Source organism: Telopea speciosissima, chromosome 6, assembly GCF_018873765.1.
Source record: "Telopea speciosissima isolate NSW1024214 ecotype Mountain lineage chromosome 6, Tspe_v1, whole genome shotgun sequence".
NCBI classification, from domain to species: Eukaryota; Viridiplantae; Streptophyta; class Magnoliopsida; order Proteales; family Proteaceae; genus Telopea; species Telopea speciosissima.
In genome coordinates, this window is record NC_057921.1 from 63,678,688 (window position 1) to 63,735,053 (window position 56,366).

Below are 56,366 nucleotides of genomic sequence, written 5' to 3' on the forward strand. Positions count from 1 at the left end.
AGTTGATGGGTTAGTCAGCTGATTGGACGGTCAAGATGCTCTATCTCCATTGATTAGTGGAATCCTAGGGGATATTAGCATATTAGGGATTAGGGTTTTTGTTGAGACCCATAATGTAATACACTAATACTGTCTTTTCTTAACTCAATTGTGTTGGGGAGGTGAGGGACCCACTTTCAAATTTTTAGCTCATAGGTAGTCAAATAGTCAAATACATGATTACATAAATGGGGTCTTAGGGTTTGGTTATAAAGTAGACAAGTAGGTGGAGGTGTGGGATCCATTAGTACTAATTTAGTAGAGCATTAGATGGAAAATTACATCAAGTAGGGTCTAAGAGGGACATATTAGGTATTACAACTTTACTAGTACTTTAGTAATTAAAAAAAAAAGGGGGAGAGGTGGGGGGGGAGAGTTAATATTAATGAAGAAACCTAAGCCACATGTTTTAGTTGAAGGGAACGTGATTAACAGCATAATTAATTAATTGAATTGTAGATTAAGAGGAGGAAGAACTAAGAAGAAGAATTGAGTTGGAAATTGGGACCCATTGTTTTTTTTTGGGTTTCTCGCTTTTCACATTTTAGTATTAATCTATAGAGTCTGTACCAAATGGTAGTACAAATTGGACCTTGGCTGGCCCATTCGGACCAACCAAGTTATAGGTTAGAGAGAGATATACTGATAAAGAGAAGACTTTTTGGTAAGAGACACAGGACTTTTTGAGGCACTTTATACGGAAATAAAGGCAGGTAATGCCTTAATTTGGGGTGGAGGTTGGAGGGGACCATAAAATATTGCAGCACGTGATGAAATAGTGGATGTATGGAGTAGGAGCAGTCAGGGTCTTAAAATACGGAATGGAAGACGGAATTGGTCATTGGTGATTCCAATCTGGATGTGATTTCAATTCGAATCGAAATCAGCCTGAATCGATGCTTAAGAATCTTAGAATCGATCATCAAATACAAAAATAGGGATTTTAAGGGTTTTTGGGTGTGAATCATCCATGTTGGATCGGTAGAAATCGATATGGCTCACGATTGATTCTGACCCGCTTTGACCTATTCCTGATTCTTAAAACCCCAGGAGTAGTAGCAGTAGCAAATTGTATTTCAGGGTATCGGATGGGAGAGTCAGCCAATGAGGAGCGTCTTGGCGTTGAATACGATTCTTCTATAAGGAGAGATGTAGATAGGATAGGGAATGTCAGGAGGAGAGAAAGATAGAGATAGAGAGTGTCGTCGTATTCTATGCTCTCCGAGAGACCCCTCTCTGTCTCTCTCTATAATGGTGTATTTAGAACTTGTTGAACCAGGTCGAATTGGTCCATACCCATTATTGGTTCAATGTTCTTTCTGGTTTTTGATTATTCAAATTATCCTCTGTTCTAATCCTGGATTGAGAGTTACTGGCAAAGAGGGTTATCATTTCAACACAAGAATGGATATTCTATCCCATACCACTCATTTCAACTTCTCAAAAGATGGTAATTAATCACTTGACATAAACACCAATTTCAAATTTGAAATGAAGAAGAAATCAATCAAGGCATCTAGAAATTCAAGGAAAGTTCTTCCCCTTCATGAAGAAAGAGTAAAGTCTTTTCCTTTCTTTTTCCAACAGACAAACACACAATGATTTCAAAAACCTTTGGATTTGAATCAACAAATCTGATGGTTTAAAAGGAACCCATGTTTCATATGCTGTGGTGGTGGCCTTTAGCCCTTTAGGTAATCTTGAAGTATCAACTGTGGGCTTTATATAGAGTATAGTTGAATAGTGGAGTAGTCAAAGTAGTTGGGATAAAGTTATGTGAGTTTGATAAGTTTGATATTTGATGTTTCAGCTTCTGACTATGGATGAACTGTGAAAGCTATCAGTTCACAGTTCAGTTCACACATGCAATTTCTTGAGACAGGGCCCATGTTTTGGTGGATCTGGCCCACTAAACACCTGACAATTGTTCACTTTTTGGGCTTTAAGGTATATGAATAAGGACACCTCCAATTCCCTTATTCAAAAATTATTTTTTTTCCCCCTTGTGGTTCACATTACAGAAACTTGTTCCAAGACATTTCTCAGATTTAATAATAAGTCAGTTTTTTTATTGCTTCCAAATATAGTTTCCCCTTTCAGCTGCCTATGAATAGACAACACTGTGGTGGGATTGTGGGAATGGGATGGACCAGTTTGAAAATTTAGCAGTTCTACTCTGGTTTGTTTGTACATGCACTTAATGTTGGGGGGTTTGATGTCTTGTATTTCGTCGCTTGCATAAGTAGGTCGATTCCGAAGAGCCGTTAAGAGGTTGTAGGGGATGGGGGTTAGATGCCTTGTATTTTGGTAAATTTCTTGTATATAAGGTTTCACTATAAATTTATAGTGGGGGTTCTTTTTCTAATATCAAATTGAGAGAGTTGTGAGGATGAGCAGTTGTAACCCTATTCTCCATTGATAATGAAGCAAATCTCATCTCTGTAGACACAGGCAATCTTTTCGAACCACGTAAATTCTTGTGTTTGATTGTGTGATTATTTGTTTGTAATTTCCATCATTTCTACAACGTTTTAGGTTCACGTTTTTCTACAATTAATACAATACATTAAAATTAGGCTCACGCCACACCAATGGTGGCACGAAGAATAGTATCATTCATGTGAGACTCACATGGTTAAAAAAGGAGAAAAAAAAAAACCATACAAGAAGAGAATGAGTTGCTTTAAAATTTGATAAGAAACGAAATAGAATGAAGATGGAGAGACTGGATTAATGGTGTTTTTCCTTGTATTGGTTAGGATGAAGACAGTGACCTATTTATAGCTTTACAATTACTATAATTCCCTTCCTCAAATCAAGCCATGACAGTTGGCTGAGATAAGGACAAAACTAGAATAAGAAACTAAATCAACTAAATGGGTAAACTAATCCTAGATAATTACAATCACATACAGCTAATGAGATATGTACAGAGGAGCTAATGGTGTGAATACACAGAACACGTGATTGAAGCAATCAACCTTCAATCACAAATTTCCAATGCACGTCTGGCATTCCTCTAATAAAATTTAACCCTTAAATGTATGTGAGACTCAATTGTTCTTGTCATTTCTTTTTCTGCCCAAATTTAATTTTTGAGTTGTGATGATTGATATGATTCAATAATTCTAGATTGCCTATCGTACATTATGCTTGTAAATATCAATACTCATTGTCTCTCATTACCATCAACCATTTCTTTTCAATCGCAAAAGCATAATATTGATAAATAACACATTCACGAAATCCCCACCTATCATGAAAGGTGAAAATCCCACCCATGTTGATGTTTTTGTACATGCTCCCATTGGTCTCGTGCTTGCGTAGGAGCCACACTACCTTTCAGGGAACTTCTCCCTTTAAATATATACATATTTAGGTTAAAAACTATTATTTATCAAAAAATAATATGAAAATGACAAAAATAGGACTATGTCTGGGCTGAGGCATCCCGGCCTGATCTTGGACCGGGTTGGGTCTAGGCTAAATCCTTGAGAACCCTGACATAGCCTGGCTCAGCCCGATTGCACCTCCAAGACAAAAGAATGCTTTAAACAGTTTCTATAGGTAAAGGGAGGCATCTAAAGTAGTTACACACTTACAGTGAACCTAACAAAGTTTTACCTTGACAAGAAAGGAGAAAAGGAGGGCCAAGGCAGTGAAAAATACCTTCTTTTTTTCTCTTATTCTCCCTCTCAACAATCAATATGGGAGGCTTCAAAAATTCAAAGAGAATATTAATGGTCAGTTGTGGGGGGAAGAACTGAAGAAGAGCAAGAGAATTCAAAAAGAAAGGTAAATTAGGAAGCTTTGAATGGGGAGGAGAGGAGATTCTGGTAGAAAGAGAGAGAGAGAGAGAGAGTGTCCGTCGTCCTATACTAATCATTATATCTCCTTACCCTTTTACTATATAACCCCTGGTGCGCTGAAGCGTACCATACCCATACCAGTGAAAAAGCTTTCACTCCCAAGAGAGAGAGAGCGAGGGAGAGAAAAGTCCCTCACCACCTCCTCCTCTTCTTCCCAGTTGGTGAGCGGTCAGCATTACTAAGCCTTGCCGACAGGAAAGTCTGTCTCTCTACAAATGAGTGGCAATAAGTAAACATTACAAAGGTAAATGATAATAATAATAATAATCTCTACTCATTCATTTATTGTACCTTTCTACTGAGCTCACAGCCTCACACACTCTTCACCAAAAGTGAGAGAGAACCATTTGATTTTTCACTTTTTACCCAACACTACCCATTTGTTATATTTTTCTTCAATCACTTTCTAATGTTTTTACTGTTTTTGTGAGTGAGTGGGAGGATCTGGAATCCATCAAAGCAAGCAGAGAGAGAGAGAGAGAGAGAGAGAGAGTTAACCCAAAAAAAAAAAAAAAAAAAAAAAAAGCAGATTTTCTTGGGTTCCTATAATAAGAGAGAATGATGGGTATGGTCTCTTGAAAATTAAATGGGCTTACTGTTCAAACATGTAAGAAAGAGGACAAGAGTTTCCAAAATTGGAAAAAGTGCTTTACCATGGCAAATTGGAAGATGAAGAGCCCATATGATATGCTGCCATTGAGTGTAATTCCCCATCTTTTGTAAGTTGTGCCCATAAATTTCTCTTTATTTGTCACTTATTGCACTTCTGGGTCCTCTCTGGAATAAATCAAAACAAAACATTACATACCCAAGTACCCAACTGCCCATTTTTCAGAATTACTATTTGCCCAATTGCCAAACTTGACCAAAAGAAAGAACAGGAAATCAAATTGCCCAATTGGGCAAAGTCCATCCATGGAGTGTTCAAACTTACTGGTCATTTTTACATGTAAAAATGAAAATATATGGATTTGCAATGTGAACATATGAAGTGAACATAGATTTTACAAGCACAGGTACCAGCAGTAGCAGAAACAGAGTCATGGTTCTCTAAGTCTTTAACTGCCATGAACCTGCTAATCAGTTGAGGTTTGTTGCAGAATCGCTATCGAGCATCTTGCTGTTGCCCAATGCCAAGTGCCGACAGACTTCCTTGCTTCGGGTCCTCTCAAGACCTTTTAAAAATGATGACCAAACCATGTTAATGGTCGACAATACAATCCCAATTTTTAATATTTGAGATCAAAAGTTGAAACTTGAAAGGGGGTCCCCCCTGCATACCCTAAGGCTTAACTTACGAGCCATAGTATGTTTAAAAGACAAGTCACCCAAAGATGATGGGATGGAACGACACCCTGAGTTCCACTTTTCTTTGACCATGACACACAAAGCTTGAGAGATGGACTTCCACTGCCTTCATGGTGGGGTTCCACTCCCTTAATGTAGATAAGATACCTCTCAGGAGATATGGATGACACAGAACAGTTCTATGTGCTCCTTCAGCTACAAAGATCTGCTCTCGTTTCCTCCCAAGGTTGACCACAAAGTGACCAAATCGGTTTGCCATCCACCCAACCAGCTGAAGCAACTTCCCTTGAGAAAAGAGACTCATAGACTTCCACATTTCCAAATCAAGAGCGTTCTACTGTCCCCTTTTGCAACTATCCCTTTTTCAAGCTTACTCAACAGTTCCCATAACCAAACTACGTCTCTCATGTTGGCCTCTCCATTCCTCCCTTATCTTTGTCACTTGATTCTGTCATCAAAAAGCTTCACATATATTAAAAAAATATATTTTTTGCAACTTCCTTCAGCAATATCAAACAGGTAATCATTCTCCAATGTTCTAGAGCAGAAATTTCAATTATATTCCAGTCATAAACAGAGAACCCATAAAGAAATTTACAAATTCAAGGAATTCTAAGCAGTGTAATTTCAAGCCATATTTTTACAGGGAAAGAAATTTCAAATATCAATAGAAACAAAATTTGAAATATGAAACTTTTACGAGTCAAAACTGAGCATTAGATGTGGCTTGGATTTTGGGTTTGTAGACAGCTGTGAATGGATTTTAGACAAATATGGTAGGATGACCTACCAATAAGCAGAAGCAACCTTTCCTGGTGAGGAGGCTCACTAGATCATGAGAGATATTGTGGTCCATGCAAGTACTGGTGTTGGTCATTGGTATTGAATCTGAACATGAGAGCCCATCCCTACTTATTTGAGTTAGAAAACAAGTCCCTCTACTTAATAAGGAATGACAGAAAGAAACCTCAGATCAAAAGGATGAATATGGGTGGTGCATGGCACTTTGATAATCCCATTCAACATTCTTCACATGATTCGGAATTCTCCATAAATTGACCTGAAGCAGTACGGACATGACCAGTTGTGCTATAATGATTTCTTGGTAAGTAGGATGATCATGTGAAAGTCAGGTGACAGTCTCAGTAAGCAGAAGAATGTTTGTTCACATAAACTTCTGAAGTACATCAGAAGTAGGTGGCTAATTTCCTAGACAAAGCTGCAAACCCTTCAAACTGAGGCTGTGACTCCGTGAGACCAAGCTACTTCGAAATTAGATCCCCACCAATCATCTTCAACATTTCATTTCCACATACAAAATCACATTCCTGAGATGTTCCAGCATTACCCTGGATACACCAAAAAGGAAAATGCCTTGGGGCTAAAATCCTTCAAGTCTTACACGGAAATATATCAATAATTGCATGACAGGATTGGATTGAAGGATTGTGAATACAAAGATTTTTAAGATCCTCAAGAAAGTAGGTGGGGTGGGATGGGATGGGCTATATTGAAGCCTCTAAAGCTCCAGAACAGTCTACAAACGGTCTTCTTTCTGTAATACCTGGTCTTGGCAAACATATCTCACTGGTTAAGCCAAGGTTCAATCTCAGAATGACTCTTAGCCCATCCAAAAACTTCTAAGGAACTTGTGAAGCATCTGTCAACACTCTACCTTCTACTCTTAGTAGGTGAACGCCAATCTCTTGAAAGATTGGCAAAGCTAAAGAATTGCTCTTTACAGCTCAGTTCTATATGAATTAAGTATTCCTTCATGCCAAAAATAAACTGCTACTACTTAACATTGACAAGATCAATAGATATTAGATAAACTGTGGTTGTTAGGTACTGATAACTCAATAAAAATGAATGATCATAGTAGGCCTCAATTTCAGAACTTCAATTAGAAAGAGAGAAAAAGCCTCTTCTTCATAAATATTATTTATCCCAAATTATACTCTAGGAACCAAAATGTAACAACATTCTTCCTGTTCTGTTCCTCCACAACTCTTATAAACAAGGAGAGTTTTTTTTTTTTTTTTTCTGCAAACCCAATAACCCCAAAACCATGCTAGGGCAGGAGATAGCTGATCCATTTGAACCATGAGGCCTGTGTATAGCAGTGATAATACATATTTCAATTTCTCCCTCACCCCCAACCTTACTGCCCCAAAATCTTCTATCAGAAGTGTAAGTAAACAACCAGAACGAAGAGAAAAGACTAGTGGAAAGAATTCAATAAATCCTACAATCCAGAATTCTACAAAGTAAAACAAAAATGTTACACCGAGGATGGGTCAACAAAGACCTCATTGAGCACATCATCCTCACCATTTTCCAAAGCGAACATCTCTGCGTCCTTGTCGTCCTCGGTGGAAAAATCTCTCCTTTCAAGCTTGGAATGGGCTGCAATGAATATCATCTTCTGGGCCCTCTCCATGCCGGCTCTTGAGTGGCTATGGGAACACACCCACCTCAAGAACGACCAGTTGCACTTGAAACCACACGAGGTTGCATGGAGAAAAATAAGCCTCACTGCAACTTTCCCCAGTGACTTGAATTCGCTGAGACATGTTTCCCACACCAATCTACTGCTCTGGGGATTTGCAATTTTCATCTTTCCTGTCATGGGGTCTCGCTGCTTAACCTGGACAGCTTGTGCATACAACGGATCAAGCCCTTCTGACCTCCATTTCATGAGCTCCATCAGAGCAATATGGGCCTCCTCCCTGGATACTAACCTGGTTATGAGCTTGTCCACATCCTTCTCCTGCTCAAGTGTCAAGTACTTGAAGGGTGGGAGGTACTTTCCACTAGTGTCTCTCATCAAGTATAGCGGGTCAAGTATGAAGGCAGCTGACCAAGCTGGATGGTAGTTCTTCTTGAACCTCTTTTCAATAACCTTCTCTACAGGTTCTTCTGCAATGTTAAATTTGGCACACCATTCCTTCACTTTTGTCCTTAGTACATCCCAAAGTGGGAGACATTGTCCGACCAACGGCCTCTCTGCCTCAATCTCCTGAGCCATCCCTCTAATGAGCTTCACAAGGGAGTGAACTGCCTCTAAATTAGTCCAAAATCCCATGTCCCCAATCATCTCGGCAACCTCCCTCGCAACTGGGTCTTCCACGCAGGCAACCTTGTACGAGTCATCCAACACAACTTGCTGAAGTGCCTGGGCAGAAGACAAAATGTCCTCCAACATGGCATACACAGAAACGAAGTTCTTAGTGTTCTCAAACTCGGGTGGAGGCACCCGAAGCAACTCAGCATGTTCAAGCTCCTGCAATTGGTACTTCTGGAAGCAGTTCCGAACTTGGGACTCAGAGTTGAAGAAATTAGCAAGCTTCAGGCAATTGACAGTAACGGTTTTGAAGAGTGGAAGCTCTCTGCTAAAGTCCTTTATAAGGCTAATAAACCCCTGAAGTTGACAAGAGAGATTAACCATCCAATGGTTCTGATTCTCCAAATTTCTCAATGCCTTGGCCTTAAACTTGTCAGCAACGATCCCCACACAGCGTTGCACAACACTCCCACATATGCCGGTGATCGTCTCCCACAGAATCTCCTCGGCATGCTTTGACGGAACAGGGCCGTTCGAGAGCACCGCTTTTCGATACACGCTGGTTCCATTGGGAAGGTTCACCGTCAAATTCACCAAGTTCTCTCCACCAACAAAGCCCGAATGCTTAGGTTGCCAACCATCAGAGGCCACTTGGAAGAACATCGCATCCGTAATCCTCGCTTCTGACTCGGTTTTGGCTTCTTCGAACTTGGCATCCAACCTGGAACCTGCAAACTCCTTGCGAGAGATTGCGGGAAGACCCACCTGGTTAAGGAATGCTCGGAACTTTGGGTGCTCGAGGCTTGAGAAAGAGACAGCACCACAGGATTCATAGAGCCAGTCAGCGAGGAGGTTCAGAGCGGAGTCAATCTGGTTCTTGCTAAGGGTTGGGCTTGGGGAGGTCTTGGGACTTTTGAGCTTTTTCACGCTATCTTCAAGCATAGCGAGAGCACCCAAGTCTTCCTTCCCACCCGACAGCATCAAATGCTGCTGCTGAGGCTGTTGAGGTGGAGGCAAAGCTGCAGCAGCACTTGAAGTAGAAACTACTGTTGCGGAGGAATAACAGAGGTCAGCGCACAAGCGGGAAGGATCGACCATGGCAAGTGGTGGGACATGGTAGGAGGAAGTTCCACTACCGCCGCCGGAACCGGGCAAAGATAAACTGCGTTTGCGGTGGTTGGGATGATGGTGGTGAGGCTGGAGATGATGAGACGAAGAAGGAGAGGCGAGGGTAGTGATAGGAGTAGGTGAAACGGAGGAGATGGGCTTGGCAACGGAACTGAAATTGGGACAAGTACCCCTCTTGAGATGCTCTGAAGCAGTGCGAGACGGGTTCGAAGCAGAGAACACAGCATCGCAAAGCGAACACCGGAGCTTGACGGCTTTAGCGAGGCCAGTATCGGAATTATGAACGAGTATGGGCTCCAGGTGTGCCCAGTACCAAGCTCCTTTACCCTTTATGGCTTTGGTCCTTACCGTCACCAACCCCTCATAGCGCTTGTGTACTGCCTTTGCCGTGAGGTCGTCTGCCGAAACCGGAATCGAGGACTCTAACGAAGCACTATTGGCAGTGGCTGCCATTGTTGATATTTCCCAGCGGAACCCAGTGACAACAGAAACAAATAAATAATAATGAATAGTAGTAGTATAGTACTAGAGGAAGGTTCAGCTCTGGTAGAGACAGAAGAAGAAGAAGAAGAAGCTGAGAACACTTGTGTGGTTGTTATTCTTCTTCTTCCATCATCATCGTCATCATCGTCATCATCGTCGGAACTTTGAACACTGACATCAACTGGTTGTAGACGGCTCTTTCCTTGCATTTAGGCGGAAGAAGCCGCCGGCAGTGGGTGATATTCACTTCTACGCCGGTTTCCCATGCCGGAAACCGGCGATCTAAAGAAAAACTGAGAAGTTTTGGACTCTGTTGCTTGTTTTTATTGCTGGGTCTTTTAGCTGTTTGTGGAGTTGTTTAGCTGCAATTCCTATAGAGGAGAAGGAGAAGGAAGACTGGAGGAGAGAGAGAGAATAGAAATAAAAGGGAAGTTGCAAAAAGAAAGACTCGGGAAACTGAGGAGTAAGATAGAAATGGGAGTCTCATGTTTCTCTTATTTTCTCTCTCTCTCTCAAAAAATTGCTGTTTTCTCTTAGAGCCCTTTTTTTTTTTTTCCTTCCAATTTAATTTTAGGGGAAAATTTATTTTAGGTTTTTCTCTTGAAGCACATTTTGCTTTTTTTTTTTTTGTATATTTTTTTATTTCTGCCTTGTTGTTCATGTGGGTTATTCAATATTCACAAGTAGGAGTACTCAGAGGGCAACATGGGAATTTAATAATACAAAAAATGTTTCTCCACAGTCTTTGGGCAGGGTTGACCAATACAGACAACGAAATGCCCTGAAAAGTTCATCAGATGTAATGCACAATAAGGTATGGCAGATCACTCCCCTTGGCTCTTCTTTCTCTCTCTCTCTCTTTAAAGAGGTCACTGTGATGTCTCTCTCTCTCTCTTCTCAGTTAAAAACTATGGCTAGGTTCTGTGAACTGAACCTAGTTTTCTTGTTTATAAGTGAACTAGGATGTACAAGTTATAGCCTGGTCCCCCAAAAAAGATGTTTGCAGAGCCAATAAGAGTTGTTTTTCATTCCATAATGGTTATAAATGGAGCATAATAGTCAAAAACCATGTGTCACACCTGTCCTTCCCCTTCTCAGATATGCATATTTTCCAATCTCCATTAAGAGAAAAAAGCATTTATATCTTTTTTACTTCATTGGCTATTGATATACAAATTCATGTTCAAATGGCACCAGTGAGAAACTCCCAATGAGAGTTTGGTGTGGTGGTTCCAAAGTGTTCAATAGAGAATGCAAAGGTTTCCTTTCTTTCTTTTTATTTTTTATTTTTTTTTGAAAAAAATGAAGTTTTTGGCAAACTATCTTCTTCATGAATTCACTTCATGGAAAGGTGGAAAATTTGTGGACTTTTCAGTTCCATTGATTGAAAGGGAGCACAAGAAAATAGTAAATTAATTGTATTCTTCTCTAATTTTAGTGCTCATTCAATATATTTCCTTTTATTTTTTCTAAATATTTTTATAGTGTGTAAGGACTAAAGACTTTTCCTTGGTCTTTGAATTACTTACAAATGAAACAAATTTCCTTAATACATGATATCAATACAATAATAACAACAACAACAATTCCACCTTATCTATCTCAAGTAAACGTGGTCGATCAGGTACATGGATCTTTATCTTCCAATCAGCTAAAATTAATACATGATATTGATATACCACCAAATTAGGCTTTTACTATCAGAAATGGATTAGAAAGCTCCATTAGCAAACTGATTGGAAATCCAAAGCTTTGCAATGCTAAAGTTTGAGTTGGATAAATCTCTTCCTTTCCTTTTTGGGTTATCACGTCTTTCTTTGTGATTTTCATTTGGGCTTTACATTTGTGTGCCCTAACATTATATTTAAATCATTTGAAATTGTTTTAGGTTTTGTGGTAGTTCAAGGTAACGAAGTTTTGTATTATCCATTTGTTAGGTATGAGTTTTATGTTTTTAGTAGAATTGTTAGGTTCATCTATATTAATGATGTTCTTTTTAGGCCTTCCCTCTATTCTTTTTTCTAAGAAAGTTTTCTTGCATAATTGCCTATATTTTTAATCCCATAGATCAATTTTTTTATTCTTAAAAAATCTAGTAGTTTAGTTAGCACTAACTTTGTGAAGCTGTTATTCATGCCATTATTATTTAATGTGGTAAGTTTCAGCCCAAACACATTTCAACATTAGTTACAATTCTTTCACACAAAAATTCACCTTTGACGGTAAAAAATGTTAGGAGAAACGTACACTGTCTTGGAGAATACATTGGAGGCAACATGATTTAGATTGATCGCAAAATTTTGCATGTGACCAATCAAAAGGATTCCCTATATATCCACACTTAAAATGGACACATTATGCATTCAAATGGCAAAAGATAATCATTCTTTCATTATCTTTCATCATCAATAATAAGATCTTTGTGATATGAAAATTTTGGTTTGCCCCCTCTAAGGTTAAAAGAAACAAGGGTGATGACGTGATGTATCCTTCGTTGCCTATCAAAGGAGGGCTCAGAACATGGAATACAATGTTTAAAATAGTAGCTAATTATTAGAGCTCAAATTTTGTGAAATGAAACTAAGAAGATTGTGGAAAAAGCAAAGACTAAAAAATATGAGGAGCTTATAACAATTTGAATACAACATAAGAAGAAAAAAAATATATCTATAAACTAGCTAAAATGAGGAAAATAAAATTTAGATATTTCAACTGTGTTAGATGCATTAAAAGTGAAAATGATTAAGTATTACTAAGTGATGAGGATTTTAAAGAGAGATGTAAAAACTATTTCTTCAACTTATTAAATGAAAACAATGCGAGTAATATATAGTGTTCTTGAAGGTTGCAATAGCCTTCAAGAAGCCATAAATCTTAGAGATACAAAAAATTAGGGTGCCTGAAATAGAAGAAGTTGTAATTAAAAATGATGGAAATAGGTAAGGCAATAGATCTAGATGAGGTTCCAATAGAGGGTTGGAAAGGCTTAGGAATTTGTAGATTATCTTGTGTAATTAAATTATTTAATGAGATAATAAGTACACGAAGGATGCCAAATGAAAGGAAGAAAAACATTGTGGTTTAATTTAAAATAAGGGTGATATTCAAAGATGTAATAGCTATAGACACAATAAACTTATGTGTCTTATTATGAAATTATGGGAAAAAGTAATTGAAGCCATAGACAAAAAAATTAATATTACAAATAATCAATTTGGTTTTATGCCAAGAAGATCAACTACAAAAGCTACTTATTTACTTAGGAGACTCATGGAGATATTTAGAGAATGTAAGAAGGATTTTTATATAGTCTTTATCTAGATAATGACTATGATAGAGTACCTAGAGATTTAATTTATCAATTATTAAAGAAAAACAATGTTTAAATTAAAAAATGTTGATATAGTTAAAAATATATATAAAAGTGTGGTGACTCGTGTAATAATTGTGTTGGGGTGATCTCATTTTTGTTTGCGCTAATCATATATGATTTCACTAGAGACATTTAAGATCAAATCCCTTGGTATATGTTTTTGCTGATGATATTGTTTGATGGATAAAACAAAAGCAGAGATATATATCAAGTTGGAATTAGAGAGATCAACCTTGGAATCAAAAGGTTTTAAGATAAGTAGAATAAAAAATAGAATATATGGTATGTAATTTTAATAACAACAGGATTGAAAATGAGATGGTGAAAATTAACATTAAGGAGATACCTCAAAATGAATATTTTAAGTACTTGAGTTTAATCATAAATAAAAGAGAAATAGAGGATGATGTTGCACAAAGAATTAAAACAGGATAGATGAAGTGGAGCTGTGTGTCTGGAGTGTTGCGTGATTAACGAATTCCTTTAAAAACAAAAAAGAAAAAATTATAAGCGTCAATGATGTATGGAACTGAATGTTGGACTATAAAGAAACAACATATAAATATATTTAATATTGATGAGATGATGATATTAAAATAGATGAGTGATAAAACTAAAAAAGATAAATAAGAAATGCACAAAGTACAACTAAATTAGGAGTAGCTCCAATATGATAGATTGTGAGAAAATCGTTTACGAGAGCATGAACACGTGCAATAGATTCTTGGACAATCAGTATCAAGATTTTTTTTTTTTTTTTTGATAGATAGGCTCCAAGGAGATTTGAACTTATGACCTCTTAATTATGAGGTGTTGGTCTTTGCCAAAAGAGCTACCCCTTTGGGATAAAAAAGTTTTATGCACTAGTCGGGAATCTAACCCGGGTCTGTACCGTGGCAGGGTACTATTTTACCACTAGACCACTGGTGCAAGGGATGACAATGGAGTTGAATAAATTAGGGAATTGTGAAATTCATGGTGAGACTTATGATCAAAGTGGAACCTTAATTTTTTTTTTTATAGGTGTATCAAGATTGTTATTCCTTTCTCATTCTACTATACTAATGTATTTAGTTCACATTTTATAAGAATAGGAGAAAGGAAAATTAATGTTTATCAATTTAAAAAATTTCTTTTACGATGAGCTTATATCATTCTTTAAAGTATTTTTCAATCTTCAAGCTCCTAGTTTTTTTTTACGATTTCATGTTATCTCAAATTCTTAATTTCTTTGATGTTTATGCCACTCCTGGCCATGAGAATTATAAGGCATCAAAATATTTATTTCTCACCTTTTATTTTTTATTTTTAAAAGAAAAATGTTCTCTGAGTATACTGCAAAGGTACACTACCATCTCTATGTCTATCCATCTTTTCCTCACATGAAATGGCCTCTTTGCCCCTTATGTAGGGAAACATTTTGCCGCTCTTCATTAATGTGCTCCTTATGCCACTTGCTCAGAGAATCATCTTCCTTAACAAAATTTCTAAAACCCATCCGTATCTACCATTTGGTCCATTAGATGACTAACCAAGTAATCATGTAGTTAGTGGAATGAGGTAGGGTTATCAAGGTATGGACCACATCGTTTAAACCGGTTGGTTGAAACTGAAACCGATTCGACTGGGCTTGGGCAAAGATTGATTATGATTCGATCGTTATCAATGTTTGGTTGTAGCCTGGCCAGGATTGACCATCACCTGTAACCAGCCACTATAACTCGATAGCCACATTATAGATTAATTAGCCAATTTATAGTTCAATAACCTAATTAGCTCATTTATAAACTAGATTAACATAACCAACCAAGTATAAATAGGTCCATGCGTAGCCTATGAAACCTGATAACTAAACAGCGTAGATTCGTTGACACCCCTATAATATGGGAACTTGCCATGCCGTCATTGTGGACTCATATGATTTTTTAATTATTTTTTCTTATTTGTTCTAAGAAAATGGAAATGATATCTTTTTCACAACATCCATTGATGTGATATGTAGATCTCTCATCTCCTCCCTAAACTGGCAGCATGGGAAACCCTCTCCAGTATATGTATATAGTATTTTTTAACCAACTGTAGGGACAACAAACAGAAAGCAAAGCAAACAGTGAGGAAAGGTTTTAGGCTTAAAGGTTAAAACTGTCATCTCATCATCTATAGTGTTAGAAAATGGAAATTTTCGGTTTTTTTCTGTGAATTCTCTTAAAATACGGTATTTAATAGAAAGGCATTAGGAAGACTGGACTTTAGAGCAAAGAATATTGTGGGTCCCACCACCAGAAGATTAAAAAAAGATGCAATAGACCAAAGAGCTGAGTTGACTCGTAGGAAAATCAGAACTTCCTAGGAGCCTCATGATCCCAAGAATACTCCAAATGAGGAAAAGGAATCCCATTTTAGTGTTATAGGAGGGTGGGGGGGTCCACCCTTGACAAAATGAACAATTTACCACAGGTACGGTAGAGATGGAGACTTGAGACGCCTCTGATGTATAAAAAAGAAGTTAGAATACGAGGCATAGGCAGGGAGGACTATAAAGTTGTAAGAAATTATGAGATATGTAGGATTTTCTGCTTTGAAAAGTTGGATAAAGGAAAGAGGGAAGAACAGTAACGGTCCCAAGAATAGGCTCAATCTTTCTAAAAATAAATTAAACAATTTCAATAAATCATACTTTTTATGGAAAGGGTTTTCCTTCACTCATGACGAAGATAGAATCTCTTAATCTATGGATTTTGACCTTCTGATAAAATAGAAAAAGATATATATATATGTGGTAGAATAGAGAAAGATATTTCTTTTATTTTCAGACCTTCAACAATAGAGGATGAGAATTAACTATGACAGTCATTCTTTTCGGAGTCCAATGGCATATTTTGTAATTTTAGTTATTTTTTCTACTCATTTTAAGCTAAAGTTGTACCAACGAGATATCTATCTGGTTCTCTATCACATGAATAAATGCATGTAATGTCATGTAACAAATAGTGAAACGTTATACTTCACTAGGCATAGTGTTCAAGAAGAAAACCCATTAATTTTACATAACATTACATTTGCATATTGACAAGGAAAACCATTTCTTGATGCGCCACCTAATTTGTGCCGTGTTTGATGACAGGTGGTTTGGTAATTCTTACTATTAAATTGATAAGGTACATCCAAACTTAGCCATGAGTCAAATTTCAAGGTCAGAGTGAATCACATACCATAGGTAATCTTCTCTAATATTTTCAATCGTTTTTTGTTTTTTCAACATTTTTTTTCTTCAAAAGTTAAGCATCTTGGTAAAATTTTGCAAAAATTTAAGCTTCTATAATTTTGACAATTTTAAACTATTTTTTGGCCCTTATTATGAGTACTGGGCTAAAACCTGTGTTAAAAGATTGATGCAAACTTTCTATTTATTTAGGTTTCTTTTTTGCAAAATTAATGTTTGTGCTAAAATATCTTACTACCATTAAACTTAAAGAAGGTCAATTCAGATTTTTTTTAATACAATATATATATTTTTTATATTTTCAAATAAAGGGACTGTCTAAATGACACATTCTTTTGATTGTGCTTTGACTGATTCTCAAAAGTTCTTGAAGTCAAGGTTAAAATAAAAATTTTAAAAATAATTTAAAAATGACTTATCCTTATGTCATTATCAAAGGTGTCACTATTTCACATATTTTTCAAATAAACATATAAAATTATAGGATTTACCGTCATTGAAAAAATATTTTAAATTAATAAAAAAAAATACAAAATATTTGACACCTTAAGAGATGTCAACAAGAAAATCCTTATGTAAAAGATAGAAGAAAAGAATCTTTAAAAATGGAATGTGGCTTCTAATTATGTTTATCAAGGAGGATGGTGATTTGAGAGAGGGAGAGAGAGAGCATATTTTTTTTCTTGGATTTAGGGCACATTTATATAAAGAGTTTTTTTTATTGACACCCCTAAGATGTCAATAGATTTGTACTTTTATTTTTTTGCCCAATGTTTTGTTATCAAAAATTTTAATATGGGTATTGGGTATGGATATAAAAAAATTTGCAAAAAATTGAAAGTCATTCATACAACATCTAATACAGTTCCTATTTGAAATAATAGATTTGACTCTTTTAAGTCGATCAAATAACAGACATCTAACTCTTTTATGGTTACTCATGATGATGAAGTAGTAGTTAGACAATCTCTTCTATTTTTTTGTCAAGAAAATACTTATATTAAGTATATAATATATATATATATGTAATATTATATACCTATAATTAACTAGTATAGAGGTGCCAGGTCGAGGATCTAAACACTCGCCGGTGATATAAAAACAATATCGGGGGGCTCGCGGGGTTGGCTTTATTGACACCTAATGGGTATGGATATAAAAATTTGCAAAAATTGAAAGTCATTCATACAACATCTACGTTCCTATTTGAAATAATAGATTTAACCTCATCAAAAACCCCTAGACAAAGACAATTAAATGAAAGTATTAAGTTCTACACCCCTTTGAGTGTCATTCAAACACTCCCTCAAAGGTAGGAAGAGAGAGATAGAGACAGAGTGTGCTACTCTCAGGTAGAAGAGATAGGTATACCGCTAGCATACCCATACCCGCCTTTTCCCAAATAGTATACATTCACTTTTACGGAAGAATAACGTTATCCAGTCGTGTGGCCCCTATGTTGGTGAAGAGACGCATAAGGGCATCGACAAGGGGGATTTTTTCATTTACTAGCAGGTGGGACTGCATGCGACCAAACATCATTCTTTTAGATTTATATATTAGATTTATCCTCACAATTGACATAATTTATATAAAGTTTTAACCATAATTGAACTGAAATCATCTAAGGGTGAGAACAAGTTGAACTGAGCAGCTTCGATCTTGTCTTCTTTTCCTCTCCACTCTCAGGTGATAGAGTTGACAATGGAATGGAAGGACTAAATCTCTTTGATTTGTCTGATCATCAAAAAATAATTGAAGTCATTTATTGACTAACCATTATATGAAATGATTTGAGCTTTAACCTCAAACCATTTGATATATTAAGTCATTGTAGCTTTGATTAGTTCAAGGGATCATTAAAATGCATGCTTAGTCAATATTATTCCTAAGATCGAAGCACCTACTACAATTAAACTTGGTCGGTCTACAACTAATCTCAATCATTAATCACACATTAACAACTTTGTTTCATGTTGTACTAGTACTATATGAACCAGCTAGCCATATGAGTTAAAATGGAATCATTTGAGCTCAAAAGAGACGTAGTTAAGTGATCAAATCAACTTCTCCACATGGCTCCCCACCATAACCCACCTAAATGTCCTCTTCTTCTCCAACTCCTTTTTGTAATTTGAAATGGGATTAATGAAGTACTTTGAATTTTGGATTAGGATTAGGATCTTAACTCCACACACCTAGCTCTACACCCATGAGAAACAATGCCACCCAGTCGCGCATTGTGGCATGTGGGTGCACCAGTCATTTCGTGCGCCACTACGTCTGGGTGCAAATGCTCACCACAATGCGCGACACGGTGGGGTTCCTTTACCCATTGTTTAAATTTGGGTCATGAGATTTTTCTGATCCTTAACTATTAGTGATTTGATTATGTGATTAGCAATTATTACAAGAGAGAAAAAAATTGAAATGTGATTGATTATAGCATGTAATTTACGTTCTTAAATCACATCAGGATTGCTAGCTACAAAAAAATGTACGTTTAGTAGGTCCCTTTGATATAAAAAAAGAGACTGAGAAAACCCTAATTGGTACCTTTGTTTGTAATTGAAGGTTTGGTAACATTACCTATTCCTCCAATATATATGGCTGCAACTATATTTTACACTTAAAAAGCTTGAGAACTGAGGCCTACCATGGCTTTATAGGTGATGCAGACATATATTCTCCATTTAGCTTCTTTGTTGTCTTGTTAATGCTGACCCACATGTAGATGATCAATTTTATCTATATCTTATTTTGCTTTCAAGTTCATCTGTCTGAGTACCTTGCTCGAATGGGGGTAAGGTGGTCATTTCCTATCTTACTGTGTCTACGTAGAACGATCTTACTAGACAACTCGACAGTAGAGGATCAAAATCCCACCGAATTTATTTGGACATTGTGGAGTTGGTAATTGAGTTGTTTTAAGGTGTTAGATTGTGGGTTTGTAAGGGGGCATAGTGTCTGATATTTCAGTACACACCTACCGATTTATGTACCCTGGGATTGGAATATTATGTCTGAACAACTAGGTCTTGTCAGAAGAAAAGATTGGATTGGGTACATAGTAGGATCCAGCTTACTTGCATTATATACAAGAAAGAGATGGGGCAAAGGTTATATAGTAGAATCAATTTCAATAAGTCAAATGTTAGCATAATTGGTACTAGTTGTCAGCTTGTGAGTTAGAGTTAGGTAGGAGTAATTATATGGGTTCTTCTAGGTGTCACTATGCCATGTGAAATATAACGTTTCACTATTTGTCCCTTGATAGGATATGGAATCGTCTATGTGATAGGAGATTTTACATACATTTCAATGGATAAATTTTTATACGAAGTATGTGAATATAAAATGGAAAAAAGTTTTTTTTATGAGGGACTGTATTGTCCTTGCCCAGACACAGTGGGGTTTGAAATGATTGCCCTACCCCCTATAAAATACGAAAATCCCATTCCCCAATATTCTTCCATGTCTCCTCTCATTGGTCCTCGTATGCGTACATGGGCCATGCTCTCCCACAAAGAATAGTCTTCCATATAAAATATAAAATGATATCTATCTTTAGTAATTTTAGTTACTTCCTCTATTCATTTTAAGTTGAAATTGTACCAATGAGATACTTGCATAGTTGCATGGTCCTCTATGACATGGACTAACCCATATACTGCCATGTGAAAAATAATAAAAGAAAAAAGAACTTTGTCCGGTAGTGTGGCCTACATCGGCACTCCCATGATTCTATCTATCTCCTGTTCATATGAAAAGACAGTTTGGCCCTCTTGTTTTAAGGAGGAGAGAGATAGACACATGGGAATGCTGGCATAGGCCACACTCTCGAATAGAAAACTGCTTCCCAATAATGAAATATTAAATTTCACTTGGCATGGTGACAGGGAAGAAAACCCTATATATATAGACCAAAAGATGCAAGTCTAGTGGAATTGATGGTATGGCAGTTCTTGTACCTTTTTTCTATAGTGCGGCATATCAATTGGATAAATCTGAACCATTGAATGAGAAGAAGATGCTTTGTGTTGTTTAGGTATCTAATTTGAGCTTCAATTCTATAGTCCATTTTGTATTTTAATGAAATAAATTTTTGTAAGATTTATGCTTTTTGGTAGTTTCTAGAATCCATCACTAATTAACCCCAATTGATGAATTACATGTCAGATAAAAACCGCTATCGTTGCACCAAGATGCAAGCCTGGTGGATCCATTTTCTTCATAAGCATATTTTTCTTCACTACTTCTCTTAGATTCATTTTAGGTATAATCTAGACTCTTTTAATTCTTTCAATCCGAATCAATTCACATATCTATACTAAAGCATGCAAAGGCTTTCATTGCATACGTGTTCATGCTACTTTAAATGATTTTCTCAAAACTTATCATGAATCAGAGCTCTACTCATAAATTAGCTCTAAATTACTTATTTTTCATTTCAGATGGATGAGTGGTACAATTCTAAAATATAAAACAAAGAATGAAAAAATTAGAACTAATTGAGGAGTAACTCTGATTCATGATTAAAAATAATTCATATATAATTTTTTTTTATAGAAATATGGTTTATGATGTAGCCATAGAAAACAATTTTGTTTTTTAAATAATGGGAGGCAGGTCCATAGATAATGGAGCCTCTATGTTCAACCTAATACCAGCCATATGGTAGATCAAATGAGGCCATATTATGGACAATTAGGTTCTAAGGTACTCCTAACCACTTGTGAAGTTTAAGCCTACTTAGATTTAACCCCACATATCTAAATAAAAGTTTTAAAGATCCATTCTAAAGATTAAGTTTTTTTAAAAAACCAAAACAACAACGAATGATTGTAAACTAAAGATGGAAGCCCAAACAAGGAAAATTTGAGTGGTTGGTCCACTTGAGATTAGAGAAGTTTAGAGAACCCTAATATGTGTAGCCTTTAAGTAGTTGGTCCACCATATATGGGCTGGACCCTATTACCAAAATGGCTCTCTCTCTCTCTCTCTCTCTCTCTTTCCTTGATGAAGATCAAGATCAATGGCCCTTAAAATAAGATAAAAAAGAAATAGGAATGGTGGATTTTAACTGTTGCTCAATGCTCACGTTACAACAGTCGCTGTCCCTTATTATTTTATGTTTCTCCTTTTTAATGGATGAAACAAGATTTCTCATGATGATGTGTGATTCATATTTTTAAAATACAAAGAATTGGAGCGTTGTGACCGTTGCTAACCGTTGGAAGTCTCAACGAAATTTCCACTCTTTCTCCTTAATTCCTCTTTTAATTATTATTGAATAACAAATGATATTTAATGCTATCTAACTTTATCATCAACAGTTCGATTGGCATCTATAGGTTAGATGTCCTTGTAAAATAAAAGTTAAGGGGGGGGGGATAAAGATGTCAATTGGATTCCAATCTGATGGTTGACATCTGATCATTGTTATCCTTGTTAAGTTCTTTCCATGGTCTTATTTGGTATTTTGGTTTGCAAGGATTTGGTGTTTGTGTGGTTTTGTGGTCCACTCTCACTTTTGAAATCTATTTAATATTTTAGGGGGATTGGAGTCAATACGATGTAGGGAGGGTACATTCGGATATGATTTCGTTAAAATATTGAAACACTTCCTTCTGCAGGGTCTTTCACTCTATGTTGAAATGAATATTAAATGTTGTCAAATGAAAATGAATATAAAATAAAAAATAGCATTTTTTGAAAATTTTAATTTAAATTTTTTGTGATTAATTTTTTTTGAAATTTTAACTATTTTTTCTAATCATTTTAAGTTGAAATTGTGCCAATGAGATGCTTGTCTGATCCATATACTACCATGTAATAATTACTAGAGCGTTCTACTTCACTAGACTTAGTGACATAAAAGAAAACCTAATTATATAAATATGAATTTTTAATTATAAATAATATAGACAAGGTTGGTTGAATGGACCACCTATAGATTCTTGATTACACCGAACACATCTAATTGTGTCACTTTGAAGGATGACATCGCAATTCCAACTTTGGATAGTTAAGGAAATGGCCTTGATTGGACATGAGTCAAACCTTTTAGTTTAATTCAATCATATACTCTCCCTTATTTATCAAAAAATAAAAAAAATAAATATTTTTCCAGGTGTATCCATGCAATCTTGGCTTTATTCTGACACATGACCAACTCTATTGGGACTAAAACTTAAATATGTGAACAAACGACCTCAAGGTCTCCCTCTCCACCAAATTTCAGTCTCGTTCAACTTGTCAAGTGATACAATTAGGTGTAATTTGACGAATTTTTATCCTCTCAATTACACTGCCCGTACTTGACCTCAAGCACATCTAATAGAGGGAGGTGGACCCTATGTGGACCCCACCTCGGGCAATGTGTTCGGGTAGGGGGTAGGATAGTCATTTTTGCCTCCTCTGTTAGATGTATTTGAGGTCAAGTACGGGCACTATAATTGAGAGGATAAAGATCCGTAATTCAACCATAAATTCATGGATGGTGGCCATCCAGCCAACCTATACCCACAAATATGTATTTTGTAAAAGAGATATATATTCTTATGTATTTGGAAAAGATATCGCAATGGACATACTTTCCCAAGATATTATATATACGTGCGCTGTTCTCTGCCCGAGAGTGCATGGGGTGTAGGCTATGCTCAGACACATGAGACGGGACGCAATGATCATTTCAGCTATTCAGGGGGTAGGGCAGTCATTTCGCTCATAGTGCTGAGAACATTTCCCCTTATATATAATACATAAAATTTACTGTTTGCTCTGTTGGTTGGTGCTTGCTAGTACAGTGATGACTCTCAGAAAGTCATGGGTTTACCTCTTTTGTCTTCACCTTGTGTCATAAGGCACTTTATTTCTGCATCCATCCCCTCCTCTATCATGTAGTTGTAGTTAAAGTCCCATTGAGTAGTTAGATACAATAGACCAAAAAAAAAAAAAAAACCAGTTTGAGGATATTTGTTTACAATGGTGAGGTCTATGGTTTTAAGTCAGCCCAAAAAGAAGGAAAAAAAAAAAGTCTTTACCTTTACATAATGGATCGAGTTTTTCACCACCTACAATGAATGGAATCCCAATTCACCATGGGATGGGAGAGGACATTACAAGGGTCTTTTGAAAAAAAATATTAAAACCCTAATAGGGTTTGTGAATCCTAGGATGTAGATGAACCATCCTCCATGGGTGGAGAAAAGCTTTATTCCACATTAATTAACAAATGGTAAATATAGAGAAAGTTGAAGAATTATTGGTTTGTCCATTTTGGCTTGACATGTTTTGCTTTTTAAGACATAAGAAGGAATAACTCTTTAACCCACCAAGAATGATGCTAAGACAAGCCCCTTAACCATTGTTGAGTAATTTAGAATCCAATAATCCATTAAGGAAAGTAACTTTATTATTAGCACTTTTTGTGTGGAATAACTCAGCACAAACCTAGCAATTTCCTAAATCAAACTCCACCTATGTGAGATTAGCACGTCAACTAATTAGATTGTGAGTCAATTTAGTCAAAATAGATATAGATTCGAGGCTAAACTCAACTTAATTCTTCTAAATTATCTTATCCTAATTGAACCGGTCATCTGCATCGATTCTAGTATAAATAATTAATTATATTTGAAATACTTTGTAATTTGTTACATCATTATTTTATAAGGGAAAAAGATTCCCACGATGTCAGATACGGTATCGGGATTGGCAAGGTGCAAAATCGATACGGATTGCCCGATATCGGTTTACGATCTAGGAGAGTGCTATGGTCGGTATCTAGTGATCACAACTAATCATTTTGGTGGGTTTGTGGTTTAGGCTACTTGATGATAAAGACAATACAGACAATATTCTTTCTTGCAGGGAGGAATAGTTCCAGAATTTGTGAACAAGAGGCTTGGATCTCAAGGACTGGGATGAGATTGGAGACAAGAGAGAGAAAATTGTGACGGTGCGACCTATAACCGAATGGAAAGATTTACGTGGTTTGATAAGATTGTCTATATTCATGGTGAGATAAAATACGCTTTACTATCAATGAAGAGAGGATCACAGACGCTTGTCTTCACACCCCACTTCTCTAAGATTGATTACAGAGGAAAAACCATCGCTATAGCGAAACCTTAGATATAAAATTTATTGAAATATCCATATAACCTTAAATTTTTTTTTTTTATGGCCTTGAGACCTACGGCTTCTTAACGACCTTTCCCCCCGAACAAGAGGCTTGGATCTCAAGGACTGGGATGAGATTGTAGACAAGAGAGAGAAAATTGTGACGGTGCGACCTATAACCGAATGGAAAGATTTACGTGGTTTGATAAGATTGTCTATATTCATGGTGAGATAAAATACGCTTTACTATCAATGAAGAGAGGATCACAGACGCTTGTCTTCACACCCCACCTCTCTAAGATTGATTACAGAGGAAAAACCATCGCTATAGCGAAACCTTAGATATAAAATTTATTGAAATATCCATATAACCTTAAATTTTTTTTTATGGCCTTGAGACCTAGCTTAACGACCTTTCCCCCAAAACAAAACCCAGAATCCAAACGCCATCAATGCAATCTCCAATCAGAATATACTGGTTTCTTCCTTTCTTTCCACGTCTCCCAAAATGGAAAATGTGAATTAGCTCTAAAATAATATATTTGTAACTAATCCAATCAAGCTTAATTAATTTATAAGTACTAAACCAAAGTTGCAGAAACTTTTTTATTTATTTATTTATTTATTTTGAGGAGCTGAAACAAAGAAACAACTTACCATAGCATAAGGTGCATTCAGGTAGCATAGGGAAAAGTACATTTTTGTACTGTAGCAAAAACATATAATACTATGTTTGTTATGTTAAATAAGTTTTGGGTTAGATTAATTATATATTAAGATCTCTCTAGCTAGTCTCTTTAAAAATAATTCTCTAACCTTAAGCCTTTTAGTTTTCGAAATTAAACAAAGATTATTGCTTAAACTACTTCAATTTAAAATTACAAAAGGAGGGGGTCATTTAGATTATATAAATTCGCTAACAAACAAAGGCAAATCATGGAAATATTAAAGAGAATCTTGGATTCATACTTTCTTCGATTAATATAATTTTAAGATCATTAGATTTTTGTCGCATAGAATGAAAGCAACATCATTAATTAAGTCACCTATTTGCATTATGGTTCATCATTAATCACATTTACACATTCACATGTACCTACCGAGTCCATCTCTGCAACACTTGTGGTTGTCTCTAATTTATTAGTAGTTTCAGTGCTGCTTGATTGAGCTTCAAAAGGAAAGATGGTTTTATTCTTGTAATGGTGATCCCCAAACCAAATGGCTATTAGATCACTTATTTGATTCAAAATTTGGATTAAACTGGTGAAATTTTGATGGTTAATTTATTAAATGGAACAAAATGAAATATTTCATCATTGGTCTAGCCCAGTGGCCCAAGCCCACTAAATAGGGATCTAAAACATTTGTTCATCAAACACTAATTCAGATTAAAAAAATTAGACGTTCATTGTTGAGGGCCAGTATCGACTATACTGAGGAGGTGTCCAAGATCCCATCCCAGATCCCGGCTTGAACTGCGATGTGCGCTGGCTAGTCGTTGTTTAAGGAAATAAAGTTGTGCTTTCTTTAGAAGTACGGACTTTTGGATGACTGATAATCGTTTGATCCTACAAATGGTATCAGAGCAGGTGGTCACGGGTTCGAGTCTTCTCAGGGACATATCCATTGAGGGGGGGGGGGATTGTTGAGGGCCAATATCGACTGTATTTAGAAGGTGCCCAAGGTCCCATCCAAGAACCCGGCTTGAACTGCGATGTGCACTGGCTGGTCTTTGTTTAAGGAAATAAAATTGCGCCTTCTTCAGATGTCTGGGCTTTTGGATGACTGATAAGCACTTGATCCTACATTCATGACTTCTCCTGATTTCAAATATCCAAGTATATGATGACTTGATTTCATGGGCGGACCGGTCGGTTGGGTTGGGTCTCATATTTCTCATGGGCCAATAATGAGCCCAGTTTTTTGGCCTAGGGCCAATAATGAAACTGCTAGTATTTTTTTTTGTCTTTTTGTGTGGCCTCCTTTTACTTTATTCTTGTTTAGGTGAATATATGGTTAGTAACTACTAAGCCAAAGAAGAGAGTTTAGTGGTCTAATCCCTGCTAATATATATGCCAAACTCATTCATGATTCACTTCTTGCTTAGCAGTTGCTCCAATGCATTGGCAAGCACATGGCCTATGGGCTATGTGATTACAGTTTCAAACTGTCTTAAAATAAGAAAATCTAACCTCAGACAGGTAGGGCCAACAAATATGATAATCCACCAGTTTTTATATAACTTGTTTTCAAGATGTGGAAAATAAAACTAATAAGAAAAAAAAGGAAAGTCATACCCACCCACATACAATTTAATATTCATACTTTAAACTTAAGTTGGTATTCCTACTCAAGCACTGTGAGTGATAGGAGAAAAAAAATAATCCCAAATGAGTCTTCATGTATGCTTCCAAGGATGTGGTTGCATTCAAAGGGACAACCACAGAGATGTGAAAATAATTAGTCATCTCTGTTGGGAATAATGTCATATTAGAAAACTCTGGGACCTTAGATGATTTCATGGCTTAAGTTTTTTTGGATCAATTTTTGATACCCAAATCTCGGAGCAATGAAGAAACCTTGATGATCATGTAAAATCAAAGAATAATCTCTCATCGTCTGAGGATGTGCCATGGAATGAGCATATATGTTATTATTATCCCCTTATTTGATGTGACGTGTTTTAAAACCATAAAGTCCACCTGTCAAAATGGATAATATTATGTCATCGATGAGACTGGGTGTGTGGCACTTCAAAACCCACGAAACTAGACTATAACAACGGCTTCTCTATTGGTGTTTGAATAGAAGCATCAATCATAGTTAAGCTTGTAGCTAGAAACCATCTGATAATATTGAGAGGTAACAAACATTAAGTTGGACAAAAGATTAATACCGTGCGAAGGATGTTTATGGGCCTGTTTAGGTTCTTTTAAACCAGTCCATTTCCAAAATTTTCATGCCTCTTATCTCTAGGTTTCTTTAAACTGGGCTATAGCCCAATTCAAAACCATTCCATTGTGACAATCCCAAAAGCAGTGAAACAAAAACTAATTTCCAAATAATATTATATGGAGGCTGTTTTGATTACTGAAATGAAATGAGATATTTTAGATTTTTCTACTGAAACAAAGTATGTGAGATTGACCCAGAATACATTCCAAGAATCCATACCAAATGCAGACTTTTTCAAAACCCTTATCGATCTAACCCTTGTATTTATTGATTAAAAAATTGTGTTTATTAATCAGAAAATGGTGATATTAATTATAATAATAAAGGACTAAGTAGTATTCGGTACTGACAAAATCATAGGCGTAGAAACATACACATGGGGGCATGAGGTTGAGGAGGAATGGTAGCCATACATTTTTTTTTGCTTACTTCGTGTATACGTTAATGGGGGTGGGGGAAGTTTCTTAATCACAAAACGACAAGTATAGCTGTTTTTTTTTTATTTATTAATTTTGTTTATTAAAGATAATTGTGGGCCCTCTCTCTCTCTCTCTATGTCTTCTCCTTATCGTTTTGTGATTAGTAAACTTTGAAAATTAATATAGTGTAGGGTACCCCAGAATTCTACGGTCGTATGGGCTTTTATTAGGTCTCCATTTCTGATGCGTGGAATTCTAAATTCTCAGTCGCTACTTGCTTGTCGCTACTCCCTGGGATCAATGGAGTCAGGTCTCTTTTGTCTCACACGCACCTAGGGTTAATTAGTATTTGTATTTTTTCTTCATCATCTTATTTTTTTTCTCTTACGAAGGAGATGATGAGTACTTTATTTCCCTCCTAATATAGATGGCAATTGAGAGGATTTTCAATGAATCAAATTTTTGGAGTTAGGGTTTAGGGTTTAGGGTTTAGGGTTTTTAAGATTTCGAATGAACGAAAGCTCTTTGATTCCATGATAATGTCCTTAGACACTCCTTTACTATTTGGCGTTGTTTGAATAACATTTTGCTCACAATGGACTCATTGAAAGAAAGAAAAAAAGAATATTATTAAATCCCCTTTTGTTGATTTGGAAATCATATGTTTTTCCAGTGCCCTTTTATTGCTTCCATTTGTTCAAATAGCACAAGGCGCATCACAACTGCCTTGAATGAAGCTGAATGGGTTTCAAACTACTTTGGAGGGAACTCTATTGGTGTACTAGCTAAGATAGCTTTTGGTGCTACCATTGCTCACATTTGGTTATGTGGTGAACATGAGTAGTGGATTAAAGATCAAAGGAAAAGAGTCGGGAAAGAATCGATTTTTCGTTCAACAATGGGGTGTACATTCCATGTGGACTCATCACTAGAGCTTCTTTTGAGTTGTGGAGTGGTTCTTTATCTTCGTTTGTTTTTTGTTTTTTTGTTTTTTTACATTTTGTTGCTCGGCTTTGGAGTTTGTTCTTCTCAATATGGATAGTGATACATGTTTTCTTTTTTGTTTTGGTCCTTAAGGGTTTGTACATTTTTCATCTTTTTCCCTTTCGTTTCTTGTGAATAAATTTGATATTGCTTATAAAAAAAGGATTCTGAATTAGAAAGCTTCAAAAAATACCTTGGTTTACCTACTGAATGCAAGGATGGAAACGACAGTTGTTATCTCATAGGTAGAGTACTAGAATACATGCACCCAAGAGATTATAGGTTCAACTCTCTTAGGATCTTTATCACCTGTAGTTCCCTGTCCAATACAGTTCCTACGATTCCCTAACAAGGGGGCAAAATAACCATTCCACCCTTGACCAAACACTTTGCTCGGATGGAATCTACTCCCCCTCTTTTTAGAGACACAAGAGGAACTGTACTGATTAGAAAATCGCAGGAAGATAATTTTTCATTCTTTTATCTTCACCTTGAGCCTTAAGACACTTTCAGAATTAAGAAAAGAGGGAAATGGCAACTGGTTGACTTTTAAATAAACGGTTCAGATTCTGTTGATGATAACTATCAAAGGAGACTCTTCCTTTCTTAAAAGAGAAAGAGGAAGCAAATGTCAACAGGTTGACTTGTAAAAATAAACGGCTCAGATTCTCTCGATCAAACTATTAAAGGAAACTAATAAAATTAGGTGGAAAGACAGAATGGAAACAAATGTCAACTAGTTGACTTTCTATAAATAAACGGCTCTGATTATCTTTATCAAATGACTTCCTATAAATACACTTTCTTCTGCAGAATGTACGGAGGAAGACGTGGCATCCATGAATTTCTTTTCTTAATGTCCTTCTTCTGCCCAAAAAATCCTCCCTCCCTTATATATATATATATAAGAGGACACTCTCACACAACTCACAACCATTCTCCTTCCTCATCCATAAAAGACTAAAAAGGAGTAAAGAGAATTCCAAGTTCAATAACTGTAGAGCCAGAGCCAGAGCCAGAGCGAGAGCGAGAGCGAGACAGAGGCGGAGACGGAGAGACGAATGGCGCTTCGGCTCTGCCTTTTGTGGTTCATCTTTGTTGTCTTTGCTGTGGTGATCTGTTCTGCTTCAGTGTCAGCATCAGGTTAGCCTTCTTTCTTTACAATGTCTACCTTTTGGTCTTCATTTTTGTTTCTTCGGCTCCAAACGGATTTGGGCATGGGATGGACCTCAATTATCAGGCCCATTCCAGCATTAGTAGGCAAATCTGTACCTAAATTGGATTGGCCCAAGTACTAGGATCCAATCGTTGTACACACATTTGTTCTGGCCCAGTAAGTAAGTCCAGCTACTAGGTCTAGGTCGAAGCCCAAGCCCAAGCCCAAGCCCACCTGGCCGGAATCCGGAATCAAACCTAATGCACTTATCATTTTTATTGCAGGGCTGGGACATGACATGGTGGTATACCGACGTGCTTTGCTGGTGAAAACCGACGACTATATCTACCCCTCCGCTAACAATGACGATGACCCGATGGGGCAACTAGGGTTCGGCTCCAATCGCCATCGTCATTGCCATCGCCACAGCCACCAAAGGAAGAGGCGAAAATGTACATGGATCCATGGAAGTTCCAAATTATTAGGTCACTCTAATGATGAAAGTAGAGAATTTATATATGAATGAATTTGTTACTTTGGATGTAAAGTGAACTACCACTTAAATGTGTGGAACCAATATATCCCAACTCCAGGGTTAGATACAAGATTCAAAGAAACAGAAAAAAAAGAGAACTCTTCTAATAGACAATCACTTATTGTGTTGAAAGAAAAAAAAAAAATCCATGTATTCCCACCATCTTCCATTTTCCTCATGACTTGGAAGATGATGTACGGCAGTCGGTTAAGAAATTCAAGTGGAAGAGAAATTACTACTCATACATGGCTAGTCATCATCATCATCAAGCACCTGTACAGTATTTGTACTGCAGTAAAGATGGTTTATTGCAAAAATGGTTGGAGGGTGGAAGAAATGAATTGTAAAGTACTTGATCATTAAGTCAAAAGTTTCAAAGTTGATGGAATGCGTTAAATCAAGTCCTTTAACCAATGTCATACTAGGCTGGTCTAATCTCCTCATTAGGTACATAAAAGACCACCATGATTCTACAATCGTCGTTCTCTCTCATTCTAACGATAAATACCCATTTCCAAATGGCTCCACTCTACCACATGGCTTTTACCTGACAATAATTGGTAGCCCTTTCTTGATGGCTTTCGAATTACTCTAGGTAATTAACCTTCTCCTAGGTAGCATTTTTCGTGATTCCAACCCGTAATTGCAAATGTTAAGTACTTGACGATTTCCATTAGCTACGTAACATGAATCTAGTACTGTTTAAGAATTGAAACAAAATTGACCCATGAAGGGACGGGGGACATTCAGTTCCATGTATCTCTCTCTCTCTATACGGGACTGTGTGACGAATGGATGACATGGCATCCACTTTTGGTATCTATGCCAAGCGTCCACTTACGAGCTGAGGTAAGGTCTCTATAAAATGGCACAGCACCTAACCCACAAATCCATGTCTTCTGCTTGAGGCTTGAGTGGGAGAGAGAGAGAGAAAGAGATACTGTTATGGCGGCAGTTAGGCTTGGGATATGGTGGTGGTGATGGTGGTGGTGGTGCCTCTTCTTTGCCATTCTCATAACTTCTTCTGCTCGGAACATGAACTTGATCTCCAATAATCTCTTCTCAGGTCTCTCTCTCTCTAACCTTATAAAGATTTCTTCACGAGGGAGAGGATTTGGTTTCACTTAGCTTGTTTGGTTGTTTGGTTAACATTTTAGTATTTGCAGGGCACGATGAGATGAAGAAGTTGATGATGGTGGAGGGAAGGGTCTTGATGAGCTCAAGAAGGATCAGTTTAGACGATTACCATCCTCCATCAACAAGCGATGCCCATGGCCCTCGTACGAACAAAAGAGATGGCGGCGGTGCTGGTCGTGATGACAGCGGTGGTCCCGGCCGTATTACGTGATCTCATATGGGAGAGATCCTAGGTTCCCATATTTGGGATGATTACAATCTCCTTATATTGTATTCTCCATATATTCTCCTCACATGTGATAATAAAAATATGGGAAATTATCAGCACCATCTCCTATTTTACCAAACTAATTCCACACAGACCCCCCCATTAGTTAAGAGCTGTTAAGTAGTGATATCAGTTATTTAATATTTTTTAAAAAACAATTCCACCCTTTTTAGTAGATGAAGTACCTAATTTACCCTTTCAATTAAAACACCCACAAACCCTTCTTCTTCCTCACACTCATCCACAACCTTGGAAAATCCACTCCAACCTACCGTGTTATGAAGAAGAGACCTATTCCGGCTATAAAGTAGGCCGGCGTTAATGGACCACTTTCTAAACAGCTAAAGTTCAGAATTTCAACTCAGAAGCATTCAAATTTTCCCCCCCAAACAGGGTGGAGAAGGGAGATCCCATCAATCAAACTGGTAGTTGAAACAGCCACAAGATTAAATTGATCAAGATTAGTCACTGAAGGGAGAAGGTTTCAGAAACAGAGTCAATAACCCATGATTTAATCGGGACAAAAGAAATTTTTAAACGATTTCTTGCCCTGTGAGCAACAAAATCAATTCTCTCTAGAAACCCTAGTTGCAGCAACTAGAGATTTTCACTTTGATCACAAGCTCGGGGAGGGTGGATTCGGCCCTGTTTATAAGGTAGGTTGGCATAAATCAATGTTACCAACCTTGGTTTCCATTGATGGTGATCAATCAACGACCAATGATCAAAAAAATCAAACTAAAAACCAGCAGGAGGGTAGAACAGAAGAAGAAGAAGATGGGTGCTAAAAATTTTGTATTCCAAAATGAATCTGGAGACAGATAATACTTACATAAAGAAAGAGAGATGGTTTTGAGAGGGATTTTGGTTTATTTTCAAATCAGAGGGAGTTTTATTGGGTATTTAAAGGAAAGTTTGTTTTATGTTTGAGAAAAAACCAAGGGAAGGCAGAAACCCAGGGGTAGTTTCCATTTTCGGGCTTTTGGTTTTTTGGTGATAGAAGCATAACAGATTTAGAGAGACGACGACAAAATAATCTTGTCCACCGAGGTTTCGTTTTTATCAGTCTCTCCCTCTCTCTCTTACTCCCTTTACGTTGCTCCTTATTTCTTGCCCTCCTTCTTCCTAATTTCCTCTAGGCTAAATGTTCTTTGTACAGCACCGCAGACTGCGCCCAGACACATGAGGGTGGGCAAAATGATCATCTTGACCCTTGAATAGGCAGCCCATGTGTCTGGGTGCAGCCTGTGCTGCTGCACAGAGAACTTCTGCCCTTTTTTTTAATCTTAAAGCTTCATTTCTAGTCCTATTTCTGGGTGGTACTTGCAGACCTAATCAGAGAGTTTGAAGTCCTTGGTGCATGTTCCTTTGGGTCTGAGATTTGGAGAGAAGGAAGCCCCTTTGAAGGCAACTTAAAACCTTAGAGTCTCCCCTCCCGAATCCTCTTCTATTGTGAGTTCCATACCCAAGTTCAAATCAAATCTAGTGACTTCCGCCAAATACAATTTCAGTTCTTTTATTATTTATTTATTTATTTATTTTTTGTTTCAGGGATTCCTTGCTTCTCTACTTCAGTTGATTCACTCACAGTCCTCAATCTCGCAAATAACTCCATTGTCGGAGGGATTCCCACTTGCATTTCATCTTTGCGAGCTTTAAAGGTGCTCAATCTCTCCTTCAATAGCCTGAAATATGACATTTCGCCGAGATTCATATTGTCGGAGAAGCTACTTGTTCTGGACCTAAGTTCCAACAATATCTCTAGTCTTCTACCGAGTAAAATTGCAGCAACAACAGAAAAATCTGGTCTAGTACTTCTTGACCTCTCTCACAATCGGTTTTCAGGTGAAATATCAGTGGATATTACAGAGTTGAAGGGCTTACAAGCATTGTTTCCTTCATATAATCTGTTAACAGTAGAGAATCCAGTGAGAATTCGATATCTAGTCAAATTCCTGAGAGCATTTCGGATCTATGAAATCTACAACTTCGATGATGGTTGCGAGCTTCGTCGGTTGAAGAGCACTTTGACGACGGTTGCAAAGGGGTTGCAGAGCTGAACGGTGGCGGTGAGTTATTTCGTTCGATTGAGGAAGAAGGAGTGGTTCACTTGTTTTAATTGGAAGGGTAAAATGGTCTTAAAATTGTATTTACAACCAAGACTTTGTTTGAAGTCTTAGTGTAAAGGGTATATTGGTCAAAAGAATTATGTTAACACCATTCAAAAATGGGTAACGGTTGATATTATGGTAGTTAGTGGGTGTGCCTTAAAATATAGGTAAACGTTAGGGGGTGGCACTGATAATTTCCCTAAAAATATCTCAATTCATTCTCATAATTCCAGATTTATTATGGTATCAGTCTAGGCTTGTCTCTGCGCCTCTTCTCTCTTGCTCGTGTTCTTCCAGCTCTCATGGGTGATCCCAAGACCACCGTCGACCCAACAGTTTCCTGACCTTCTGGCGGCAGCTCTCCTTTCCACTGATATTGCTTCTCCTTATTACTTGCACCATTCGGATAATCCGGTGCCCTTCTCGTTCACGCCCCTTGATGTGGGTAACTATCCCACATGGCATCACGCGATGCACCTCGCTCTCTCCGCCAAGAACAAATTCATGTTCGTTGATGGTTAACATGCAATTTAATTGTTCCATTAAACATCTTCGCACGGACAATGGAAAGGAATTTTTTCCCAACCCATGCTCCAATCTTTAACCACACGAGGAATCCTCCATCAACACTCCTGCGTTGGCACTCCTCAACAAAATGGCGTTGCTGAACATAAGCATCGCCATCTTCTTGATGTTGCCCGCACCTTACGTTTTCAGGCTCATTTACCTATCCGTTTTTGGGGGGAATGCATCCCTTTACGCCGCTTATCTCATTAATCACCTCCCTACCCCTAACCTTCATGGCAAATCCCCCCAAAAACCATCTCTGCGTTTTTAGTTCCCTATGCTATGCCCACAACCGGGTTGCACCAAATTTGTTCCGTTGCATTTTTGTTGGTTACCCCATAGAGAAAGGCTACCTTGTCTATGTAGGGACGTTACATTTCATGAGACCGTTTTCTCTTCACGTAGGTAAGCCGGTTCAGGAGTTTTTTTTATTTTTTTTTAAACAAAGAATATTGTATTAGAAATTAGATTTAGAATATATGGGGAGCTTTCTCTATTGGGGAGTGCAGGGGCCATGCGTGCGTGGCAGAGAGCGCACGCTGGCATCTCAGGGGGTGGGGCGGTCATTTCGCCCCACTGTGTCTAGGCATGGCCTACAACCCCCTGATAACATTTTCCCTAGAATATATAAAAGAAATTATAACCACGTAAAAACTACAATTGGAAAGCACTCGAGCCGAAACTACTAGTTTTGTAGACATTACATTTTGACATTTTGGGAGATTGTCTTGGCAAAATGGACCATGTTCATCTCCATCTGGATACCCAAATGGGTTTGGATCGATCCAAGGTAGTACACCTGCATCAAAATGTAAGAAAGATCTCCATATGGTCTTTATTGATTTATAAAAAACTTATGATAGAGTCCCTAGAAAATTAATTTGGCAAGTGTTAGAGAAGAAAAATGTTTCAAATAAATATGTGGAGATGGTTATAGATATGCATAATAGTGTAGTTAGTGTAAGAACTGTGGGGAGAGCAAGTTGAACACAAGTGGATTATATCAAGGATCAGCTCTAAATCTGTAATTGTAAGGCATCCTTGGTCTATGTTTTAAGAACAGGGATAAAAGCAAAGTTGGTATTATGGAGATTAACTTTGAAATCAAAAAGTTTTAAAATAAGTAGAACAAAAATAGAGCATATGGTGTGTAACTTTAGTAACAATAGGATTGAAAATGGAATAGTGAATATTGACGTTAAGAAGATAGCACTAATAAAGAAGGAGAAATAGAGTGAGGTTCTTCAATCAAGGTAATTTGGTGCTATATCCTCAACCATGCAGTGGTTTTTAGCTCTTCACAGTTCTACACTACAGGCACCTTAACAAAAGTTGCAGTAAAATGTATCTTCCAGGAATTGAAACCAAGTGTCACATGTGTTCATATTATTCTCTTTTTCAATGGACAATATTTAACCCTTGCATGCATATATGATAGATGTCCTAGGAACACTGGAAAAACAAATATGTTAATCTCACAATGACTGATGTCAAATAAACTGTTATTTTTAACCTGTACTTTTTAGGGTTCCTGCCTTCCATCTTTTCCTGATACCAGAGATCCAATGAGCCATGTTAAGATAGGACAGGGTGGTTGCCTTCAAATCGTTGTTGTGAGGCCAGCAAAACTCTTGGATAGAGGAAAACTGGGAAACAGGAAAAGAAATATGTTTAGTATGTAGCCTGTTCATTAGTCCAGAACTTTTGTATTTTCCTTTCCTTCATCCTCATTTTTCATGGCATAAAAAATCAGTAGAAGCTACCTGCACACTGAAGAACCACTCCAGAAACACCTAGCCCATCTACTCAGCAATGTACAAGCAACAAAGATCAGTGTCCATGTTACAGATGTATCACTCTCAGGACAAGAAGGTAAGAACAAGAATCCAATCAATGCAACAGTCATCACAACTGATAATTAGCACAGCATCTCAATTGCAGCAGGTAAAATGCTAAACTTCATCGGAAGAAACCCTGAATGTTCCCCATCTGAATGTACATAGATGCTATCACTGCCTACAATTTCCTCCACTTCAATATTGAGCACACTGCAAGAGCAACAGGATTACATAACGGACAAAGCATAATGATATCAAATACTCAGCCTGACATCCTGATGTCCATGTAAAGTTGAAGTACATAAGTGGAGTAAATAAAAAAATTTTAAGCCTCCAAAGTCCAAACCATGAACAATCTTGAGAAACCAGTGTAAGTACATGCATCTATCATGGATCCCTCTGGTTGGATGTGGATTATTGAGAAGCAAAATATTTTAACAAGAAAAGACAAAAAGGACTGCAGATAATAACATTTTAGATAGTGGTCAAAAAGGAAGATGAATATCTCCTTGCCATACTTTTCTGCAAAAATGTAGACAATTTAATTCAACTTTTTATCTCTATATTTAGTAAGACCAATTTGGTTTTATTCCAGAAAGATCAACCAATGAAGCTATTTATTTTCATAGGAGAAGAATGGAAAGATTTAGAAAATATGGTGGAGGGCCGGGTAGCGAAGGAAGAATCCTGAGATAGGATGTCAGAGTTGTAGGGAAAAGAAGGAAATGGGGGGGGGGGGGGAGAGAAGAACGCACACAATGCTATATTTGAAGGCTAGTTGTGTGCATTCAAATAAAACATGTTATGTATTGTAGGGGTATTCTTGTCAAACCCCTGCAGTACAATGATGTCTGATCATTAACCATGATAGGGGGAGTGTCCCTATTGGGATCTTTATCCCCTCCAGTTCCCTGCCCCGCCCAGTTCCCCAGTTCCTCTAACAAGGGGGAGCTGGAATGACCACCCTACCCCTACCCGAACACTCTGCCTGGGTGGGGTCCACCACCACCCTATTAGAGGAACTAGGGAACTGGGCCGGGCAGGGAACTGGAGGAGATAATTTTCCATCCCTATCGTGGTACATGTTCCTGCAGTAGTTTCTACTCTTTAGTTAGTCTCCTATTGTGTTTCTAAGTTAGTCTTGTTAGTTAATCTTCTCACCTTGAACTAATGTAATCTTCCATTAGTTCTCTACTACCACAAGGTCCCCCCCCCCCCGCTTGTATTGTTTTTCAACAATCATTAATATAATCTTAGGGACTTCCCCGGGTTCCAGATAATATACGGGTAAAAAAAAAAAAATGAAGACAATATGGGGGGGGAGAGGTCTATGGTATGGAATATCTCTCTCAAACCAGCGATAGTCTTCTCTTTCCCTTCTTACATTCTTCTTCTCTCTTCTCCTAGTGTGTTAGTGTTGGTTTAGTGTTCCTGGTATTGGCACATAATAGCTTGTACATCCTCAGAATTTCTGAGACCTGACTGCATTAGGTACTGAACATGGTTCAAGGTGAGAGAAGGCAGGCAACTCAATCACTGACCAATAAATAAATAAAGAAATAAAAAGTTGTCATACCCACCTTGAAGTCGGTTAAGCAGGCCATGAGGAATTTAATCAAAGTGTATGATTGATGAAGATTTACCTCAATTCTTCCATTCATCTTCTGGTATAAAATGAAGTCTATTACTGGCACCATCACCATTGGAATCAAGTTTATTAAGAGTTTAAAAGCCTCGGCGACATGCTGCACCATAATGTCGATGCAGTCACTTTTTGAGTTTTGACAGCATGTCCTGGGGTTATCTGTACTTAAAAACTGCCATTTCCAAAGAGGTCTGCATTGCATTGCCCAAAATAGCTTCATGGAACATCTCAAGCATAATGCTTACCATGTATTAGATGATTCCTCTCATATTTCCAGTGGTCAAAAACTTTTGAAAAATATCGACTCTTCAACTGTTTTAAATTTTTGTCCTGACATATGACAAACTCTGACTGAGTTGAAATCTTGACACATGAATAGAGATTGACATGGACATGTGCATAAGGCTTGAGTTCCAACTAAACTGCCATGTGGTATGAAACCAAGGCTCGTAGAGAAATTGATGTGGCACGTCCACAGTACTAAATTTTACACTTCTAATAACAATGATGATAATGATATCAACATACACATAATACAAAGATGACAGCTTTTGAGCAGAGAATTCTATGAAGAAGGAGAAAACAAAAAGTCCACCCTTAAAAGAAAGAGAAAATTAATGTTCTTTAGCATACATTTTTCTCTGACAAGTGTATCCCCTTGTACAACTTATGCAGTTTGATAACAAAATCATACCATTTAAAGACCTGGAGAATGACAACCTGGCATCGACAGAGAAAAGCAGGAGTCAAGCTTAATGGGAAAAACAACATTTTTTTTCAGAGGTAATTGAGTTGATACAAAACACATGAGTACTGTTACCTCAAAATTTTTCTGTGGGGGACATTTGGGGTTATTTTCATGCCACCACCAAAGAATTTTCCATTGCCAATGCAAAGAGCTGTTACCTTAGGAAACATTTCCCACTCTCCCCCATTGATCTGGAATAAATGAAATTCTATGACGTTAACGCCTGGAAAATACTAATTCATACAATCACATAATTCAAGTAGACAATGATCAGGCTTTAATGGTCAAGAAATTCAGAACCGCTGACCGTAATCTTGAGATCTTGATTACTTTGCCCAATAAAGCCTCTCAAAGCACCAAAAACATAACATAGTTTTCCAAATCTTTTGTACTTGGAAGCATAGTAACCTGCCTTTGCGCTCCTACAGGCTTCCACAGATATATTAGTGAGACATTTCAAAAAAGCAAAGTGGTATTCAGACAAGCTTGGTTCTGAAAAAGCACAAACTGAAAATAGCCTTACAAATGAATATCAGCATCATTTAGAAAATAATATGGTTCTCCAGTTACTTTACTAATAACACCAACATCTACCCAAGATTTCAGCCTGGCAAAAGACCATTGTTTTTTCAGTATTAAAAAGATGATTGAAGTAATGTCAAATATTAACTTCTTATAGGTTAGGTTTCACCAATTACAGACAGATTATCCATTAAACATCAAAATATTGGTGACCGGGCATCTAGTCAAAATTAAAGGAAAGAGAACAAAAATGCAGAAAAGTGAGAACCTTTTGCTATTCGTTCAACAGCTTCATGAGGGTCATTTTTCCTGGTAAAACAACTCGATAGCTCATAGCAAAAATAGCTAGGTGGCAAGAGCATCAACCAACCAGCCAAATGTCCTAGCAAAATCGGATCCAGTACCCCAGGGAATGAGCTGTTCAGAAGGATAGTATAATCACAACTTTGTTCAAAGGGTTTGCATGTCACTCTAGATGTGCATAAGCAAGAAAATACCAAAAGAAAGACCTTTCAGAGCATTCAGTTACTGAAATGTTTTGGTATTTCTGAATCACTTACACCAAGACCACTCGTATGTGTAAGGCCCTGGTCTTGAGCACAAACAGGTTTCCCTGCCCAGAAGAAGCCATTCAGAACCCGCCAATTATGAGCCAGGCAAATCAGGGGTCTCTATCCATTAATATCTAATTACAGTAGTATTAAAAAGAGTAAGATAAGGTCTCCTGGTGAAGTTGCAAAATCAGTGCCTAAGCACAAGCCATTGTGGCCCAAAAGAAGTGTTTGGTGACCAACATGGGTCAACTGAACTGAAGCACATAATTCTTACCCTAAAAAAAAATTGAAGCACATAATGAAAAATATTCAGCCGGTAAATCTAACCACAAAGCAAAGCCCCCTAATACCAGGATAGCCGTACACCATCCATGGCCATAATACCAGTGTTCAATGGTTACCGTATTGACAGAGTCATGGGATGGCATGGCCCAGATATGGCTAAAACAATGTTCAATTCCTTTCTAATTTTAAAAATAATAAATAAATAAAAAAAAACAGTCAATTTGATGAGGAGCATTTGATGCAATGATCTAAATACTGAGACTGATTTGGGAAAAATCTCTACCATTTACATTTCTACAGGTGTTATCTCATTCAGTCGATTTATTAAACTTCATTTAATACACTGTTTAAGTTCTAAATTCCATTGATCAAGTAAAGAGAAACAATTCAATCGAGTCAAAAACACAATTCTTTCACTTATAGGTAAAGTCTTACAATAACTGTCCATCTGTCCCCCCCACCCCTTTACTATCTTCCTTTTTTTCCAATGCAATCTCGGTATTCTTTAAATGAATTTGACAGCTTTTATAATTTTGTCCATAAATTAAAAAATGTCTATCGGTTCATGCATATAGAAGTTACATTAATTAGCTACTTCTTAAATGTCTTTGCGTGTCTAGTTTGGAACAAGACTTAAGTAGTTTCTCCTTATTAGTATTCTAACCCAACTTGTTCAGAAAAAGACCTGGTTCCACAGTTTCTGCCTTGCCTGCTTGTAATTTGGTTTGGCATTCTAAGGAACAACTTCCCCATAACGATTTGGTTCCATCCTATACCTTTTATCCTACGTCTTATCACTCGGAATTGCATTCTATGACACTGGTGGTACTTCTTGTTGAATTAAAAGATTTGATTAGTCTTTCTCTACCCATCCACCCGCCACCCCTGTTTGAGAGTGATTCAATATCAATGGGGGGAGCCTCAAAATAAGGAAGCGCTTTTCTCATTCTGAAAGCCAGCTTTCTAGAGGAGGGGATATGGTCTAGCAGTTGATTACATCTCGATTTTCAAAACCTAAGCTATGGACACCAACCATTAGAAAACAACACTTTTTATATTGTGGAGGAGACACACGAAAGGCGGCCAGAGATTCAGACTATGGTCGAAGCCAATTACAAAGGTTCGGAGGAGGATGAGACCCTATCAAGGAGGTGATGAGGCAGTGTGGTCAAAACCTTTACAGCTACCTGTCCAACTCAAGTGTCAGCTCAAAAACAGGGTTTCCATTAATGTGTGAGACAGGATCAGGTCGGATTAGCTTTAGAAATTCAAAACAGAGTTTAGTGAGAGATTCAATCAGAGGATAGTGAGAGATTCAATCAGAGGATAAAGAAAGAAACTGAGATCTGATTCAACCAAATAAATCAGAGTTGAAAATAAACATACTACTAGAAGTTTTATGGTTTTGAACAGAATTTAAAATCTGAAAAAAAAAAAAAAAAAAAAGAAACAACTTGAAATCAAATAGGGCAGAATATAGTCAGCAAACAAATCAGCAACTAGAACTTAACACAAAAGTGAATCTGAAACTGAATTCTAACAGTATAGCCACAGGAATAGAGTTCAAGACTTCTGACCTAGAACTTGCTTGAATAATAAAGAAGAGATAGAAAAGTAAGTAGATAGACATGCTAGGAATCGCACCTAAGACCCACTCAGAATCCAGTAATCCACTGAGTATCACTCCTGAATCCACAAAAAATATGGTCTGAAATCCACAGAACCCTAACAGTAACTGAGCTTTTTTATTCTTAAAATCGGTCTTTGTGGGAGAAGGGGGGGGGGGGGGGCAGTAGCTCTTACACATTTATAATGTTGTACAACCCATACATGATTAACATAGGAAAGACTAAAGTCAATTCTGACCATAAAAGGATAAAGGAAAAAAGACTCCAATTCCTCTCCAATCGACCAGCTATTGGAGAGTCCTAACCCATCTGGAATTCTGAAAAATCAAAGATATTAAACTCAAAACAGCAATGAAATTAACAACTCCTAATCCATCCTGAATAATACTGATTAATAACAATCATAAAATAGAAAGAAAACTGATAATAAATCCCCATGATAGAACCAGGACTGAGAATTCCTAGTAAGAATAGTAAATCTGAAACCGTAGGCTCAGTGGAACCTCTCCTTCCTCTGGTACTGCTTGGTTTCTGCCTCAGGTGGCACATCATTTTCACAGGACGATGCAAAGGCAGAAAGCGCCAACCCATCAACTAGAATTTATTCTGAGAGAGTTGCAACTTTAGCTATGGCATCAGCCTTTGCATACCTACCACTTAAATGAAGTGAACCATTGGCTGTTCTCCAATATGCAACAATCATTCAAATAAACTACATAGTTGCCTCGTAAATGTCACATCTCTTTCAATCCATTAATGATCCACATGTCTATTGATACACAATACCTAACGGTTGGGCCTTATATCAGATTGACCGTATCCATAAGTGAATACTGAGACCCATTAACCATTCTCATCACTACATCCAATTTTCCTGACATGCAAGTACAGCATCCAGTTGTAATTAGTTGAGGGGCATCATGTTTTAAGGACCAACTAAACATTATTTCGACTATAACAGTGACCAATTGAAAGATCAAACAAAAAGTAAAACAAGTGTATAAGTAGTATAGTTGTTCAAGTAAAATCATTAACCGGTTTTATTTTCTGGACTAAATTCAACCATAACAAAACATTTGAAAATCAACGCGGGAGTATAAGGAACCAAAAGAGACATAAATACTAATACAATTATTCAAAAAATACATACGACCTAGAAAATTGGAAACAGTAAATTTGTTTCTCGAAGGTTGGTTTCACTGGTCCAAGCGATGGAGACAGAAAATTTTGACATTTTTCGAGAATGATCTCTATCTGATATAAAATTAATGTACAATATCACATTGAACAACAAAATCACTATAACTTACTGGAAATTGCCCCCAAAACAAAGAATCGTATGATTTTGAACTGAAAGATAAACTCACGTTGAAGTTATTAACGAGACGAGACCTGAAATATGCCAGTAATTGCTTCCATTCTTTACCTGTCTGGCCATTGACACCTGGTTTTGAATGTATAAATCAATAGGTCGAAATGTCGAAGCTGAACTCCATTAAACAGAAAAACGGTCAATAAGAGAGAAAAGTTGGAAGAAACCTCCGGGATTGACGACGAAGACGAGATCGCCTCTGCATGTAGAGGCTCCCTTGTAACCCGTACGGTGCAGAGGAAGATCCGGCGCAATGACTTGCTCGGCCCTCAGAAACGAGGGTTGCGCCATTTCCACGACGTCCAAATGCCTCACTGCTGTTGCAGTCTCCTGAAGAGTATCTGAATCCCATAGTTGCGTCTTCTTTCAATAATGAGATTTTGTAATGGATAAGCGTATTTACAACTTGAGACCTTCTTCCCTGTCCTTTTATCTTATTCTCAAAAATTCTGTAGGTTATGAGTAAATATATAAAGTTTCCAAGGTGTCAAATGTCAATAACTCAAAACCTTCTGAGGACTAAGATTTACAGAACTAACCTTAAGCCAGGTATGTTAAATCCAGTAATTTCATGTATGCTACTTGTAAATATTTTTAGGAAAATAGATTTCTGTCAGGACTCAGGAGTGTGGTCTTAGTCATCACTCCAATGTCTCTATTATCTCCTCCTCTAAACAAGGTGCATATGTGCCTTTTTCATAAAGGAAGGAGAGAGATAAACTCACAAGAGTGTTGGCGTAGGTTACACTGTCGGACAGAGTTCTTTTTCCCATATTTTTAACATAATAATTTGTAGTGTATACCCCTGGGGTTTAGCTCAGCTGGTAAAAAACACAATGCAATGTCATGAGGTCTCCGGATCAGCCTCCGCAATCTCTTGTTACATGAGTCTATGGGGGTTGGGTTCGTGTAACCAAGGCTTGTGGTTTATCACATGGCTGGCTGCCTATTTCTCTCCCTAACTTTAAGTTTACTTTTTTACCCTTTAATATAACAGAGTGTTTTTTTTTAATAAGAATAAATGCTCTCATTTTATATATGTAGTAAGTACTAGAAAAATATGTTTAACAATGATAACATTTGATAATGACATAATCATAATTCACTTTAAATTTATTTTGAAAATTTTTTTACAACCCTAATTTGAAGGGCTTCTGGGAATTAAACCAAGGAGCACTTATGAATGAAGGTGACAAGTTCCAATACACCTATAGAAGTGTCATTTAGATAGTCCCTTTTGATAGAGAGAAGGTCACTTTCAAATATTTGAAACCTTTCTTTACTGTCGTATTGGAAAGATTCAGGCATTCAGTTATGTTCGTATGGTAAGAATAAAAAAGAAAAATCATGATGAGACAAAAATTATGATAATGCAATGATTAATTTTATGTGTCTATCTTACTCCTTAAAAAAAATTAAAAAAATTTAATCTATTCTTTTTATTTTTTAATTTTTTCGTTTCTTGACATCCAAACATAGCCTTCAAGAATAAGGAAAGTTTTCTAAAATATTCACAAATGCTGGGTTGAGCTGATTCTTTTGGCTTGATTTCTAAACCTCCAATACTCTTACCAAGTAGCTATAGCGTTCAATGTATTAATTAGGATCGAGTTTCCTTCAGTTACGATGAATAGGAATCCATTCACTGCAGAACTTCAGATGCACATGTGTAGGTATCGATTGAGTATTTTGAAAAACATACTAAGACACTATAAGGTTGGCTTTGGGGCAATGGTAAAGTTGTTCCATGGTCACGGGTTCAAGTCTTGAAACATCTTTTTTGCGAAAATCAGGGTTACATGAGAACCGAATTGATTTAGCAGTTTTTTTTAATTTTTTTAATATCTATTCGGTTTGGTTCGATTTTGATTTATATATAATATATCCTAAACTGGATCGAAAATAGGACCGAACAGATTGACACCCTAATTATTATAACCAAAGGCTACGCAAAGGCCCAAACGAGGCACCCAATTGCCACCCCTACCGTAAAATAGCCTGGCCAGGTTTGGGCCGCAGAAAGGCTGGAGTAGAACCCGGCCCATATAGAATATTTAAAAGGAAACATTTTCTAGGGTTTCACTTTCACTGATCTCTGTGAGACCTGAGAGCGTGAGCGGGGAGCGAGAGAAGAAGGGAGAGGAAAGAGCTTTGTTTGCCGTCTCTCCTGGTTGCAATCATGGTGATTTTTCTCTCTAATGCCTCATCTATGGGAGCTTTTAAGTTGATGTTATGTTATATTTGTGGTGATTTCTCTATCTAAATTTCTCTCCTGGCAGATTATTCCAGAGAAGAATCGTAGAGAGATCTCCAAGTACCTCTTTCAAGGTCACTTTTTCTATTCGATTTTTTTACTTTATAATCACCAAGTTCTTCATTTTCGCTTTGATAATCTGTTTCTCATATTGAATTTTTTTTGTTAATCTGCAGAGGGCGTTTGTTACGCTAAGAAGGACTTCAATCTGGCGAAGCATCCCGACATTGATGTTCCAAATCTGCAGGTCATCAAGTTAATGCAGAGTTTTAAATCGAAGGAGTATGTCCGCGAGACCTTTGCATGGATGCACTACTATTGGTACCTCACCAACGATGGTATCGAATTCCTCCGAACATACCTTAATCTCCCATCTGAAATCGTCCCCGCTACATTGAAGAAATCTCTTAAGGCTCCCGGAAGGCCAATGGGTGGCCCTCCTGGTGATCGCCCTCGGTAATTAGTTATCTTGCATACTGGTCTTTGGTTGTATCTATTTTACTAGCAGTGAACCACAAAAAAAAAAAGCGATAAATAGAAAGAATTTTAATCTGTTATATTTAAATTTTGTGATTGTAGTGGCCCCCCTCGCTTTGAAGGAGATAGGCCTAGATTTGGTGATCGTGATGGGTACCGCGGAGGACCTAGAGGAGGACCTCCAGGAGAATTCGGAGATAAGGGTGGAGCTCCCGCTGAATACCAGCCAACATTTAGGGTAAATCTTTGTTCTTTTAATTATTATGTTTTTTGAATTTTCTTTTATCTCGTAGTTTGCATGGTCTATGTTTATACTTGAAACCAACAAGGCACCTACGCAACGCCTTGACAATTATACTTGAAAGTATCGAAAGCATCGACTTACAGACCATGTTCTGGACCCCTGATCATATGAAAACTTGGAAGTGTTATCACCACCCCTTGATGTGTTACTCATTATTGCTATTGTTGGATAAATTTTATTGTTGTGTTCATTCCATTTTAGTCTCAACTTGCTGAAACATTTGACATCTTATTTCCCAGTCTCATTATACTTTGATGTTCAAATTTCACATAATAAAGTTAACTATGGGATCATTTGTATGAAGTGTGTTGCACGACACATTGTTGTCTGGCCTTTTGTTCTTTGACTGGTTTTGTACAATTTTTTTTTTTCTTTTCTTATCGAGTATTTGATTTAACACTAGTTATTTTCTATATAGAATTGTTACTGTGTGACCCCAGGGGATCATTTTAACACGACTGGGAAAGTGTATTTCCAATATCTTTCCTCTAGTCTTTTGAGACCTCTTCTTAAGTATTCAGATGTGGTTCATAGTGAATGTTCATGCTATCCAATATCTGTCTCTTTGTCTTTTGAGACTTCCTCTTTAGCATTCAGTGTGGTTCCTATTAATGAATTTTGGCTTGAGTGAATGCTGATGGTTGCAACAATGCTCTTTCACACAGGCACACACTATCTTATTTTGTTATACTACTGTTTATAGTTTCCATTTGTTTCAATGTTTATTTGAATTGTTTACATGCTAAAGTTTGGTGATCCTTTCTTTAAGGTTCTAACAGCCATGCTTGAATATACAGGGTGGAAGACCTGGATTTGGCCGTGGGGGAGGAGGCTTTGGTGCAGGTCCCGCCAGCTCGAGTCTTGCTTAAGAGGCAGATGTTCTACACATGTCTTAATTTTGTCAGTCTAGGCAAGTTAAATCCTTTTGTGCTAGTTCGCATTAGTTATCGGAGGTTTTTTTTTACAGGGTGTACTCGGTTGATTTTGTCAATTGATGACCTATAATTTTGTTGATTAAAGTTTTTTGAAATGAAAACTCAGCACTATTGTTAGCCCAGAAATCATGTTGAATGCTGGATTGCTTCCTAGTTTTTTTCTTTGCTTTATATTTTTGGTATATACCTAAAGACCGTGGCATATGCATAACGGGTGAGCCAGGGGACATGGATCTTCTCCAGCGTGCATCTGGCAAGTATCCCAGCGTGCTACGCATAGCACTGGTGCACTTAAGAGGATATGGTTCCTGAGCCAGGTGCTTCCAGAAAAAGAAAAAGTGTGAAGCCGGAAAAACAAAAATCCTCCAATCTCTGAACGCTTGTGGACTTGGAAACGCAAGGGAATGTAAGTGCTCTGCGATTGATTCAGACAAGTGAAATAACAATCCAAATTTAACTTCCATTTCTGGTTTTTTGGCATTCACTAGGAATTTTTACAGTTCAATTGTTTAAGTGAATATAAAAACATCATACAATAAAGTGAAGCAAACTCCAGAGCCACCTTGAAATGTCTTTAGTTTCAATAATTTCACCATTTCAAGGCAATCAGAACAGAACAGATTGTAGGACCTTCGTTCCCATGAGCTCTATTGCTATCATGATTCCCTTTTGCTCTGCCTCCAGAACTGAGGAGCATATCCCTGCCACCACACTTATTTTGGTTATCTCTGCGTCAAAGTGATCCATCAAAGCTGACCAACCTGAATTTTGAAGTTTTCGTTTCAAACCTTCCATTAGTTAGAAAGGGAAGAAAGGGTTTGCATGTCAATGGGATGCCCAAATGTTGTACAGGTAAACGATGCTAGATGAATTCTACTTTTTTCCCCTGGAAGAGAAGCAGATTACGTCCCTGCCATATCTTTTATGCAAGCAAAGTAACTGTTCTGTTTATGTATTGATGGCAAGATTGGCCATCCCTGTCTCCATGATTGTCAGTTGCCATGTTCAATACGCAGTTGCTAACTGTCACTCAAGTTTGATTTCCTTCGTTTTATTGTCAATCATATCTAGCTGAAGGTAATGACCCATGACCATCATCCATGATCTCCAGCCTTGTCAAGCAATAGTTAGGAGAGACTAACGCAGAATTAAGATACACTGGAATATCGTCCGTGGTCTGAATCATATACTTCTACAAGTTCACAAAGCTCCACTGGAAATCAGTAGGGTACGTAATCTTCTCCATATGTCTTGGGCATTGATGCTATCGCCAAACCATTGAAGCTCTTTGTAAATTTGTTTGTTAGAAACAATTCAGACCCAGCATTCTCGAATTTGTTCATTTTTCACGAATGGAAAAGGCTTGTATATGAGGAATGGAATGGGTATTGTAACTCCAAGGTTGATGCTTCATTAGTACCAACTCTGTGTACTCTAAAAAAAACAATAGACAACTCTGTGTGAGCGTTGTGTGTGTGAGTCCGTATGATAGAACGGACTGCTAAGATGAACCAGAGAAGAGGGCCAGAAAGAAAGAGGTTTCCATCGCATTTTCTGAACCCAAATCTACTTTGTCATTCAATCCTGTGGGGTTAGGATTTCATGAGCTTGAATGACGGTCTGAATGTGTTCCCTGATCCCTCTTAGCACTTTGTAGATCTCCTCGCTCTCAGGATGCCTTGTATCCCCTGCAATGAATCTATAGCTTCCCCCTCTAACTTCCACACTGCTCCATCCTGCATCCTTTCTTAGACCCTTAACACGCTTCATTTCGAGTCTCAACTTCACGGCAGCCTCCCATCTCTTGGCTCCTGCATAAACATTTGACATTGTCACTCTCCAGACCTTTCCCTCAGGCTCCAAAATGGAGAGGTTACTAGCAGCTTTTTCAGCAACTTCAAGATTGCTTGATAATCCACAAGAACCTAGTAAAGCTCCCCATACAGCTTGGCCAGGCCTGAAAGGCATCTTCTTTATGAAATCTTCTGCCTCATCAAGTCGACCCTGTCTCCCCAGAAGGTCAACCATGCATGCACAATGTTCCATGCTTGGCTGAACTCCATATTCTTCACTCATCTTATTAAAGCACTCGTAGGCTTCCTCTACCAATCCTGAATGACTACAGGCTGAGAGAACATTGACGAATGTAACTGCATTTGGCTTATGCATACCCAATTTCCTCATTCTTTCAAGAGTTTGTAATGCAGATATCCCATCTCCATTGATCCCATATGCTGCTATCATAGCATTCCAAGAACCTGCATCTTTTTCAGGCATTTCTTCAAAGACCCTCTGTGCAAAGTCTATCCTCCCTGATTTTCCATACATGGTTACAAGGGAATTCCCAATGAAAATATCATCCCCAAAGCCAGACCTAGTAATGTAGCCATGGATGACTTGGCCCATATGCATTGATGCTAACTCTGAGCAAGCTTGGACTGATGTCAATACAGAGATGAAATCAGGGACAACCACTTCGCCTTCGTTTCTGTGGACCTTGCCAAGCAACATCAGTGCTTCTAAGGGACTGCCATTTTTCACAAGACATGAGATCATGGTATTCCAGGAAACTATGTCCTTTTCATTCATCTTGCCAAATATTCGAAACGCTACATCATCTTGTTTATTTTCTGCATACATGTCCATGAGGGAATTCTCCACCACAATGCAGGGCAAAAGCCTGTGTCTGATCAAGTAGCCATGTACTTCTTTCCCCTGCCTCAAACAGTTTAAATGCCCACACCCTTGAAGAAGTGTAGCCATTGTCTCTGGTGTAAGATCACGACCATCACCCCTGACACAGAACTCCCGAAAATTCTTAATACTTTCTTCGTAATTACCACTTTTAGAATACATTTGTATAAGAGAATTTGTCACAAGAGTATCCATATAAAATTGTGATTTTATAACAAAACCATGGATACACCTAGAGACCCACCATCTGTTCAGCAAAGAACACGCTTGAATAATGCTCAGAAATGTTACTCGATTTGGTGCAACCCCATCTGCTAACATGTCACAAAACAAAACAAAGGCCCTCTCAATCAATCCATTGAGAACACAACCAGAAATTGCCATAGTCCAAGAAACCACATCTCTACAACATGACTTCTCTATCAATTTCTCAGCAGCCAAGGAAACCCCACATTTCGCGTATGTGTCTATCATAGAGTATTGTAGAAACTGATGTTCAATTAATTCATTGACAATGAGATTACCATGAATCATCTCTGCCAGTTTCACATTGCGAGTCTGCCCACAAGCTTGTAGGAGAACTGCAAAGGTGAACTCATTGGGCTGCATCCTTTCTGATAACATCTGTTGGAAAATTGAAATTGCTACATTAGCAGACCCATTCTGGCAGCATCCTGACATCATGGAAGTCCATGACACAATGGTTTTAACAGGCATAAGATCAAACACCTTAAAAGCATCTTCCAGTTGCCCACATTTTGAGTAAAAGTCCAAGAGAGAATTAGCCACAAAGGCATAAGCAACAAGGCCAGACTTCAAAACGCCAGCATGGATGCCATGCCCAAACTTCGGGTTTCTCTCACCAGCACATGAATTTAGTAAACGAACTGATGACGCTGAATTTAGAAAGATTTCCTCCGCTGGAAGGACTGCCAATGCCGGGGCATTGTTTGCAGGCTTCTCCAACTTGATCTGATTACAGGTTTTCAGGGAACCCAAGGAAGAAGCGCACATAAAAGTTGACAATGAAAGCATTAGGAACTGATGTCACAATCTTTAAACGCCAATCAATCTCTTCACTTCTTAGAGCTGCAATGATTGGCAGGACTCGAGAAGAGCATTGCAGGCTTCTTTGATTTGATCCTAATATGAATGAGCCCCCCGAAATATATAGAAAAAGGCATTAGGATGGTCGACCCTCAAATAACAGTGATGTCCCGTACGAAGTCTTTTTAAGTTTATCACAATCAAGGTTTAAAAATCCAGAATGGGACTGCAGATCGGCCTCCATCGATTTCCTTTTGATCAAAGTTGGTCTGAATGGGTCTAAAATCGATCGAAGCCTTAAAAATAAGGGAAATTTTTGGCGGCTCCCTCTCAAATGGACCAATATTTTAATAATTTTTTATAATTACCATCCCAAAAACTTTTATATCTATTATTACCCCCTCCCCAAAAACTTTCAAACTACTGTTACCCTCCCTGTTGCATACTAATTACTAAGGCACCGTTTGACAACGTTAGGAACGTTTCTGTTTTGTTTTTGACTAAAAACGTATTTTGGTGTTATTGCTACCAAAATAACGTTACTTGCTCCCTGAAAGATGTTTGATAAACCTATTCTAAAAACGTATCCAGAACACTATTAATACTGAAAGGTGTTTGATAAAACCTATTTCTGTAACAGTTTTGTATTGATTAATATAAATTACAAAATTGCCATTTTTACTAAAATACATATAAAGTCATGGATGGTAGGACATGATAAATTATTTTTAATAAAAATATTTAAAAAAAGGTCTTGGTGGATTCGAACCACCATCCCCTTGGAACATGGTTGAGACATCTTCATGTTCCAATTGCTCTACCAATTTGAGCTAAAGACCCAACAAGTAAAGTTTGAAATTTACAAGTAACCATGAGACCATGCCACAAACCATGCTTCAATGATAATACTAAACACAATCAACCATTTCATTCTACATGTCAAACAAAGTCAGAATAAACAAATAAAAGAAAAGAAAAGAAAAAAATATGACAAAGCAAACATTAATAGATCACAAATGATAATCCAATGGAAGCAACAGAATTTCATCAACACTTATCCAAATTAATTAGCTGTGTTGTAGCAAATTCATATCATGACTCAACATTATGTATGTAATCCAGTGATCCACCATGATGACTCAACATATGGATAACAGACAAAAATATTGACAGTGGAAAAAGAACAGAGGGAGAAGAAAAAAGAGAAGAGATGGTGATCAGATGTGGAGAAGCTTGTGGTGAGTCTTTTTTGAAACTTTGAATGGGGAGAGCTTAGGTGTTCAGCAGGCCAAAGAAAGAGCAAAGATTGTAGAGTCTTTTGCAAAGGATAGAATGAAACAAGTTCCATATCAAAATCCTCAACTTTTTGTAATAGGCTTTGCAAAAGATGAACATGTAGTTAGTGAAACTAAAGATGCAACACCAAAATCATAACAGGAATTGACAGCAAACCTTCCAGCAGAAACCTTCTTCAGCCTCAACAACACCAAAATATGGTTCTCATTTCTCAAAGTGGGTGGAGGAGGTCCCAATGCTTTGTGAATCACAGTGACACAATCCAGTCCCAAGTGCAAATGGCGGGTTTCATCAAGCCACAAACATTGACCAAATTCTTTTTATAAACCTATACAAGCAGTGGTGGAAAATGGACAAAGCCTGTCCTAGACAGCCTTAAAGTAAAAACTAACAACATTACCGTCTAGTGGATAAAAGAAAGCAAGTGATTGCCATTTTGGAAACAACAGATAATTTGAACAACAACAACTACAGATCCATACAAACAATTTGGAGGAAGAAACTTTAACCAAGGAGAGAACAAGGTTGATGCACACAATTAAGTGACAGTTAACACAAGCTGAGCAAAGAGTCATACAGTACAAAGGCTCTGGCATTTAATAGGTACAAACTCTACAAAAAGGTACAACCAAATTCTCATGTACAACAATCTGTCACATAGTGAATTATTGATAATTAGTATTAGAAAGAACCACAACTTCCTCACCTTTATAGTAATGTACTCTTCAAAGGACTCTCTATACTTTCCATAGAGCTGTTGGGCATAATCATGAGGGGGCTTCTGAGTGGCCACTTGCTAGCCTGGCAGAAGGAAGGAAGGAGTGGGTTTAGAGTTTACTGACCTCAACCCTTGGTCCTAAGTACATTCCTCCGGATTTACCAAGATTACATGTAACATTAATGAAATCAAATGGATAATGAAATTAATGGTATCTCAATATAGAAGATATAGAATTATCCAACTTGCAATATCCTACTGCATAATTCTTTTATAACTATCCAAAATAATAATGAACCAAAAGAGTCGAGTCAAGGATGTGCAGCAAATCTAATTTCCTCTAGTTTAAAGTAACCACCACACATTTTGTACAATGAAAGTGAATTAGCTATCCCTAGTGTGCAAACAAGGACAAAATCAATTCACATCTCTTAATGAATTTCTATGATATAGCAGATGTTGAAAATCGTATCTTTAAAGACCCCAAAAATCGAGGACTAAAATTAAATTGAATTAAACCTTGTCAGTGACAGAGAATGGACAAAATCCAAAATTTATGTTATACACTCAGTAAATGCAATTGTCACTCTATAATACAGATATGACCAAAAAAGAAGAGCTGTTGCAAGGACAAATCACAATGATCTCAAAAATGAGTTGGTAGAAGTAGAAGCAATCAGAAGCAGACTCAATGACCTCATTTAAGAGTTCATGTACTGGAAGACAATCACAGGTGAATCCACTAAATTGATCTCCAACTCAGTTCACCAGAACTGAAAATGGAAAACAACTCAAAGTGTATTTCCAAAACCAAACAAATTTGAAATTATTTTGTAAATTAGAATTTGGAACACAAACTTCATTACTTGAAGCAATGGAATTTATTCTGCATCTTCAGATACCAGACAGTTTAAAGTGGGGGGAAGAAAATCAGACAAGGAAACAAACGCCAATAAAAATAAGACGAGGAAATGCTTATAAGAGAGAGCCGCACGCACATTAAGCAAGAAATCAACGCTTCCTGGTAATGACGGTTCTTGGCCTGGGAAATAAGGGTATTTGTCAGCAGCCTACCCAGAAAGAGAAACAAAAATGGTGAAAACAAGAACGAGACAAATAAAATTAAGCAGAGCTGGGGTTTCTTCAAATTTGGGTATTTTCACCTCTTCAGGGTAAGCCCAGACGTGCAAATGAGAATCGATGATTTGGGATGAAAAACCCTCTCAGACCCAACCATCGCCATCTTCGTAGCAGAGCTTCGAAATCTGAGTTTCACCGTGGAAGGTTTCGGGCGTGAATAAAAATGGAAATGGGAGGTCCAAACCGATGAAAGCAGAGGTTGTTTTAGGCTTATTAGTGCCGCCATGAGTCCATGACTGCCAGGTCTCCTACCATTTAGGGATTTCGAAGATGCAGAGATTAGGGATTGTGCAGTGAAAAAAAGAAGAAGAAGAAGAAGCAGAACAAAGAAATAGAACTAACCCTAGATGGCGACGACGAGTTGCAGGCTGTAGGATACCTCGAGCGGGCGAGCTTGAGGTTGGAGAAATCAACGCTGGAACTTGAGAGCTTGAGGTTGGAGAAATCAGCACTGGCGACGACGAGTTGCAGGTTCTTTGTCTCCTTCCCCGTATTTCCCTATGGAGGTTGAGAGCGGAGAGGTTTAGGGAAGGGTCGCGCGAGAGGAGACCTTTCTTCGGCACCCTTTCTTTAAAACACGGGTAACACTTTTGGATTTTGGACCAGTGGTAATAACAACAAATAGTTGTTATGTCAAAAACATTATTTTAAGTATAAATTGTTATAAATTTTGAATTTTGTTATAAAAAACAAGTGAAACAAAACGGATTTATCAAACGGTTTTTTTGTTTCATTTGTGTTCTGATAACGTTACTGGCAAAGAAACACTAAAAATATAACATTGTCAAACTGTGCCTAAGTGACTCCCACCGTTACAGATCCGTAACGGAGAAGGTTAGTAGTGATACTGTGCCGTTGTCACAAAAATTTTAAGATGAAAATGCCCTTTTGGGGTGATAATTGTAAAAAAACCCATCACCGTCCCTTCTCCTTCTTCTTCCTCCTCTGCAACCCCAACCGCCCCGATCAATGACGCCATCACCACCTGACGTGCTCTGGCTTCCTTCGTCTCGTTCACTATGTACTTGGTCCCATTCACTGCCTGTTCCACCATTTTTTCTTGATTACAAGTCTACCATTTCTATTGATTAAGATGAAGAAGCAGATGAGAGAGGCATCTTGCACTGTTTGAAGTGACAGAGCAATTCAGAGTCCCTGAACCCAACAATGAATTGTGCAAGCCTTTCAAGATAGAGTGCCGCTTGAAAAACGTTAATGGCGTTCATGATCTCCGTTAACATACTCCTACGAAGCCTATTGGCGTCCACAAATACACTCGCGAGATCATCCATCTGAGCCTTAATTTGTAGCCCCTCTTATGGCTTTCGTCGCCTCCTTTCTCCCACCATAACGAACCCAATCCATGGCCACTCGATCAATAAATCCAGACTGAGCATTCCTGGCATGGGTAACAATTGCAGGGATCATAAGCTTGAGGCCACGTTCAATCTGATCAACTTGTCCCATGAGATCCTCTGATGGGTTCTTCCATGCCATCGCAAAAATGCCAAGGGCCGGGCCGGTCCAAATTGTTGAAATCGTCCGGGACATCAATATCATCATCGTCATCTGTGAGGAAAGATCTGAGGAGATTGGTGAAGAGATTTGGGTGTAAATCGCCGAACCAGAGAAAGGGTTGTTGCATGGGATTGCGCTAGTCTGGGTAGAGAATCTGAGAGACATCTTCAGAGGCGGCGAGGTCGAGTGCTTCGTAATAGTCTAGGAAATGGCAGTAGAGAATATCGACATGGGTGCAGAGGAGGCTCGCTGAAGAAGACGACATGGAGCGACGAAGCTGGGGAAGAATGGAATTCCGTGAAAGGCTGAGAATTGGAGCCCAGATTAGGGTTTCTTCAAGAAATGAAAAGGGGAAAAAGATATACAGAGAATTAAAAATTTGATTGCAGACTAGAGAAGAGAGAAGGAGGCTTACCGTTTGCTTTCATCATCGTGAAAAGAGCTCTGCTTTCCTGTTCTTGCTCTTCTTTGATTTCTATTCATCATAGCAGAAGAGTGCGAAGAACGTCGGTTGCTCTGAATTTGTGAAAAAATTATAATTAGATCGAGATGAGAAATGCTTTGTTGTGGGTTTTTCCTTCTTGGAGAAGATTCGAAGCAGATGTAGGGACTAGGAAGGATGAATGTTCAGTCAAATTCGGTTGG

At 37.7% G+C, this 56,366-nt stretch overlaps 4 protein-coding genes and 2 pseudogenes across 5 annotated transcripts; 2 read left to right on the forward strand and 4 right to left on the reverse strand.

Annotated features, from left to right (window-relative positions):
- Positions 1–7,114: 7,114 nt before the first annotated feature.
- Positions 7,115–10,345, reverse strand: LOC122664713. Its single transcript, XM_043860662.1, has one exon. The coding sequence runs from the start codon at positions 9,859–9,861 to the stop codon at positions 7,498–7,500; it is 2,364 nt and encodes a 787-aa protein (XP_043716597.1). The 5' UTR covers positions 9,862–10,345; the 3' UTR covers positions 7,115–7,497.
- Positions 10,346–30,033: 19,688 nt separating this feature from the next.
- Positions 30,034–34,128, forward strand: LOC122666040 (receptor-like protein CLAVATA2). The gene is made up of 2 exons (XM_043862156.1): positions 30,034–30,115; positions 33,620–34,128. Exons 1-2 carry the CDS (start codon positions 30,034–30,036, stop codon positions 34,126–34,128), a joined length of 591 nt encoding a protein of 196 aa, XP_043718091.1.
- A 2,324-nt stretch (positions 34,129–36,452) lies between these two features.
- On the reverse strand, positions 36,453–40,481 carry LOC122666041 (annotated as a pseudogene).
- Positions 40,482–45,438: 4,957 nt separating this feature from the next.
- LOC122664890 (40S ribosomal protein S10-1) lies at positions 45,439–47,424 on the forward strand. 2 transcript variants are annotated; one of them, XM_043860914.1, is made up of 5 exons: positions 45,439–45,520; positions 45,618–45,666; positions 45,769–46,048; positions 46,172–46,317; positions 47,171–47,424. In XM_043860914.1, exons 1-5 carry the CDS (start codon positions 45,518–45,520, stop codon positions 47,281–47,283), a joined length of 591 nt encoding a protein of 196 aa, XP_043716849.1. In that variant the 5' UTR covers positions 45,439–45,517; the 3' UTR covers positions 47,284–47,424. The 2 variants fall into 2 exon arrangements, with proteins under 2 accessions (XP_043716849.1, XP_043716850.1); XM_043860915.1 differs by having other exon boundaries at positions 46,172–46,307.
- Positions 47,425–48,806: 1,382 nt separating this feature from the next.
- On the reverse strand, positions 48,807–51,102 carry LOC122664889 (pentatricopeptide repeat-containing protein At3g57430, chloroplastic-like). The gene has a single exon (XM_043860912.1). The coding sequence runs from the start codon at positions 51,035–51,037 to the stop codon at positions 48,887–48,889; it is 2,151 nt and encodes a 716-aa protein (XP_043716847.1). The 5' UTR covers positions 51,038–51,102; the 3' UTR covers positions 48,807–48,886.
- A 4,188-nt stretch (positions 51,103–55,290) lies between these two features.
- LOC122666042 lies at positions 55,291–56,149 on the reverse strand (annotated as a pseudogene).
- Between the last annotated feature and the right edge of the window lie 217 nt (positions 56,150–56,366).

Coding starts and splice junctions, on each gene's coding strand:
- LOC122664713 (XM_043860662.1), bottom strand. CDS start 9,861: ATGGCAGCCACTGCCAATAGTGCTTCGTTAGAGTCCTCGATTCCGGTT.
- LOC122666040 (XM_043862156.1), top strand. CDS start 30,034: ATGGCGCTTCGGCTCTGCCTTTTGTGGTTCATCTTTGTTGTCTTTGCT. Junction 30,116..33,619: donor TGCTTCAGTGTCAGCATCAG/GTTAGCCTTCTT, acceptor TTTTTGTTTCAG/GGATTCCTTGCTTCTCTACT.
- LOC122664890 (XM_043860914.1), top strand. Junction 46,049..46,171: donor CCTCCTGGTGATCGCCCTCG/GTAATTAGTTAT, acceptor TTGTGATTGTAG/TGGCCCCCCTCGCTTTGAAG. Junction 46,318..47,170: donor AACATTTAGGGTAAATCTTT/GTTCTTTTAATT, acceptor TTGAATATACAG/GGTGGAAGACCTGGATTTGG.
- LOC122664889 (XM_043860912.1), bottom strand. CDS start 51,037: ATGCTTTCATTGTCAACTTTTATGTGCGCTTCTTCCTTGGGTTCCCTG.